This window comes from Henckelia pumila, chromosome 3 (assembly GCF_033568475.1).
Source record: "Henckelia pumila isolate YLH828 chromosome 3, ASM3356847v2, whole genome shotgun sequence".
Taxonomy (NCBI): Eukaryota; Viridiplantae; Streptophyta; class Magnoliopsida; order Lamiales; family Gesneriaceae; genus Henckelia; species Henckelia pumila.
This window is the reverse complement of record NC_133122.1, coordinates 60,784,984-60,845,931: the sequence shown is the minus strand read 5'-3', so window position 1 is coordinate 60,845,931 and position 60,948 is coordinate 60,784,984. Positions and strand designations below refer to the sequence as shown.

At 34.4% G+C, this 60,948-nt stretch overlaps 10 protein-coding genes across 16 annotated transcripts; 5 read left to right on the top strand and 5 right to left on the bottom strand.

Annotated features, from left to right (window-relative positions):
* Window positions 1–1,731: 1,731 nt before the first annotated feature.
* Window positions 1,732–5,833, top strand: LOC140891807 (uncharacterized). Of its 2 annotated transcripts, none has more exons than XM_073300458.1 (7): window positions 1,732–2,136; window positions 3,022–3,585; window positions 4,205–4,817; window positions 4,894–4,994; window positions 5,078–5,167; window positions 5,270–5,397; window positions 5,497–5,833. In XM_073300458.1, the coding sequence occupies exons 2-7, from the start codon at window positions 3,121–3,123 to the stop codon at window positions 5,612–5,614; spliced, it is 1,515 nt and encodes a 504-aa protein (XP_073156559.1). In that variant the 5' UTR covers window positions 1,732–2,136; window positions 3,022–3,120; the 3' UTR covers window positions 5,615–5,833. The 2 variants fall into 2 exon arrangements, with proteins under 2 accessions (XP_073156559.1, XP_073156557.1); XM_073300456.1 differs by having other exon boundaries at window positions 1,733–2,163.
* A 1,007-nt stretch (window positions 5,834–6,840) lies between these two features.
* On the top strand, window positions 6,841–9,996 carry LOC140890396 (ATP-dependent Clp protease proteolytic subunit 5, chloroplastic). Its single transcript, XM_073298160.1, has 9 exons — window positions 6,841–7,084; window positions 7,157–7,240; window positions 7,803–7,920; window positions 8,026–8,118; window positions 8,499–8,544; window positions 8,623–8,695; window positions 9,187–9,221; window positions 9,322–9,410; window positions 9,525–9,996. Exons 1-9 carry the CDS (start codon window positions 6,954–6,956, stop codon window positions 9,729–9,731), a joined length of 876 nt encoding a protein of 291 aa, XP_073154261.1. The 5' UTR covers window positions 6,841–6,953; the 3' UTR covers window positions 9,732–9,996.
* A 584-nt stretch (window positions 9,997–10,580) lies between these two features.
* On the top strand, window positions 10,581–13,157 carry LOC140887010 (DELLA protein RGL2-like). The gene has a single exon (XM_073293999.1). It carries the CDS (start codon window positions 11,044–11,046, stop codon window positions 12,760–12,762), a length of 1,719 nt encoding a protein of 572 aa, XP_073150100.1. The 5' UTR covers window positions 10,581–11,043; the 3' UTR covers window positions 12,763–13,157.
* A 125-nt stretch (window positions 13,158–13,282) lies between these two features.
* LOC140887011 (uncharacterized) lies at window positions 13,283–17,140 on the bottom strand. Its single transcript, XM_073294000.1, has 2 exons — window positions 16,592–17,140; window positions 13,283–13,977 (listed from the first exon to the last, which is right to left on the bottom strand). The coding sequence occupies exons 1-2, from the start codon at window positions 17,028–17,030 to the stop codon at window positions 13,436–13,438; spliced, it is 981 nt and encodes a 326-aa protein (XP_073150101.1). The 5' UTR covers window positions 17,031–17,140; the 3' UTR covers window positions 13,283–13,435.
* Window positions 17,141–19,409: 2,269 nt separating this feature from the next.
* Window positions 19,410–27,994, bottom strand: LOC140893276 (probable glutamyl endopeptidase, chloroplastic). 3 transcript variants are annotated; one of them, XR_012153084.1, is made up of 15 exons: window positions 27,340–27,994; window positions 26,335–26,551; window positions 25,958–26,068; window positions 25,052–25,097; window positions 24,807–24,916; window positions 24,228–24,731; window positions 23,836–23,964; window positions 22,967–23,266; window positions 22,429–22,887; window positions 22,233–22,298; window positions 21,618–21,678; window positions 21,379–21,528; window positions 21,150–21,287; window positions 20,596–20,913; window positions 19,410–19,549 (listed from the first exon to the last, which is right to left on the bottom strand). XR_012153084.1 is itself a non-coding variant. In XM_073302340.1 (14 exons), exons 1-14 carry the CDS (start codon window positions 27,575–27,577, stop codon window positions 20,659–20,661), a joined length of 2,784 nt encoding a protein of 927 aa, XP_073158441.1. In that variant the 5' UTR covers window positions 27,578–27,994; the 3' UTR covers window positions 19,577–20,658. The 3 variants fall into 3 exon arrangements, 2 of the variants coding, with proteins under 2 accessions (XP_073158441.1, XP_073158442.1); XM_073302340.1 differs by lacking the exon at window positions 19,410–19,549 and having other exon boundaries at window positions 19,577–20,913; XM_073302341.1 differs by lacking the exon at window positions 19,410–19,549 and having other exon boundaries at window positions 19,578–20,913; window positions 26,335–26,548.
* Window positions 27,995–28,133: 139 nt separating this feature from the next.
* On the top strand, window positions 28,134–28,793 carry LOC140893278 (calvin cycle protein CP12-2, chloroplastic-like). Its single transcript, XM_073302343.1, has one exon. The coding sequence runs from the start codon at window positions 28,259–28,261 to the stop codon at window positions 28,658–28,660; it is 402 nt and encodes a 133-aa protein (XP_073158444.1). The 5' UTR covers window positions 28,134–28,258; the 3' UTR covers window positions 28,661–28,793.
* A 351-nt stretch (window positions 28,794–29,144) lies between these two features.
* On the bottom strand, window positions 29,145–30,470 carry LOC140893277 (bZIP transcription factor 53-like). The gene is made up of 2 exons (XM_073302342.1): window positions 30,414–30,470; window positions 29,145–30,198 (listed from the first exon to the last, which is right to left on the bottom strand). The coding sequence occupies exon 2, from the start codon at window positions 29,824–29,826 to the stop codon at window positions 29,416–29,418; it is 411 nt and encodes a 136-aa protein (XP_073158443.1). The 5' UTR covers window positions 29,827–30,198; window positions 30,414–30,470; the 3' UTR covers window positions 29,145–29,415.
* Window positions 30,471–33,298: 2,828 nt separating this feature from the next.
* On the bottom strand, window positions 33,299–38,206 carry LOC140892490 (histidine kinase CKI1-like). Of its 3 annotated transcripts, none has more exons than XM_073301409.1 (9): window positions 38,093–38,206; window positions 37,269–37,378; window positions 36,940–37,179; window positions 36,144–36,824; window positions 35,674–36,061; window positions 35,002–35,579; window positions 34,405–34,906; window positions 33,722–34,341; window positions 33,299–33,546 (listed from the first exon to the last, which is right to left on the bottom strand). In XM_073301409.1, the coding sequence occupies exons 2-9, from the start codon at window positions 37,320–37,322 to the stop codon at window positions 33,334–33,336; spliced, it is 3,276 nt and encodes a 1,091-aa protein (XP_073157510.1). In that variant the 5' UTR covers window positions 37,323–37,378; window positions 38,093–38,206; the 3' UTR covers window positions 33,299–33,333. The 3 variants fall into 3 exon arrangements, with proteins under 3 accessions (XP_073157510.1, XP_073157511.1, XP_073157509.1); XM_073301410.1 differs by having other exon boundaries at window positions 33,722–34,906; window positions 36,144–36,406; window positions 36,476–36,824; XM_073301408.1 differs by having other exon boundaries at window positions 33,722–34,906.
* Window positions 38,207–40,306: 2,100 nt separating this feature from the next.
* Window positions 40,307–50,604, top strand: LOC140886939 (DNA mismatch repair protein MSH6). Of its 2 annotated transcripts, none has more exons than XM_073293881.1 (22): window positions 40,307–40,432; window positions 41,541–42,417; window positions 42,593–42,689; window positions 42,921–43,023; window positions 43,110–43,163; window positions 43,266–43,340; window positions 43,522–43,590; window positions 43,692–43,775; window positions 43,881–44,075; window positions 44,498–45,039; window positions 45,133–45,262; window positions 45,643–45,734; window positions 45,837–46,015; window positions 46,090–46,292; window positions 46,933–47,034; window positions 47,757–47,919; window positions 48,390–48,676; window positions 48,755–48,892; window positions 49,257–49,336; window positions 49,518–49,617; window positions 49,927–50,056; window positions 50,347–50,604. In XM_073293881.1, exons 2-22 carry the CDS (start codon window positions 41,556–41,558, stop codon window positions 50,589–50,591), a joined length of 3,930 nt encoding a protein of 1,309 aa, XP_073149982.1. In that variant the 5' UTR covers window positions 40,307–40,432; window positions 41,541–41,555; the 3' UTR covers window positions 50,592–50,604. The 2 variants fall into 2 exon arrangements, with proteins under 2 accessions (XP_073149982.1, XP_073149981.1); XM_073293880.1 differs by lacking the exon at window positions 40,307–40,432 and adding an exon at window positions 41,353–41,439.
* Window positions 50,605–50,744: 140 nt separating this feature from the next.
* On the bottom strand, window positions 50,745–53,964 carry LOC140886940 (uncharacterized). The gene is made up of 7 exons (XM_073293882.1): window positions 53,704–53,964; window positions 53,304–53,375; window positions 52,398–52,465; window positions 52,187–52,298; window positions 51,493–51,573; window positions 51,303–51,398; window positions 50,745–50,906 (listed from the first exon to the last, which is right to left on the bottom strand). Exons 1-7 carry the CDS (start codon window positions 53,830–53,832, stop codon window positions 50,886–50,888), a joined length of 579 nt encoding a protein of 192 aa, XP_073149983.1. The 5' UTR covers window positions 53,833–53,964; the 3' UTR covers window positions 50,745–50,885.
* Between the last annotated feature and the right edge of the window lie 6,984 nt (window positions 53,965–60,948).

The following is a 60,948-nucleotide window of genomic DNA, read 5'->3' as shown; positions in this document are numbered from 1 at the left end:
AAACCAACAGGACCACACGACCACAAGGACCCTAAGACATGCCCTCAGATGTGGATTAGCCGCCTGGACCTTTACCATGCATAAAAAATGTGATCATACTCATGAAAAATCAAGCAAAACGTGAGAAAAAGGAAAGGAAAATACCATCTGCATATACTTCTGAACAACAAACATATATACCACAAACTTTCTGCTGTAAAAACCAAAATAATAGCTTATATGGTGTTGAGAAAAGAATTAAACATGCCTTTCGTAATTATTTGACAACGAACGATGCGTTTACGGGACTCCGGGATGACGAACCTCCAAAATAACTCAAAGAACTCAAAGCTTTCGGTTATGGGGCTGTTGTTTCTGTTGAAGCCGATGAAGGATAAGGTGAGTACGTTGAGGATGACGTTGTACCCACCGGAGGCGAGGACGTATGAGCATGCATGCAGTGGCCCCGTGACCGTGAAATATTCTGAGTCGCTATGCATGATATTGTTTTTGTCAGAATGATACATTTTTATTATTTTCAGTTGCTCTAGAATATTTATTTAATATTTTCAGTGCATGCAAACTTTTATTTATTTATGCAGTATATTTTTAATTAATGTTTGACTCAGATATTTATTATATTTTTAAGAATGCATTTTTATTTAAGTATTTAATTGGTTATTCATTTTAAATACCTTTATTCGGTGCATATATGTATGGGCATATATGTACATATTATATTTAGTAAGTATAAAAAAAAAATTTTCCGCATATTTATTTATTATAGAGTTAGGGTCGTTTCAGTTGGTATCAGAGTCACCACGTTATCCGCAGGGTATCTACTCAACCATATTTATCATTATAATAGTATAATATTATTATATAATATATGTGAAAATTATATCCAAAGTCCAATATTATCTATTTTTTATTTTTTCCATCCCGGATTTTGGGTTTTAAAAATATTAAGATAGCCCCTCGACTTTTAAAATCTTGCAAAATAAGGCATCTGATGATTTATTTATTTATTTCAAATAATAATATTAATAATAAAAAGCAATAGCATATTTAAAAATTATATTAGAGATAAAACGAATATAAATATCGGATCGAGTTGTTTGAATGAATGTTCGACTTCTATAATTATAGAGATATTCAGATCAAAAAGACATCTTTAATCCAGCATTTTGAATATCAAAAGATGTTGATATACAAATATTATGTCTAATATTATTTCTCTATTTATATATTAAAAAATCACAAAAAATCAATCATAATGATCGATCAAACTCATATGATAACTGATTTTTTACAAATAAATATTTTCCTTCAAATCAATCATTAGTAATTTATTTACAAGTGAAATGTGAAACTTAGTTTTCAAAAATGAAAATGGAATGAGATAGTAATGTCCTCTTCCATTCTAAATATAAAAAAAATATTTTTAAAAAATTAAAAGCTAAAATCGTTGGAAAATTTTAATGTCAAGTTATTTTATCCCTTATTTTCATCGACTGCAAATTGAATCAACAAATCTGCTCGATAAATATATATTATTATCAGGGGCCAAAAAAGATAATAAATTTTAGTTAAATTCTGTTGTGTATCTTTGAAAAATACCAAATCTAGTACCTAAAAAGATGGATGGACCAAATTGTAAATATAAAAGTAGCACCAAGTGGAAAAGTTGCACGTGCGAGGGGAACGGAGGTTCACTAAAATAAGCCGTGGGGCAATACGCACCTTATCCTGCGCGCAGTTGCAGCATGGTAATAATACACAAGTATTGATGAAGAGAGGGGGAGAAGGGAGGTGAGTCGCCTCGTTGAGTCGGCGGGCCGAGGCGGAAAAATCCCTTTTCAAAGCAACCACGCACACACACAGCCCACGAAATTTTCACGCAAACAGGTGTGAAAAAAATGGAGAAGAAATTGGGAGTCTTCTTTACTATTGTGGCCAGACCCCTCTTTATCAACACCTCTCTCTCTATCATCCCTTCTTCTAACCCTAGCGCACACGTCCAAACAAAACTATTTTTCCCCTCTTTCTCTCTCCACTATACATATTCTTGCTTCTATTTGTCTATCTCGCGGACCCGTTATTTCTTGCCCTCGATTGCACCTGCTTCGATCTCTTTTACCTCCCTCGCACTTTTGTGTATGCTTCTGGTTCTCTTCTTGGGAGGTAATTCTGTTTGGTTTGTTTTGGTGGGTTTTGACCTTGGATTGGGTTGTTTGTTTTGGGGGATTTGTGGGTTTGAGATGTGGTGGTATTTGGGTTTGTGTCGATCGTTCAATGCTAGGCGTCTCTTGGTTTGGATTTGCTTTATTTGAGTATGTTTTGAGTTGTGTGGGAAAATTTGCGCGGCTGTGTGGGGAGGATTGTGTTTTTGTTTGTGTTTTGGTTGCTGAATTTTCATGGGCCAATTTGATTGTAAAGCTTTGGGTTTTTTTGGCTTCCTGCAAGTGCTGTATCCTCTTGCTCGGTGTTTTTGTTATTGATTGTTTAGTTTTTATCATGGAGTGAAGGCATTAATGCCGGTTTTTTGTGGGTTTATCTGGTTTTTGCTTTTTTGCCGATGGTATAATGCATGCTTAATGGCGGCCTTATGTTTGTCTTTGTTTTATTAATGTGCTTTAGTTTTTTTCTTTTGTTTCTCGCTTTTGATTTTCCAATGGGTGGATGTGGAGATATTTTCCACTTATATATACTGTTGACTATACCTTTTGATGTCTTTATTTGGTTTACTTTAATCTGCTTGGACTTTTGTCTTGATTTATTTTACCTGTTTATCCTCCCTTAATTGCAATGTCGCTGGCCATTTTTATTGCTTCATGCATTCGAGGGTCTTTCTGACAATTATATGTGCATTTGTTTTATTTATACATGTTGGCATAACTCATGCATTTGTTTCTGTCATATGTTGGCATAACTCGTGCGGATTGTTTTCTTACTTTAGGTTTCACATTAAAAGTTGTCTTAGTAATAGTTGTTATCGGGATACTTACTTTTCATGATCTTGTGTTGAATAACTTTTGGCAGAGACCGTGATGCAATACGTGGCTTGCATGCTTTCGATTAATTGGCACGTGTGCAACTAGTGGTATTAGAGTGATTTTAGAACCAGAATCTTTTGTTGCGATGGATCAATCTAGGGTTCCCCAAATGGAGGGTACCGGAGTTACTGTGAGAAAAAGGAGAACCCAAACCTCACGCCGACCTAAATCTGATGCTCCGGCATTTCATTCTGACCAATCCCCCAGATTTTCGACCCCACATTCAGATGACGCAAGTAAGGTCTCGAGTGATGAGAACGTTGCCGATTCTAACTCTGGGGGAAAAATGTTCAATTTGAATCAGTGTTTATCAAGGTCCTTGCCAGTTAGTGGATCTGATGGAGGATCGAATGTTTCTGTTAGTAGTGGTGTGATTGGGGATGGAACAGGTGGTGAGAACAGGCCAAAAAAAGTTAAATTGAAAGTTGGTGGTGTTACGAGAACAATTCAAACCAAATCCAGTTCTAATGGGGCATCCAGTAGCAGATCTTCAACAAAGATCGATCAATCATCAGACAACACTCGAACGCGACAGCATTTTATTCCACAGGTTGTGATCTTTTACATCTTATTTGATTATTTCCCCGGAAATCTTGTGTACACGTGAGTTTTTTGAAATGGTTTCTGTTCTATGGTTTTGACCCTTTAATAGAAGTACTTTATGCAATTAACATGGGAATAAATCAAATTCATTAACAAGTGCTTGCTGAATTCGTACATTTCTATACGAAAATGTGTTGAGAGAATTCCATAGGATTGTGATAAATGGAATTACTGATACATCGTAGATATAGTTTCTTTGCACAAGATATCAGCATAGAGAAAATAAAATAGTTATTGAACTCATTTAAGGCCTAAATACTCATAAAAGATCATTTTGGATTACTTATTGGACTCTTTTATTGTTTCCCTCTTATTTCCCTCTAATCAGGAATATAATGATTATTAAGATGAAAATAATTTGATTGTCTGAACGTTGGGACTAAGTCAGGGCAGGTATACATAGTGAGACATGAGTTCATATGATATGAAGGGCAACTTAGTTACTTCAGTATTTGAATGGGAAGAATCTCCTGCATTAAAATTCGGTGATTGTGCTTTTATCATACTATATATACCATCTGAAGACCTCCAACTTTTTCATTCTTGGCATATTTTTGTCGTTTCAGGAAAATTCCGATGAATATCACTCTTCACCTGTAGAAAAGAAAAGTGGCTTCCAAGGGATTCCATGGAAAGATTTCTCGAAAGGTGGATTTAGTCTGAAGAGGGAGGATATGGGGAGGATTCCGGCAAAGAATGGAGTGGACAAGCAATTTGATAAGCCAGATTTAGTTCGTAAAAGCAAAAGGATGCCTAAAAAACGAGTATTGGATGGGGAATTTGATGAGGATGATGATGATGAGATTCGATACCTTGAGAAACTCAAGACTTCGAAAATATCTGTAGTCAGGGATTTGGAGGCAGAATCAATCAGAAAAAAACGCAAGGTTGGAAAGTATGACAATATGGAAGATGTAGGAAGACCTGGTAGAGATATGAGGAAGTCGAGATCTGGGGACATGGACTATATGGATGAAGAAGAACCATTGTCTGATGGGGAGGAGCACGAAGGAAAGAAGAAAAAACAAAAGAAAGATCTGTCAGAGTTACCAGCAGAAAACAAAAGGGAATTGGCTCTTACTTCCCGTCAGCGAGCCCTTTTAAGTAAGGATGCTTCTTCTCCATCCGCAGCAGGTCAAGTTGAATTCCCAAATGGCTTACCACCAGCTCCTCCTCGAAGTCAGTGTGAAATTTATATTCTCTGTTTTTACATTTGGATTGTTTGCTAGAATTGTGCTGACTTCCCATGGTACAGAGCAAAAGGAGGTCTTGACTGAAGTCGAGCAACAAATGAAGAAGGCTGAGGCTGCTCAGAGACGTAGAATGCAAAATGAGAAAGCAGCCCGTGAATCAGAGGTCACTTATTCATCATACATCTTGTTTATCTATTTTAATTTAGAGGTGGGATGTTTGATGAACAAACTTCTTTGAATTTGTAGGCTGAGGCAATTCGAAAAATACTCGGTCAAGATTCAAGTAGGAAGAAGAGAGAAGAGAAGATGAAGAAACGCCAGGAAGAGTTGGCTCAGGTATTTTGAGCCCTGGACACTTGACACTTCAAATATTCTTTCGAGATTTATTTAAGTAACCACTGATACAAGTGCATTTGTAAATTTTAAAAATAAAAACAGGAAAAGGCGGCGAACGCTCAATTTCTTTCATCAAACACCATTAGATGGGTCATGGGTCCTGCTGGAACCACTCTCTCTTTCTCCCCCGACATGGGTTTGCCCAAAATTTTTAACTCCAATCCTTGCGGGTAAATGCCATTTTTTCACTCACACAACCCCAAAGCATTTTCTCTCCTCATATTTTAACTTTCATAGCGATTTGATTGGAAACCCATTTGATGTTGCAGCTATCCAGCTCCGCGCGAGAAGTGTGCTGGCCCTTCTTGTACCAATCCTTACAAGTACCGTGATTCTAAGTCAAAGCTCCCTCTTTGCAGTCTCCAATGCTACAAGGCGATCAACTGAAACGCGCCAACCGAGAAGGCCTGCTGAAATGGTGGTGTTCTTGGAAGTAGTCAATGCCATGTTAGGTAGGTTAGTTTTAGTACTCGAAATTATTCGGAGTTACAGCCAACTTTCTTTGTACCAGTATTAACTTCTATTTTTCCTGTGATGAACCAACTACAACCTTGAAGTCTGGTTTGTGAATGAAATAGTACCTTAGAGTCGTGAATAAAAATAGTATATTGGTTTTTTTTGCTTAGGCTTAATTCACGTTGAAAACTAATGAACTTCATCTGCTAATTATTTTGATTAACATGTTCCTTAGTTATTGCTAAAATATTGTATTTTAAACCTCAAAAAGGATCCCAAAATCCAAATTTATCTCGGTGTTTAATGGTGAAATGTATTTCAACACCCTGTTTTATGTCTATCACCTTTGGAATTGGGGTGAAGTGTATGCCGTATGCGAAATCAGTGATGCCCATGCAATGTGACTCATTCGTTCTGTTGATTAATTTCCCAGCACACGTACATAAATTTATAAATGGCTTTTGTCCACATTTTATCTAGGTTTAAATTTAATTGATCATATCTTAATCCAAAAGTTATTATTTAACACCAATTGTTTTTTTATAAAAATAATTTACACAGTTTTTAATTTTAATATATCTTCCAAATTTCTTACATAATAAAAGTTATTTTAACACAACAAAATCTTATATTAAATCGTCAAACAAGTCTTTGTGTCAAAACTCAAAAGTATTGTTTTTCATTGCACATGTTTTACAGAAAAATATTTATACTTTACTGATTAAGTTGATTTTTAAAAATCGATCCAAACTACGATCGATCAAACAGTAAACACCGATCCAAACTATGCATTTCTAATTAGATATAAAAAATAATTTATATAATTTTAAATTTTAATTTATCTTCCAAATTTCTTAGGTAAAAGTTGCTTTTAACAAGAAAAATTTGCATGTCAAGTATTGTGTCAAAAAAATTATTTTTTATTATAAGTATAAATCAAATCGAAAAAAACATACATTATTAAGATAGTGTTTGGAATAGTTTTTAGAAAGCATTTTTCAGTTTTTCATTAATAAAATTTTTAAAATTTTATGAAATTTTGTTAACGAAAACCGAGAAATAGTAATTCGGTAGGGTAGTGTTTTGAAAGAGCTTTCATGAATTAGATCAATCCAAACTATGACGAACTAAACACCGATTCCAAACCATATTTGATTTGTTTAATTATAATAAGCATTCTTATTAAGGGGTTGGGCAAATATCTGCGGAGATTTAGTGCAAATCACTCCACAGAGGCAGAGTCGCCGCCGTATATCGGATAAGCTTGAAAATGGCGCAGGCTTCCGTCTGTTCTTCTTCCTCTCTCGCCGTCAACTCATCCTCGCTCGCTCTCTCTTCCTCCTCCATTTCCGCCTCCGCCTCCAAAACCCTCTCCCTTCCGTTCCGGCCTCTCCCTTCCAGGTACGAAACTTCTGATTATCCAATTGTTTGAAAGTTGTTTTCTTTTGCGTTATCATTGTTTTCTTGTTGCAGAAAATTGAGGATCCGAAGTTCAATGTACGCTCCGCAGTATTATGCGCCGGAAAAGAGCTCACGCAGTGGTGTTTGGTCGATTAGGTATACGTTTCTCGTAGGTATTTTGGATTTTGAGGGGGGAAATATTGAAGGTCTTGCAGATATTGCGTGCTGCCCAGATGGTGTGTCGTATTGAGTCGATGTTGATGTTGTTCACTACTCAAATTCCCCAGATGGGGTGTCTTATTGAGTCGATGTTGATGTTGTTCAACACTACTCAAATTCAAATTCTGTATCTTTGGATTTGGTACTGAATTGTCTTGGTGTTTTTGGTTGAAAGCATTTGGGTAGCGGTGAACGATATCAAAATATTACAAGTTCAATGCATTAATGGTATTGTTTCATAAAACTTTATGCTATCAACTTTAAACACGACGAGTTAAAAATTTAATGGTATTGTTTCATAAAACTTATAATCCAATTGGGGGTGTATGTTTCTGATTAGCGGAAGTTTATGTTGATTTACTGATCATTTTACAACTTTCATTGTTGCCAAAGGAAATTTATTTGAGATTTCGCTTTGGTCTCCGGGGTGAATGTCACTCATACTCAAACAGAGGGGCATTCTATTAGTTTCTAATAATGGAAGTCTGATTGTATTTAGGGATGACTTGCAAGTTCCATCATCACCGTACTTTCCTGCTTATGCGCAAAGTGCACAGGGTCCACCTCCAATGGTTCAAGAACGTTTCATGAGTGTTATCAGCCAGCTTTTTCAACATGTGAGGCAAATTTTGTTTGATTTGAAATGTCATTTAGGTTTATCAGTTACTACTAACCTTTATCTTTTTTTGATGATAAAGTTGGAATCCATTGTATTTTTGTAGAGGATTATACGATGTGGAGGAGCAGTAGATGATGATATGGCTAATATAATTGTTGCTCAGTTGCTCTATCTTGATGCTGTTGATCCTACTAAGGTTAATATTTTCCTCGTTCCATGTAACTTTAAATATCCGAATCCTTTGTAGTTAAACTGCATGGTCATTGATTTGTAAAGCATGTGGAGTATCAGTGTATCACTTGCCCAAGCCATCAGCAATTTCTTTGATTGCTTCCTCTTTTGTGATTCCTTATTGTGGTACTGGTTGGTGTATGGCTGTAATTACCAAATTACTCTAATTCTTCTTTATAACAAGATCATTCTCATCTCCTTCAAGAAGTGGGGTTTTGGCCTGCCTGATTCTTTCCTCACGGGCAAACGAAAATCCACTAGAAGCCTTTGGTTTCAATTGAATTTTTTCTTAGACACCGATTGATTGGTAATATTCGAGGCTAAATATTTTCTGTAACTGGACAGGATATAGTCATGTATGTAAACTCTCCTGGTGGATCTGTTACAGCTGGTAATATATCTGATTCTTTGCTTCCTTTACGTGGGGTTTTGATTTTCATGCATCTAATTTACTTCATCTTAATTTTAGGCATGGCTATATTTGATACAATGAGGCATATTAGGCCCGACGTCTCAACAGTATGCGTTGGACTAGCAGCTAGGTAAAGATTCATTGCACTGCTTTTGGCTGTCTTACTAAAGTTTATCTGTTTATGTCATTATTTCAGTACAAATTATATATATTTATCAGTGGATAGTCCATTTCCAAATTTCCATCTCTCAATGGATGTATAAACCTTATTAAGCCGCTGCAAATTCATCTTACGCTATTCAATGAGTTAGAGTTTTGGGCTTTTGGCAGCCAAATTTTTATTAAATTACGTGTTACCCTGTTCGATTTTCAGCACTTCTTGCTATAATGCTATTTGAAACAAAAGATAAAATGGAAGACAATTTGGCCAATTTTTTTTCTTTAGTTCAATTTTCAGAGTATTGGATACTGCCTATGCTACATCTTGATGATGCATAATCCACAGCTTTCAACTCTCTGTTGGATGTTGTGGCTGGGGTCTGATCATCTGGTCCTTTTATTTTTATATCACTTTGTGACATAATATAGGGAATTAAATTGACTCTCCTTACCCTTGTGCAGTATGGGAGCTTTCCTGTTAAGTGGCGGTACTAAAGGTATACGATCGGCTCATTTTTATTCAGTTTAGAGTTTCGACCATCGTGTCTTGGTCTCTCAAATTGTATAATGGTATTTTCTTCTGGATGGTCACTGAAGGAAAAAGATACAGCCTTCCTAACTCGAGGATAATGATCCATCAGCCTCTAGGTGGCGCACAGGGTGGGCAGACTGACATAGATATTCAGGTAATTTCATGTTTATAATTTATTAGGTATTTAGGTGGTAATTTCTCTCTTCTAGTAAGAGGAAAAGAAAGCGTTTTTTCTCAATGTTTATGTGGACTGTATCCTTGTGTTCAGGCTAATGAAATGCTACATCACAAAGCGAATTTGAATGGTTACTTGGCCTACCACACCGGTCAAAGCCTTGAAAAGATCAACCAAGACACCGATCGTGACTTTTTCATGAGTGCTAAAGAGGCCAAAGATTATGGTCTTATAGATGGTGTTATCTTGAATCCTCTCAAAGCCTTCCAGCCCCTTGCAGTTGCTGCCGAAGAAAAGTAGTTCTCAAAGACCAAAGTCTTCACTGTGTAATTCAGTTATGGTTAAATCAGCGAGAAACGAGGTCATATTGATTATATCTGGAACTTAAGAATTTAGAATCCTTGCCAAAACCCGGTGACCTTTTTGTTAATCAGGAAATTCTGTATTATCTATCGTCTTATAATTTGTAGTTGATGAAATCAATGATGATATCAGGTGGACTCAATCTATCTCCTGTATCTGATATACCTATGAAATCGGAATTTCTTAGTTTCATTAGCATCCATCAAGTGTTTTTTTTAATCTACTAATAATTTTAAATTTCCATTTGATCTTTTAAAAAGTATTAGCTTATACATGTGTAGAACAGGCAACATAACTGTGTGGGTGATGAGTAAATGTCAGCCGGTTCCGACTGCGTGTGGGTTGTCCCGTTTGAAATATCATCTGCTCTTGTGTAATATTTGATGGTGAAGATTGTGGTGGTGAAATTTTATGTTTTTACGGCGATAATTTTGACATACATGCGGTGTTATCGAGTTTATGACTTCGTCTCTTCTACAATTTATGTGCTACTCTGTTTTTTTAATATGTTTTTTATCCGATACCAAAGAGACATGTGACAAACTGGTGAACGTGAAGTTGCAGCAGGCTGTAGACAGATACATCAGAGGAACCATGTTCTTGGATCCATTTGGATGGATTTATTTTTGGTAATTTACTAGTTTTGATTGATAATAAGTAAATTTTAATTGCTGAGTTTCAAATCATTTAACCAAGTACAATATCTTCACACAATTTAACCTCTGGCAAGAACAAGATATTAGTAAATGAATTTGAGAAAATTCCTATGTGCTTTCTATGCGTGATTCTTGTAGCCAGTGTTGGCATCATTTTCTCGTAACCTTCTTTTTGTCTGTTTCTTTTGTTCCCTATCACACGCAATCATTAATTAATTATTTGGTTGATTAATCAACTAATCTCCCTTTTACCTTTGGCCGACGCTGGCTGATCTTTCAAGAGCTTATACAAGTCTCTATCGGGTGACAGATTATTGCACATTTTCCTGTACGAGAGTGTCACGATTCTTACACATTTTCTTTTCATAGACTTCCCAGATGATATTTCAGCTGAAAAACGAAGCTTGAAATTCTGTGGTTCATAAACCTGTTTTTCTTTTTGTAATTATATTTTTTCACTGTTTAGCTCAGACGGTCTTGAAAACTGATTCAACGTTGTATTATTTTGAGTATAAGTAGCCTGAAATGATCTTCGACTTTATCCGAATACAGAACGATATCTATAGTGTACAGAGCTTATTCTTTGTGTGAGTATGGTGGGAGAAGCTGCTTTCTCATTTCAATGGGATGATGATATTCTTCCAGATGATTGTGATCCTCTGGTTGGATATGCAAAAGATAAAACGATTTTGGTGAGCGAAGAACATCAATGGTTCAACATGGATGACGGCGAATTCATGGATTTATTTTGTTCAGTGTTTGGCCATGAAAATTCCGTGGAGAAAAAGGCCGAGTTATTTGGACATAATGAACAGAAACTTGATTCCGATACGTGGATTCAGAACGACCATTTTATGCCTGATCTTGAGGAATTCAAAGAAAATCTGCAGCCATCAGTGTCAGAACTCAGAAAACCTGTTAAAGAAAAGCCAGATTCAATCTCTCTTGCATCATGGGACCTCTTGAATAGTTATGGTAAGGGATTCAAGATGTCGAGGGGCGAGAACTTGAAGGATCTGATCGAGGAGACACCCGTTGGTGTACAGAAATTATCGACAGAAGAAATCTTGAGAGTTGCTGGAGAGAAGTTCATCCAATTTTCCACCAATAGAATTGATGGGATTTCCATGTTTATCCACCCTTATGTTGGTTCTTCCCTCTCAGGGCTTTCCATGGATGAAGCAAGGGATGTGGAGCTCGTGCATCTTCTCCTATCGGCAGCAGAAAACGTGCACAGTGGACGCTTTGATGTTGCAAGTAAATTGATTTCGCGATGCCTGTGGGTGGCATCTGATTCAGGTTCACCGGTCCAGCGTGTGGCCTTCTACTTTGCTGAGGCTCTTCAACAGAGGATTTACAGAGAAAAAGTGTGGATCACTGGTGAGAAGATGAGAAACCAACCTGTAAAACGAGAGGCATGTCTCGCCTTGGGTACAAACAACACATTCTTGGCAGTGCACCAAGAGCTGCCCTTTGCTCAAGTTACGCAGTTGGCTGCAATACAAGCCATTATTGAGAATGTGAAGACATCTCGCAAGATCCATTTGATTGATCTCCAAGTAAGGAGTGGAATCCAATGGACGGCCTTGATGCAAGGGCTCGCAGATTGCTCAATCCAATATCTCAAAATAACCGCGGTGACAACAACTGATGTACAGGAAGCGAAGGACACAGGCAAGAGACTGCTGAGTTTTGCTCAGTCTTTCAACCTGCCTTTTATTTTCAAGGTTCTTAATCTAAAAGACATGAAAGATTTTAAGGAAGATCTGTTGGATGTAGAGGCTGATGAAACTTTGGTCATATACTCGTACATGATGTTAAGAACAATGATATCGACACCCGACCGTTTGGAGATTCTAATGAGAGCAGTAACAAGACTCAGGCCAGCTCTAATGGTGGTCACTGAAGTGGAGGCCAATCACAATTCCTCTTCATTTGTGGATCGTTTCATTGAAGCACTTTTCTTTTACAGCGTGTTTTTTGACTGTCTGGAAGATTGCATGGAGAAAAACAATAAATTCAGAACTATACTTGAAAGAACTTATTTTGGTGAAGGGATAATCAATATAGTTTCAACAGAGAGCCAAGAAAGGGTCACTAGGAATGTCAAAATAGACGTTTGGAGGGCATTTTTAGTGAGGTTTGGTATGGAGGAAATCGATCTGAGCGAGTCGTCAAGGTATCAAGCTAGTTTAGTTTTGAAGCGGTTTTCACATGGGAGCTCATGCACTCTAGAATATAATGGAAAGGGCCTTTTTGTTGGATGGAAGGGGACACCGTTGCATTCTCTTACAGCTTGGAAGTTCAAATAGGGGGAATAAGGGCAAGGATTGTCAAAAAGTTATATGTTTAGCTCATTAATTAACCTTGACTCAGGTGTATCAGATGAGAATCCTTTCTGCTCCAAATTTTCTCAAGAAAGGTGAATTCCGTGGTATAAACGCAGAAAAAAAACAAAAAGTTGGGATCTTTGATCACAATATCACCCAACAGATCTATATAATTAAGCTAAAAACCTCCGGATTGTGTCAAATGCTGGTTCAACAAGTCACCGACGATAATGGATTTGCATATGTTGCGTTGAATTTATTCATGCCGCATCCGATCAACCGCAGACCATTGATAGGGTTGATTCACTTCAAAATGAAGGAAGCCCATCAAAATGTTTTGTGGCCTGTGAGTAGTAATTAAGGCTCACCAGGAAATTTTACTTCAGATGTAGCATAATCTCACCAGCGTTGGCATGTTTTTCTCATTATACTACATGTTCGCATATTTAATCGAAGCAGTTGAAACAATTATATTATTCTACCACTGTGCTCACTTGCTATCCAAGTAGAAAGACAGCACAAAACTTGTCATAGATTATATAATGCAAGCAACACCTGTTTAGGCCCCATTATAGTACAAGATAAAAGATCTGAAGTGCTCAACTTAAAAGAAAAATGACAAAGTAGAAAAAACAACAGAAATCTATGCCTCATTTCATGAGGAAAAAACAGCTTCAACCAGCGCATGTTTCCTCTTAGGATACCCCAAACCAAACATGTGGCTTAGATATACCTTGTCATCCTTAACTGTTGCAGCTGTAACCAAACGATGAGTTGCACCGCTGAACTTGCCCACTACTCCAGCCGTCTCCCAATCATCAGAACTTTCGAGCAGTTTTGAAGGGTTTGCTGCTACCACCAGCTTCGTGGAAGATAGGAGCTCCAATCCGTCTCCAAATTTTATTGAACCTCCAATTACATTAACCAGCTTAACCTCATCTCCTTTTCCTATTTCAATCTTGAATAGATTGCCGGAGAAAGTGTGGATGACTAATAAATATCCGTTCGGATGGTAGACAATTCCGTTGAGTCCAAACAATTTCTTGTACCACTCCTTTTGATCAAAGAGGGGGCTCTTAATGGTGTATAGGAATTCTCCATCCACTCCAACCTTCCAAATTTTGCTTCCTGATGTATCGGTCACATATGCATTTCCCTCGGGATCAACAGCTACGTCGTCCGAGAAACTTTTTTCACCTTATGCATGGTTTAAGATCAAATTAGAAGAACCTACAGAATGGTACTCATGAATGTGGAAATAGTTTCAGTGAGCTTATGGGACCATCGGTCCCAATTCAAACATACAATCCCTCAATTGTAAATATAGCTCAAGCTAGAGAAATCAGAGCTTGCAGAAACTCCAAGGAACTTATGTAACAAGAAAAAGATCCAATAACCCTATGGCTATACTTTTTGTTGGTAAAATATTGGTCATTATTTTGGAGCAAAAGAAAATGGATATAGGAATTTCGGTAGAAAGACACTATAATTTATTTGATTTGAGACAATAGTTGAATTCATTTTTATTGAAAAAAGCATGTAGCACGTGCATCCGCGTGAACCCATATTTTTATGACATAAGTAAATGAATAAATTAGATATTGTAACAAAAAGTTAAAAAACCAAAATAATAACAAAATATGCTATTAAACTTTGTGAACTTAAATTCTAATTCTAATTTAATTTAATTACGCAATTTATTTCATCTATCATTACTCTCAATTTACCATCAACTATATAATAATTGATTATTCTGTTTGGTAAGTATGATGGGATAAATAATACACAAATAAGTAATATAATGTAATAAAAAATAAAAAAAATGATAGTGAATATAATATTTGATTTGATTGATGGATTAAGCTAAAAAGTGAGCAACGGTATTTGCCGAACGTCGCACATGGAAGATAGTAAAAGCTTCATCTTCTCCTTCCCCGTTTGTTCGGGAAGTTGGGTCTTTTCCTTTTTGGTTGGAGACTTTGTAATTTAACTTTACTTGTTTAATGATACTTGTGTTTCTCTTTTCAAAAAAAATAATATTATTCATAAGGGGTAATATAGTAATTTAAATTAGATAAATAATTAATGATTTGATCGATCTAAAATAAATAATTAATAAATGGATAAATAATATGACGAGAAAAACGCGACATTAGATAAGACGAGTTATACAAAGATTAATAACATAGGCTACCAAACTAAGCATAAATATAATGATTGTAGCATTTTTGCCTCTCGCCAGATAATAACTTCATCTTCCAATTTTTTATCAACTATATTCTCCCATTTTTTTCCACAAACTTTCGGTATTATTAATTAATAAATAAATAAATCATTTCATCAAATCAATCACAAGGAAAAATTAAGAGTTAATTAGGATTCATTACCCATTTCATATGTTTCATTACCATTCAGTTCCTGTAAGAAATTTTATTTTTCTGCATTCCCTAATTCAGCAAAAAGTTTGTATTAACTCCCAGGGCCCACAAAGCATTTTCGAAGTGAAACATTAGGTATAAAAATTTAAAAATCAGGTACAAATATATGAAATTTAAGTACCAACTATTTCAAATTTGATATAAAAACAAGTGTTCTTGGTATAAGTTTTTTGTGTTATGTTTCATTTCTATAAAATCGAAAATAAAAATCATGATTTGATACTCAATTTGAGGTAGTTGATGCCATAAATATATAAATCCATACTCAAATTAAATATGTTTGTACTCAAATATTTTAAATTAGTTCACATAAAATTGTTGATTTTCGTAATTCTTGAAATACTAATGTATGTATTGAATAATAATGAACAAGTGCTTTAATATAAATATTTTGTAGGGCTAATTGCATTCACACCCCTGTGAAAAGTCTAAAAAGCATAAAACACCTTGTGTAAAATTAATAGCATGTTAGACCCTATGTTTTAAAAAAATTAGCATAAAAACCCCTATGAGAGGGTATAAATGTGCTCGAGTTTGTATAACATAGGGATGAAATATGCCACATTTTAAAAAACTGAGGGATGCATTAGCCTATTAATATTTCTTAGGGGGTTTTATGCCTTTTAGACTTTTCACAGGGGGTGTGAATGCAATTAGCCCATATACATAAACATGTATGTACAATATGTTTTTGATGTTAAGAAATTTGTTCGAATATTATACTCAAAATCTTAATTTTTGTACCAGATCTAAAAGTGATAGTACTCAAACATCATATATTAGTACCATATATTTAACTTTTTATACCAATTTTTATATATGAAAAAAAGTATGGGACCAGGAAGTCAAAACAAAAATTAAACCTTTACCTAAAATAACACTAGACGGCGCCCACCTAGCCGGCGCCGCGCCCACCTAACTCTTTTTAGGAACTTGCCACCAAATTTATCAATTCAGTAGGCGATCAGGACCCCCCTACAGCCTACTGTGGGATCCCCCGCAGGGCAGTAGGGGATCCCGATCTAAAGGTCTGAATGTGACTTTTCGTGAACGGTCGTACTCGTTGACTGTATTAATTAGTTTTTACTCTATAACTTCGACCACCGACCACTCCCATAGCACCGACCTACGGCAGCTCACACCGGAGCTCCGGTGAACTTCCGGCAAGTATTCACTCCATATCAGTAATTTATGTTTATCTAATCTAAAAATACTCAAAAGTCAGACTTAGGAAACCTACGAAAATCAAAATTAAGATCCATTAATTAGGTAGCTGCAGTTTGGCGTCAGAGTCGGAAAATTCTATTCTCGTGAGAAGTTGAAACTGCTGAAAAATAGCTAATCATTTATGAGTCAAATCATAGATCCATCACCTGGTTCGCTGAGTTGGGTGAGAAAAATCCGACGCCACGTGGTCAGATCGTACGCCGCCAGCGCACTGTACCGGTTTCCCAACACATCGGCGACGGCGACCAGAACGCGATTCCTGGGCCGATCCACGACGAGACCGAGAGACGAATTCTTCCCCAAGTCGGCGTTCTCGACCACGACGACCTCCTCCAGAACAGACCCCGCCGGCGAGTGGCCTTGGTCCACGGGGAGCACCCCGAGACCGCCCTCGAAGAAGGAGACGATGAAGCGGCGGTTGGAGTGGTCCCACTTGGCGCACTCCCGGAGCCAGCCGCCGCTGTGGTAGTGGTAGACGTGGGTGGCGGGCTCCGAGGTCTCGGAACGTATGATGTAGGCTATGGGAAGCGCGGAGAGGAGGAAGATGAGGATGAAGAATCTGGTGGAACACAAGAAGGAAGCCATGTGCGTGCAAACAAACACACACCCAGCAGCGATTAGGTGATGGAGTGGGAAATGGGGAGCAGCCTCACTATAAAATATAAACAACTTGCTCAATCTCTATGTGTCATTTCATTTCTCAAGTTTTTAATAATGAGAAAATAGCACAAAATATCATTGTGAAATTATTGAAAAGGTTTTGTAATGGATTTGAGGAAATGAACTCGTGTGTTATATTTTTTTTAGTCACTCTCCCCAAAATATATTTTTTGTTTAAAATATATGTTAAAAACAAAAAATATCTGTATTTAAAAATAATACTCTATCATTTTGTCAATTGATATATTATATATTTCGATTCATCAAATTTGTTGTGCAATGATTTATTTATTTATCACTTAAAATCGTACAATCTCAATCGATTGAATTGAATTCTTATGTTATGATTATATTATATTACCTTATATTAACTACATGAAAAAAACTGTTATTATTTTTTAAAAAAATAAAATGATATATAAAAAAATTCCATCGAAAAAATAATATTTTGTCGAAACATAATTTTTAGAGAATTTAAAAATAATAATGCAAAAATATATGTTTGATAATATTTTTCACTAAAAATATATTTAATCTATTTTACCTATGAAAATGAATAAAAAAATAAAGTTTTCCATTGTGAATTTTTTATCCTGTCCTCAAATTATTTATTAAGATTAATTGTATGACATTTAAATTTGAAAAAAATTGGTGCCAAAAATTTTGAAGAAATTTTTTTATATATCATTTTAGCTTTTTTTTAAAAAAATAATCACATTTTTTTTCATGTAGCTAACATAAGATAATATAATACAATCATAACATAAGAATTCAATTCAATTGGTTGATATTAGTACAATTTTAAGTGATAAAAAAAATCTTTGCACAACAAATTTGATGGATCGAATCAATTGAAAAATGATAGAGTATTATTTTTAAATGGAGGTATTTTTTTTCTTTTAATATATATTTAAGACAAAATATATTTAAGGGAGAGTGAACTAAATAAAATATAACACGGGAGTTCATTTGCTCAAATCCATTACACAGGGAGTTATTAGCTCTTCAATAATTTCACGGGAGTATTTGGTATTATTTTCTCGTACGGATAGGGACTTTCATGCTAAAAAATTTATAACAGAGGCTTAAATGTTCAAACTCGTTACACAAGGATGTATTAGCTCATGTGTACTTTCACAAAAGAGGTTGGAGCAATTTTTTCTTTTAATAATGAAAATGTGTTGTTTCAACTTTACTGGTCCTTGGTCACAAATCCTCACATCAATGACAATATTTATAGTCAAAGTCTACTCACCAAATTTCTAGTCGATAATGTACAGCTAAAAGTAAAATTTGTGGCATTAAAATAATAATCTCTTGCCAATTTGGTTGGATCAAAATCATCTCACAAAATTTATTTATCAAACTGTGTTATAAAATTTTTTGTGATATTTGTCAAAAAAAAAAAAATTGTGATAACACATGTATATATAGACACACACAACAGACCGATGATATGACTTCAAATCAATGAATGACATTGAGAGTATAACTCAAAACAAGAGTAACACTTGCAAGGGGCCAAAAAAATCAAGGCGACTATTTTGACAATACACCGCACTATTTATTGTGTTTGATAGATCAGAATTACAGAACCATAATAATGATTTTAGGTTTTACTTATTACAGCAAAAAAGAAAAATAAAAATAAAAAGAAAATAGAATCATGTTTTAATTATTCTTCCAAGACATTTATTTGCAAATTCTATTGAGTTTTAGCTTCGCTTCTCCGAGAGTAAATCTCTCATTTCCCTCAAAATGGTTGACCATTGCAGCCTCTCACTTATTATTTATTTATTTATTTTTACACCTAAACACCTTATAATGCCAATGATAAAAGGATGATTGTTTTTATTTCTTTATTTCATAAATTTTGCATTCGTACAATAATTCAAATTATAGATCCTTCTGTAATCCATGTTTTTCAAAATGTTATTACTATAATATTAATATTTTGTTTTCTCATTCTCCAAACCAAATGATATCATAATATCTTAGAATAAAAAAGATAAGATTTCTTCGTGTCTTTTAGAGAAATATTTCAAAAGTATCATAGACAAATCATTTTGTTGATCAATTAAATTTTTATTTTACTAATAAAAAATGGAGACAGAGACTAATTGACTGATATTATTGAGATGCAAAAAACAAATAAAAACACAAATAGCGAACATATTGAAGCACAACAAATTAACCACAAACAGTGAAGTGTCACCATTGATAATTGCGTAAAATATGATGCCTAAATGACAACAAAGTCTTGTTTTAACAAAAAATATGAACTATTAAATGATAAATCAAGGCCACACGTTCAAAAGATGCCAATTGAATACATATTTTGCATCAAATAGTTTAAAACTCAATTATTTGGTACACACGGGGTCATGTAACACGACACGATTTCGGTCTTGATACACTCGTATACACTTCTAGAATGTAAAAATCTGCCACGCAAAACATAAGCAATATGAAAACCTAGAATTACGTGGGTTCACATGTCCATTTGGACCTATTTGGACGATTGTTTTTCAAATTTATATATATATATATATACTTTTGATAGGTGGGAATTCGGTTTTCGAATTCGACATATTGTCCTTTAGACGTTGGTATCATTAGTAAAAGATACTCGTAAAATCTATTTGGACAATTCCAATTTGATTTATGTCGAAATTGTCGATTTTGATTTTGATATTTTTGCAAATCAAGATACGAATCCACATCATGTTCTAACCTTAACCGAAAGTCGTCCTATTTTTTTTTTATATATATAATTTTAAACACTTCTTATTGGTTTAAAATAAAACAATCGATACTACAGGAATTTAGGGAAACTTTTTTGCTAGTATGAGATAAAAATTAATATCAATGATATTAATAATATAATGGACATCCCAAGTTCACGACTCATAAACATGCATATTTAATTTTTTTGTTTTTCCATTAATTAGGGGAGACTATCTGGTAATTGACGTGTAACACTAGTGTGACCATAAATTGTTATTTTAGATAATATATCTTGGAGTTAAATCAATAATGTATAATAAAAGCAAACTTAAATATAAATTAATAATTTATAGGAAGAATTTTTTAGTTAGAATAATTTTTTGATTATTGCTGTTTTTGGTTTCTTTATTGTGCAATAATTGTTTTGAGGACAACATTAGTTATAATTAATTAATTGTTGTAACAGAGGTATTTAAGGGTACTTAACTTTACAAATTTGATACCATAAGACCAAAATATCACTATCATCCTCTCAATCCTCAACCTTTAAAATTGTGTAGAATGTTTCATAAAACAACTAATTCTGCAAACTTCATTTTTCTTTTCCTTTCTTTTTTAATATTTATACGGTTATGGTTTCAGTTAGAGTTTAAACAGTTTGAAAGTATCGAGGGTGAAAAAAGCAATGAGGACAGACAATGAACTGAAGCAGGATGAACTATTTTCCATCATGAATTAAAAGATGTGTGAATCACGTTCTTACCATGTTAAAGATCTGGTTGCTGCGCGTGATCTTTCGATTTGAGGATCTGAGCTACTGCTCGCGCTATGGAACTCTTCCAGCTACACTGACAGCTTTTCCTCCAGCATCTGTGATGCTGCTAGCATTTTCTTCAGACCCCTTTTGATCTTCACTTGCTTCTGATGAACTAGCCACACAATATTTTTGCAGCCATCTGTCCATTTCCCAAAGGACATGCATCACACTCTCTCTTGCTGCATAATCATGGCTCTCAAAGGGAAGGATAACAAGGCGACAAAGCGCACCATGGCCTTTCAAAGCGTTAAAGAACCGTTCTGACTGCATTATTTTGAACGACAATTTAATACTTAGGACACTGTTTTTAGACTGATACAATATATGATGAGGACTGAAATAGAGGGACAGATATTAAGAACGTAATGCTAAAAAATGATGCATTAAACTTTTTTATAGGTATGTATGAGAAATGAGAGAGAACAAGACACAAACATTTTTCCGGTTGAAGATGAAGTTTTTAGATGTACGACACATGCAGCAAATACACATGATTCTACCTGCATTGTCAAGGTCCCTGGATTGTTGTCTTCCTCTCCGTGGATTAGCAGAATAGGCTTTTTAATTTTATTTGCCGACATGAATGGACTCATATTAACATAGGTAGAAATGGCATCCCACAGTGTTCTATCCTCACTCTGCAAAAGGAAAGCGAGGAGCTTAAAGCAACATAACAAATGATAATGACAATGCCGAAAGGAGCCTAGTTAACCTAATTGGAAGCACCACCTGAAAACCAAATGGCGTAAGGGTTCTGTTATATGCTCCAGAACGAGCAATTCCACAGCAGAAAAGATGGGGTGCGTGAGCGAGGAGATTTGACGTCATGAAAGCCCCATAGGAGTGACCTCCAACAGCGATTTTGTCAGGGCGAGCCACCTAGGTAAAAACCAATGGAAACATTCATTTTCCTTTCGAAATTGTTACATTAATATTAATTAATAACTGTATAAAAGTACAAAACATACGCCCCGGCGAATAACTTCCTCAACTGCAGCCTCTGCACTCGCAACAAGTTGCTCAACATAGCTGACAAAAATAAAAAAATCGGAACATGCATTACATTCCATTACCACAAACATGAAATCGAAAAAATGTCTCATCCATGAAATAAGAACTGACATAATAGAGATTAACCGGGAATAGAGTAGTGCCAAGAAAGTTGAGGGCAAATTCCCCTTAATTCATTTATATATTTATGGCTCAAAAACTTTTTGGAGAGGAAAAGCGAAAAAATATACAGCAGATGTTGAATGGATTGAGCAACTGTGATTAAAAATTATTCCAGTACCCAAGTTCACAGAGCACGGCGCTTAATTGCATGAAACCAAGTGTCAGTACTTAGTATCATAACATAGAGAGCTAATTGATCAAGCAAACATAAGATCAAATTCACCCACCATATCTCAATTCAGGTACATAAATAAGAAAACTGGACTTCATGAGAAATAATACAGAGAAAAAAAAAGGGGACACAATGAAAATGTCATTTTTCTTAAGAAGCCCGAATTGGACTTATTGATAGACTTTTGACAGATTGCTTGTTTGACTTCATGAACTCGATAACCTAAAAACACCATTACCTGTCATTTGCTTCTTCATTACCCTCACCAATGATGGGAATTGTTGGCCCTGATAAGATAGCAAACCTGAAGATTCTAAATGTATCATAAATATGCCAAAGTATAGTACTATTAGGATGATAAATGGAGCAAGAGGCAAGCAAATTGACAAGAAACAAAGATAATATTTAAAGCAAAAAAGAGGAAAGAAGTATGCCTTCTTGCTAGCCAAAGTAGGGGAGAAGTTGAACCAATGCCAGCAAACTCATTTGGGGAACCACGTACTTGTCCAGCTGCATCTTTACTTTTGAACTCTCCAGGGTAAGACCACATTAAACACGGAAGCGGCCCATCTATTGAAGGATCATAATCTGATGGTAGATAGAGAGTAGCAGTAAGTTGAACCCCATCCTTCCTCTCATACCTAATCATCTCTTTTTTTAACGAAGACAGTTGAGGGTATGGATGAGGGAAATTAGTAATCTGATATGCTTTCTTTCCTGGCCAACTCAGTATGTAATATTGGGTGTTTTCAGTCTTAGATTCTTTAGAAGTTAATACCTTTAACTGATTAACACATATTTCCCCTTCATTATGATCACACATCAGCGCAACTACACTCTCATAATACTTTTCCTTGTCGCTTTCCCATATTCTCTCTTTAGTGCCTGTATTTCTGCAAATACTTGTGTCAGATCCCAGATTGTATCAATGTGAAATATATGGGGGTCTAGCAAAAGAAACATCAAACCTACATGTCAAACAAATCCAAAAATGGAATATCCCCCTGTGGAGAAGCACCAATTCCATTCAATAAGACACAAGTGCCTTCGCCACCTTCTTTCTTAATCTTTGCAATCACATAAGTGCCGGTAGGAGTTCGCCGCAACATGGGAGAACCAGGATCTGAGTAAACATCTTCAAAAGACCGATCAAAAAGTATGCGCGGATTCACGCTCTCGGAACCAGGTGAAATAATCCATGTTCGTGTTTTCCGTGTTTTATACCAAGATTCATAAACTAATGCAACGGAATCATCACACCAAGAGATCCCTCTATGAAAACAGAAAATAAAAAAGAAATTAGAAATATCAAACAAGGGTGGGAATTAAGGGCAACGGCAATTTAAGGAAAAAAATGGCAACACAATATTTATTAACTACCACCCATATATAGGCCCCGCAAATAAAACAAACCAAATAGCATACTTGAATTTTAGATATGCAGTGAAATATTAATTCAGTGCAACATAAGAATAGACTGGAATACAGTCATTGGCTATAGTCAATTTGAATAATCCAGCACAGAAATTCTGACTTCCACAATTGATAGATATAAGTTTGATTTAATAATTATAATTAATAAGTAAATGAAAGAGTGAAAATAACAATCTAAATCAGATTATAAGCATTTCAAATAACAGGATATACCACGAAAAAATATGCAGGAAAATCATCCAGATGTAAGGTAAAAGAAATGGTTAAAAACTGACATCCGAATGCAAGCCTCATTTTACAGGGAAAATGATAGAAAAATGCAGCCTCAGAAATGGCAGGATTTAAACATTCACAGATAGCAGGGGTTATGAACCGATGAGTAAGGAAAGGGCAGTTTGCAATCGTACCCATAGCGAAAATCAAGTTTATGCAAAACCACTGGCTTCTTATTTTCAAGTGGCTCAGCAGGTTCTGTGTAAATTATATCACGAGGAGAGACTTCTATCTTCGCATCACCACCATCCTGTGTTTCAACCCTGTTCATTATCCAGTAACAAAACATCAAATCCGATTTCACACCAACTGCGTAAAATCAATGTCAATCACGGTGATCATTATAATTGATTGGACATGTTCACGATATCTATGAATTATGGATTATGTGTGCGCATGTGTGTAAAAAAACAAACAAACAACTTCTGATCATTGAAAATTTCAGGAGAGCAACCAGAAAAATTCTTGGAATGCAACCACAATCTTTCCCATCGGAGAGCAGATTAAGGAAAATTTTCATGCATACCAGACAAGAGAAGATTCCTTGTCTTCTCTCCAATTGATTGAGCGCTTTCCTCTTCGGACACTATTATGGGTTATTGGAATATCCTCAGCAAGAGGTAAATCACAGAGTTCTCTCAGAAAATTTCCATCTGCTCCCCATAGATCAACCTTTATGGGAAATCTGCCACATGGGACAAGAAAAGAGAATGGTTTGTGAATGGAACTAATTAAAATATACTTTCCATCTGGAGATGGATCCATTGACGTGTAAATAGCTGGCGCTCCAACTTCTTTCACTGTTCCATCCAGAGATACCAGAACAAGTTGTGAAGTTGCGTAATACTCAAACAAATCTTCATCATATTCATCTTTTAGAAGATCCTGATATGTTCTGGATTGAATGGTATTCTTTTGCTCATTAGACTGGATCTTAGGGCTTGAAGGAACCAAAGGCCTCTTTGGGGGTTCTCCACGAGATAAAGGGATTGTGCAAACCAATAAAGTTGAGTCATTCACCCACACAAAACTGCGAAGAACAAATAACAGATACTTAGGAAGTGGTAGATACATTTATTGATGTGTGTAGTTAACGGACGCATACTTGTCAAATACTGCATTCAGAAAGATATCTGGTGCATGGAAAAGGTGTCTAGATTTTCCAGTTACGACATCGGCCACCCATAGGCTTAGCATGCTACTGCTGCCATCTTCCTGTTTAAGGATTACTTAAAGAAGGTAACAGAAATTTGAAGAAAAGGAGAAGTCATGAAAAACTATTCGGATACGTGCATATCAACGTTGTTCGAGTGCCCTAGGCCACATTAATCCACCAGGAGGAAAAAATACCTCATCAGTTCGTACACTGAAGGCCAGACAGCTACCATCATTTGACCTTTTTCAATAAAAAAAATATATGTCAATGAAGCCAACAAAACATAAACAACAAGATGACCATTGTGAATGTCGCAAGCATTCTTCAGTGCATTACCAAATGCAAATCTATAAAAAGAACAGAGGATCAAAACAATCTCAAAAGAGAAGTAAAACAAGCGAAGCATGAGTACACCAATTATTTCAGTCGATTGCCTGGATCATAATGAAGCAATAAGCAGGTCCGTGTAAGTGAGAGCTAAATACGAAAAACAACCACCACCCATATTCTGTATTACTCAATCCAATTCAGATATCGAGTAGAATATTGAAAAAGATTGTACATACTCCTTTAAACAACCCAAATATCATCACACTTGAATTCTTATCCATTATGATGATGATACATGCATGTTCTCAATTTTTTCTTTCAACATTGGTGCATGAATAATGGATGATGGATCTGCTTTGGATAATATACCAATAACAGAATCTACATGTATATTTTAAGGTGAGACAAGAAGCTTGTGTCATCATACTCCATGTCATTCAAGAAGCTCAGAAACAGGACAACTTGTCTAATCGTTTTATTTATGAATGTCTGATCGCAATGAAATATAACCTGAGCTTGAGATTCTAGTTTTAGATGCTAAAATATCCGTCTCTTTGATGACAGAATTATAATTTGGCCTATATTTTTGGCAAAAGAAGTAGCTGATAAACGACGACATTGCGCCACAGGTGTTAGAAAAGGGATTCACCGACTAGTCAACAGAATAGAAAACTGATTTCTTTTGCAGGATAACCAAAAGAAACAGGGCAAGGATTTCAAAAGAAAATAAATATTTGAAAATATAAAAGTAAAAAAATTATTTGGCTGACCAGGTAACAAAATTGAGTTTAGCACCACTTGGAAATCCATATATCTCTTTTTCTGGGCCCAAAGTGCCATCGTCCATGATCTGGTGGATTCCAATACCAGTATAGAATGACCTGAAAACGAATGTCTTAATGATATTTGTTGGAACTGATATGAAAATGTAAAAAAGATTTAGCAATGCCTGAATGTACTCCTACAGTTATTCATGAAAGAATAAACTAATAAATATGCGGTAAGGTCAAGCAACAATTACGATTGTCAAAAATGCATATGGATAAATAAACATAGATATCTAGATTGGGAGGGTTTGACTGGTCATTATTGTGTATTAATAATAAAAGACATGGGGATTAACAGCAGGGAAAAACACATTACTCACATTCGACTCCGTGAATTAGATTTTCCATCAATCCTGACACCAGCTAGCTTCAACTCTGGTCTTGCCAATTCTGCTAAAGGAGGCAAAGATCTCCTCTTAAGGAATAGTATTTTGTCCCTGAGAGGTGAGAATGATAGCATCGGAAGGGGTGGGGAATCAACAATATCTCTAATCTCTGGTGGAGGAAGGCAATATCCATTGCCCAATGATGAATCTGCTAGAAGGGTGAATGGAGAAATTAAAGATAGTCCAACTCTCACAAACAGCAAATAGGTTACGGTGATGCATAGTAATCATAGACATCATATCCATACATAGACATGAATAATTTTGAGAAAGAGATCATAACAGAAGGTCAGGAAAAAAGTGCAATACAGAAATTGAAGTGAAGCATGCGCACCACTCCAAAAAAAAAAAACTACTAATCTTCAAGTTAACAAAAACTGTAGATTCTTTTTTGATGATTCATTCATGCAATTATATTTCCTAAAACTGCAACAAATAAATGTGGCTCACAACGACGAAGGACATATTTTCTGAAATAAAAGGGGCGATATGTTTCAAATGGACATAGTGCCAACAGTTCAAAAACAAACCAGAGATAAATCCACTGTTCCCAAAGGATGTAGAAAAGCAGAATTACGTGCTCAGCAATATAGTAAGATATTATTTGCGTAATCGTGTGGAATTACCTTTGATTGACACACATGATACAGTGACTCACTAATCCACTAACAATGCAAGTTTCCAAAACCGGAAGTGCATACTTCCAAAGAAGGATAGTCCAGAAAGACAAATTCGATTGCAGAAGAATCAAACATCAACAATCATTTGCAAATTTCCTTACTACTCATATAAATAAAATAGGAAGAAACGCCTTAGACCAAACAAACAAGATCGGCGGAAAGAGCTAATCTGAGCCAAGCAGTAAAAAACTAAAACGAGCAAATTCTCAATCACTTCAGCAGAAACAAACAACAGACAAACACAAAATGAATCCGAAACCTTCAAAATCAGTGGCTGCGGAGGAGCAAGGAGCGGCACCGTTTGAACCACGACCATTCTCTGCGGCATTGAAGGGGACGAGATTTTGAGATCTCAAAGGTCTAGCTCTGATACCAGAGGGATGAGCTTGGATCAATGAGAAAGGCGGAACAATGAAGTGCTTGGGAGAGAGAGAATGCGGAGTGGAGGAGAGAAGAAATGGTTTGGGAAAATGGTGGTAGACTCTGTAAAGGTGCATGTTGATGTTATTTCCAATGGACAAGCAGAAGCAGACTATTGCGTTGCGGAAAGAAAAAAGGCGCTGCTCTGTTATCCTTTCGGATTCTGTTTTCGGGCGGGGCAATGGCTTGCTTCTTGTTGGAAATTGGAATAGCGTGCCTGCCAGTGCCTACACACACGTGTGGGGGGTGTATAGAGAAGTAAAAAATAATATTTTTTTTTACAAGTGGAGTGAAAAATAGACATGTTAAATTTATTAGTTTCATCGATAACTTTAATGAATACATGAGAAATAGATTGGACCATTCATTTGTTAGGTTTGAAACGATATGCGAGTAATTTAGACTCGTCCTAGTCACATAGGAACTTTTCAAAATATCAATGCGATTCGAGTAAACTCGACCCAATTGGGACTCATTGTGATCCGTAAAAGTGTGGGAGACTCGTGTAACTCCCGTGAAAATATGAGGTGCTGATAGAATCCAACGGTGATAGAGACGCTAAAGAAAGTATCTGCTGATATTTCTATGCAGCATATATCTTTTGAACAGCCCATGACTGGCGGAGAGAAGGGATAAGATATTAGCGTCCGCAAATCAATACACGCCCTACTAGTATATCTTCTTGTGCTTAAGAGAAAGAAGCCATTTTCTTTTCAAGATTCCAGCCATCGTGCACTTCGAATCTTCAAAATCTTGGAATGGCAGCTGCTGTTGTTGGAGTCAGCTTCGCATCCCCAAGAGTCTTTGCCCAGTTAACAAGCTCCTCAAAAGCCGATAATTCTGCCAAGTTCTCATTCACAAACACCCCATGGAGGAGGTGCAACACCGGCTTTGGACATGGCAGGATGGTGTCAATCCTCCCCGTGGCGGTGGTGCCTGATAAGCTGTCGGATAAAGTGGAGGAGAGCATCAAGAATGCGCAGGAAACCTGCTCCGATGACCCGGTTGGTGGGGAGTGCGCGGCGGCGTGGGACGAGGTGGAGGAGCTGAGCGCGGCGGCTAGCCATGCAAGGGACAGGAGTAAGGAGAACTCCGATCCGTTGGAGAATTTCTGCAAGGACAATCCAGAGACTGAGGAGTGCCGCACTTACGACAACTGAGATAGGATTACGGATATGATTGTGTGCCTTTTCATGTATAATAATTACTTCAGATTGTTTGGGTGGAACAAGTATGTTACAGCATCTTATGGTGATTAAAGAACTGGAAAATGCAATACTTACGTTATAATTCCCTTTCATTTGCATGCTGGTAAAGTTTTTCGCAGACGGTGAAGTTCGTTACTTCCATATAACAGTGTTGATGGTAAGTTTTTTCATTTTTGGTAAAAGAACGTAGCGTAACTAATGGTGCAAATTAGGATTCGCTTTCTTGGGAAGAACCGAGCGGAAATCTTACATAACCTTTTACAACCTTCTATATTACAAGTGGAAATAACCTAAAAATGAAATATGAACTGCATATATATGACTGATCTTAAAGAAGAGATTTTACGCAGCAATTTCATCTTCTAACTTTTGGCAATGATAACAAACCTGATTCACCCGTAAAATGATCCAGATGACGAACAAATTAAGATACTAATTCACATCAATCAAGAACAATATGACATTGCCACAATAGAACCATTCAGGACAAAACATTAGAGATCATAACTAACCCGAAGGCAAACTTAACATAACTAAAAGCTTAAGACTTCATACCATTACTACGAGTCTACGACACACTTGTTACCTGATCACACACTTCCAACCCGACATAACAATAAATACATATAAAACAGTAACTACCAGAAGCGAAACACAAACACATAATCATCAGAGCTCTTGAATTCGGTGACTGCTTCCACCATCATTTAGTACTGGAACATATCAGCTGGGATGGGTTGAACCGGGCAAGGCAGCTGCCAAGGCTCTAGAAACGTGTCAGGAACATCCTGAATATCGAATGCCAGACCGCTGACCTCGGATGCGATGTGAATGACAGAATTGAGCGATCTGAGGCGGTCAGTCAGCTCTGAAACCTGAGCCCTGAGCACGTTATTACCGGAAGCAAAGTTGAGGTAGAGCTGCGAGGCATCATCGATCATCTGACTAAGTTTCTTGTTCTCCTCCTTCATCTGCCTTTCTTGAGCAAGCAGCTCATCCAAGTGCTGCTGCTTCTTCATACGAGACCTGCGGGCAGATTCACGGTTTGATAACTTACGCTTCCTTTTCCTTTCTTCAGGGTCCGAACCTGAGCTAGTAGGCTGCTGTTTTGAGGCCATTTCTCAAGAACAAATTCAGAGTCGATTGGAATTTACGGTGGATAATTTACAAAAAAGGGCGAGGGCTTATCCTAGATCGAATTGAAGGGTTGGATAGCTAAACGATTATTGGCTAAATCGATTAAATCAATTTAACGGAAGGAACAATTCATGAAATAGAATAGAACCAGTAGAGAAACACAACGGAGAACGAGTGGAGTATCCTAATTCGACGCATAAGGACGACGAGAGTCATAAAAATTCACAGAGAAAAAGGTACAGAATCATAGAATAAGAGATCCAAACTTCAGCCCCCAAAATCAACGATTACGTAAACGGTATACAAAACCTAGATCTGTATTCAACTGAATTAATTCGAACAATCCAACCAATCTGCAGATGAAAAGAAAAAAGACATCATGTTACGCGGTCCATTAACAAATCGCCACAAAATTAAGCGAATCACAAACAACAAATTCACAATCGATCATAAAATTGACGAAGAAATCAAATCAAAACAAAACAACAGAAAAAACGGCACATTGAATAAAAATAATTACAGAATAAACAAAATGAAGGAAAACGAAAGGAAAGACGGGATAGCGTACCTTACAGAGAGGTTCCAAAATTTGCCGAAAGAAGGTATAAGCATATGCGGGGGAGGTCATTTATAGAGGATATCCACTGGAAATTATGTCAATTTTTAATTTTTTTTTATAAAAAACATAAAAAAATATTATAGAATTTTGAGTTTTTTAACGCGTATTATATCTTTTCTTTCGCAAAGTCTCTTCTCGATTATAAAATAATAATTATTGAAACCTAAAAAAAAAATCGGTTTAGAGTAAACAGGTATTTTGTGTAAATATATATACAACTTTCAATGACCAATTTATATGCTTACAATTGAATTTACAACTATGATTTTTTTCCTAATAAATTACATAACACTATCGCATAAAATAAGGAAATTAAAAAATTGTCTCGTTCAATAAGAGTTTCATATTAAACCTATTTTAAATATATTGATTTTAAATAAGAGTTTTTTTATTTTTTAAAGTGATGTTACATATACATCAATATTTATATTTACATATCTATTTATATCGTAAAAATTTAACACACAAATATCATAATATATTAAATACAAAATTTCGTAATATAATAGCAAAATACCATTATTATATATAATAAATATATCACAAAATATATAACCTATATATTTGTATTATTATTTTGTATATTTTAAAAATAAAGAAATAGATCGTGAATTATACGATACCTCTTTTTTGCATTAAATTAAGATATCTTTGGGTTGGTGGAACAGGCGGTGGCGGTGTGTTATAGGGCGTGAAAATAGAGGAAAACAGCTAAGCAAATAAAGAATCTATCAAGGGGTAATAGGAGAATATTCCAAGATTAGCTGGTCTTTGTTAATTACTTGTTTATTAATTAAGTTTCTCAGAAATTACAGGAATTAATCGAAATAATAATAGTAATAACATTAGAAAATGAAAAGCATGACGCAAGGGATTGCGAGTGGAATGAAAATGATCGGTCTTTATTGACTTTTACAAAAGGTAGCTTTTTCTCTGAGTGTTTTTGTTTTTACTTTTTCAGAAAATATTTTTTTTTCATGTATTTTAATTTCATAAAAGTTAAATATTTAATAAATAGTTAAAGTTAGACATGAAAATATGGATTTATTTGAGATAAGTGTCACTTGCATGTTTAACATCGAATTTAAATATCATATAGCAATTACTTTAAAATTAATAGTATTTTTAGAATTTTTACTTGGAATGGCAGATAAAAATCCCGAAAATAAGATGCTACCCCAAAACATATATCTAATGATATATATTTATCAATATATACGTGATATTCATATTTTTTTTAATTGACTCACGTACGAAGATAAATATTTTTTTAGATGCATCTTTAAAGTATTATTCTAAAAGTATAAGTGAATTTTTTTCTATAAACCAGTGGTTTTGGTTTTTCTTAACTTATACTCTTAAATTAAAATTGAAAATTTGACGGAAAAAAATAAAAAAGCATCCCATACAAAAAAATAAAAAATAAAAAATAGGCGTGTGAAAAATATACTATCCAGTATTATCAAAAGTACCGTCGATGACCCACAACCTTGATTTTTACAAAAGTGATGCCTATGTGTATTGCCACGTTAATTATTAATTAACTACCTAGGTAGCTAGACGTGTATATGTGTGTGTGTGTGAATTGGATTAAAAATTAAAAAATTAAAATTAAAACAATGTAGTCTATACCCTATGTCCCTATGTTTAATTCGGTATCTAGATCAACAGAATAAAGGATAAAAAGAATAAAAAGTGGAGGTGCTACTTGCCAACGAAGTAACAATGATACAAGAATGAATTGTTGATGATGGTCAATGAAGATGAAGACGTTGAGATAAATATTGAAAATGTAAGAGAATTTTATGATAAATTATTTATATAAGATAACATTTTGCTATCGATCATGTTCAATAGTTGTTAGTTAATTTTTTTTTATATAAAGTTAAGATGGTCCAATAGTTAAAATTCATCATATCACATTAATGCATTATTACACACATTTCAATTCTCAATTTCTATGAAATCAATACATCATTAAAAAAAATATCGATGATATGTAACTCATCTAACATTAAAATCCCAAATATATGTAAAAATTTCGAATTCATGTCTAATTGTAATAAAACTCCCCTCCCGCCTCCCCAAACTAAAAACCCAAACTAAAAAAAATGTACAACATAGAAAAGTATAGACACAATATGGCCTGCCTACACCAAGTATATTAAAAAAACGTAGGTAAATTAGGTCGCAGCAATATAGTTCCTTTCGATAACATGTGTTAACCAATTAAGTTTGGTTTGGAATCTTCGTTGGCAATCAGTAGTATGCGTCTGCATCGACATGACAATTTGGTGGATTCGAAAATAAATTTTTTTTTCCTTAAAAAAAATTAAAAATCTACCTCTAAACAAAATAATAGATAATTTTAAAATCTAGAAGATTATTTTGATAAATTTACGCCGGGAAGAACTGAATGTAACGAAATTGATATTAGTTGAAATACATCCTTCGAAATTTTACCAAAATCAAATTATTTCATCCAAATACAATGTGTTTAATTAATGGAATTCGTCGTACAAACTCATCAGTACCTTTAGACGGAAGAAGGCAATCGAGTTACGTTCGATGCATTAGTTGAATTGAAGTTTCTTGTGCTATACATGTGCTTATATTATATACATATTTCAAAAGTTGCACACTCACTCAAAATCAAATTGCAAACTTTCTCTTTGCAATGTAGCTGTGATTATGCACATTTAAATAATCTATCATATAATTTCAACATAACATATGAGTAATATATCAATGATAGATCTAATATCCCATGATTTGACACGTCAACAATATATAATTAATTATGCCTATGTGTAAAAATACGAACCGTTAGATGCATGATTTGAATATTACACATGTGCTAGGATCTCATCTACCGTTCAAAAATGAACTTAGAAACAACTTTCATAAGATTTTGTTTGTTGAGTGGCTTGGTTAAAAGATCATCCACTCCAGCCTCAATCATCATATCTATCTCTTCTCCCCGAACGTGGGCTGTTAACGCAATAATGGGGATGCGAACTCCGTAAAATCCCTCTTCTTGTCTTATTCTCCTTGTTGCTTCAATCCCATTCATTATAGGCATCTGTTAAAAGGGAAACAAAAACAAAAACCTTCAAAACTCTACACAAAATATAAGTAATGTTTTAAACTAAAGAATGAGAAGATTGCATCTTCCGTTATCTATGTCTACCTCCGATTTTGGTCTACTATGTTGTCATAATTGAAGTGAGAATCAACAAGTTTTTAGTTATACGCACCTCGCAATCCATTAGTATACAATCAAAAGGTTTAAGATTCTTAGAAGCTCTGGTGATTGTTTCATCCTTGAGACCTTTGCAAACAAGCTCCAAAGCTTCTTCTCCATTTCTACATGAAGAAGTGACTGCACCAAGCTGTAAAGCCACAGATGTGGCTATCCTAAGTCCCACAGGGTCATCTTCTGCCACCAAGATTTTCTTCCCATTCAGAGGCTTGATTTTGTCTGTCTCTTGCACTTTGATTTCCTCGACCTGTCGAATTCCGACATCATCTTCAGAAGATTGTTCTTTCACACCCTTCTTGGTGACGTTCATAGTGCTCCCAGATGGGCCTGCCACCCCGAGAGAATCGATATCTTCGGCATTGTGAGTTGTTTCTCCTTTTCTAGGAAGTGGCATGCCGCGAAGCTCGGGTAGAAGACTAATGGTTTGATGCAAACGGGATCCATGGAAAGGCTTGGACATGACTATATCAGATTGAGGCAGAGCATGCTCTCCAAGGCCCTGGATATTCGAGCTTTCCGAGCCCGGTTTGTCGAGCCAAACGACCCTACTGCAACAACCATTGTTTAAGTCTTTTCTGAATTCGGCTATAGCTCTGCTGATCTCTCGAAAAGGTCCTGCACCAGTGTCGATCACTATAAAAACGAAACTAACCGAACTACCAGTCGAACAAGGCTTACTGTGAAAGTGTACAGCATTGTCTGTGCCATCCAAAGCACTGAGTGGCACTTCCTTTAACGATTTTGTACTGGATGCACGAGACATATGGTCGTCGCTCCTTGAATTTACGTCGGATTTAGCGGAAGAGCTGTACTGACAGAGTCTGAGCTTTCGCTTGATCTTCTTTAGAGTTGGAGAAAGTTGGTGATATTGCTTCATGTTATGCACTTTTATGCCTTGCCTCTCCATGTAATTCTGCAAAATGCCACTTCTTTTAGCACTCTGGAGCAAGAGTATGACTTGGGATACTTCGGATTTCGGGCTTTGTGTCCGGATGATGGATCCGGAACGTCGAAAAGAATCACTTGAAATGTAAACACCATGAGCCTCAACATCTACTTCTCCTGCATTGGTTGAAATATCTGTACTGCATAGGCTGAAAAATGTGTTAAATCTGAAGCAAGTTCCCTTCTCACCAACTTCTTTATCCATAATTTCTATCTCTCCGCCCATTAAACGAACCTGCATTCGAAAAATGTATAGAGCTTAAAGAATATATATGTTAAAGTAACTAGTTAAAGCCACACAGCAGCAGTAGATCACAGTAGATAGCCTACCAGGGATTGAACAATGCCGAGTCCTAAACCGGTGCCTTCTGTCCCGAATGACGTCTCTTTGAGCTGAACATAGTTTTCAAATACAGATTTTTGTTGCTCTTTTGGAATCCCTTTTCCCGTGTCGTTCACCTCGAATACAAATTCCATGCCATTGGGATCCAGCTGAATACTTTTAACGACTCCTGATTCGCTATACGCTCTATCAACCTGGAAAAACAAGCATGATAAGCATCTCACCAAGCCGTAGCTCTTGTTAGAATCAAGAATGTCCGTCTCAAGACTCGATTTTCTTGCCCAAGCGCGAACCACCACATGCCCTTCTGAAGTAAACTTTACTGCATTACTCAGTAAGTTGCATAAAATCTGCTTTAGTTTCACTCGGTCCCCTCTCACACGGGAAGATTTAATGATAGAACCATCATAAGGATCCAATATTATGTCCACCCCTTTCTTCATACCAACAGGATGAAACAAATCAACTACATCTTCTAGCAACTGGCCTATGTCAAATTCTTCCTCCTCAAGTTGCATTTTACCGGCATCTATCTTCGTCGTGTCAAGGATCGTGTTCAATATGCCTGAAAGTGACAAATAGTTTAACAAGAAGTAAAAAATGATGCTACTGATATATATAGTAACAACAACAATATGCAAAATCCAAGAAAAACGAACCTAGAAGATCTTTGCTACAACCTTCCATTTGAAGTAAATTAGTATGCAACTCTGGCCCTGAAGGATCTCGTTTAGGGACTATGTTTTGGGACATTTCAATCAATCCCGTGATGCCTGCTAAAGAAGCCCGAATATCATGGCTCGCACTAGCAAAAGCTAGACTTTTGCTCATGCTCTTTCTTTCTGCCTGTCGAGTCGCTTCCATATGTTTTATCAATGCACCACAGAGATTCATTTCTCTTCTTGCTGCTACAACGATCAAATACACAAAAGTGCATATGGTAATTATCATACAACCGATGAATATCAACAGAAGTATAAATGCCGACATGATGTTATTATGAATGAAGGCTGACAAATGACTATATGGTAGAGCCAAAACATACACCTGAAAAAGAAACAGATTTAAGAGTGGAAACTTATGAACTATAAAAAAATGAGCATATATGATCATGAGAATAAATTCATACCAGTTGGAGTCCAGCAATTTCAACCGATGAACAACTTATCGCATATTTCCTACCCCAAATCCTTAACACATAATCTGTTACTGTCCCTATATCAGAGTGGCATGTTATATTTCCTACTGTGCCTACTCGATCACCATCAGGGCCTAATAAGTCAAACGAGGCTCGATTATCAATCAAGATCATTCGAGTGTTTGGAATTCCCTCATTGAGCATAATCCCATCTTTTGTGGCTAAAATCAAGCTTCCATTGTGAAAGCAAACACCTGCGGTGAAGAAATGAATCAGTGATCTCACCGAATACCCAAATGTGATGGCTCCTGTTCGATCCATACCGGCATTAACAAGCAACATTAAATCTTGAGAATCAGCCCAGTCAGTCTCTACTGAGGCATGAACATTTGAATTGTTCAATGCACTTTGAAACCAGATTGTGTTAATTACATGAGATGGAGGAAACTTAATGGCTTCTCCATATAGTTCCCCTGTGGCATTTGCTGGCTGCGTGTACCAAGTGATGTCTTTTGAAGCGTTTCTGGTCGAAGCAAAAGTATAATTCGAGTACAACGCAAAAGGCCGACCACCTTTCACATAGTAGCCAAAGAATAAGCCATCCAATCCAATGTATGCTACTTCAGAAATGAATGGTACTGTTGATATAGCTAGAAATAATGTACGAGCCACCTACATTATCAAAATAATCACTTTTATCTTTTTGACAAAACGCGCGCGAGCACACACATACAATAACCAAAAACTTACCAACTACTGAATATATACATAGATACATGTATATTACCTTAGATTGGATATGGGAGAAAGTTCGAAGTTCATTCTCATCCAAGGATGAACTCAAGAAGTGTGCCAAACTAATGGCGGATACATTAATCGGAGAAAATAATGAACTTGCTCTCTTAGTACTAGAAAACAATTCTTGATTGATGTTGTAAACAATCGAATTCACTTCATTTTCGATCCTTCTAACGCGATTAATCCACAAGGGAATCAACAATCCCGCTAGAGATAGCACAACAAACATCTGCATTTAAGCAAATTAATTTAAACCTGTTGAATTATATAGAAGAATTTATACATGTTTATTACATAAATTAATTTTTAAAGACATACCAGGAAAACCAGACAAGAAACTGGCCTCAACACTATGCATGAGGCCGGCTTCATCTTATTAATTCTTGATTGCTCTGTCACTATAAACCAATGAACCTGAAGTTAATTTCCTGCATGTACATTCATTAAATAGAATTACTAAGCATTTGATGTGAATATAAATTTAAAGGATGAGAATATTGTATTGAGAAATCAGTATACATCTGTAAGATATATTCAATATTATTAGTCATCTGCTCATGATATCACTTATTTGTTTTCATGATAATTTTTTTTTTCTTTTTCAAAATTTATCAAGAAAGCACAAAGATTAATTGACACCCAAAAGTGGCAATGGCTGCGAGGCTATGTTCTCGTGTGCGAATTTGTGCATGTGCGCGCAAGCGTGCGCATGTATATATAATGAAAATTCAAAAATAGTAAACCTAATGACTGATAACAGGAAAATAACCCGATTGTTTTATGATTTCCTTTTGGAAAAAAAAATTCCTTCAAATAAAAAATTCTATTTTGATTGAAATTTTACATGCTTACCACCATTGAAAAACTTGTGCAAGTCTCAAAAGTCAAAAGAATCGAGCTAGAAGAACTGTTCCACCAAGAAAATTAAATCCTAAGCATCCAAACATTGAAACACATAACTAAGTTGAACTAATGAGAAACAAGATTCACCAAAAGGATATCAGACCATTTTGCAGGATTTTTCATGACATTAATGTTTTCAAGACAATGAAACAAGGATCTTGATCATCTAAATGTATATGTTCTAAACGTGAGTTTGGCTTAGAACAGAAATATATATTCAACACAGTGAACGTGTAAACCTGCGAGTATGTGCTGTTATTTTGTTGGAGAAATCCTTGTACTTCGATATTAGGTATCCCACGATGATCCTTCTGAGTATTGCATCTAATAACTACAAATAAAATAATATCATAATTATGAGCAAATTAACAAGGAAGAATTGGACGAAGAGGGAGTAAATTAATGACATAAAAATCTCTCTGATTTATAATTTGCCATAATAGTTATGTGTTCAAATAGTATTAAAGAGGGAGGAGAGAGATATTAATTGATTGGAAGTTGAGATTTAATAGGGCATTATTTATGTTGAAAATTATTTAATTTTTTTTTTTTGAGAGGCAAAATTATTGAAAGTCGATTCAAGGCTTTGAACATCATTGTACAAATATCATTGTAGCAAATCATAAAACTACTGCTTCCTTGATGAGTATGTTTTATGGAACAAAAAATAATTAAGAAAGAGGCGTTTGATGAACACGAATTTATATCAAAGTTAGGGTTTTGTGAGAAATTTGTGTAAATGCTTTGCATTATATAATTGAGAAAATCATTTATGAATTATGAGATTGAATTCCTTGATCTTTTTAATTTAGAAACATATGGTAGCTATTTTAGTAATCAATTTTATTCCTTTTAATAAGGAAAACTTGTGGTTTTCATTAGGTATGTTTTGCGATTTTGATAATATATGTATGTATCTTTCGATTTTTCACAATTTTAGTCTTTAATTTCGTCGGCGCCACATCCTTGGAAAAAGGATCGAATTGGGAGAGGGAAGAAACAAATAAGACGGACTGAAATTTGACAATATTCAATAATTATATTTTTTTCATATCTAGAAATATGTAAAAATCGTGGAAAATATTTAATTTATTAATTGTACACACAAATAAATACATGCACACACAAAGAGATTGTTTTTTCGCTCCAATTTGAGAACTAACCTTTGGTTTTTATTCTGTCACGAAATGCAGCGTGATTCTTGAATTTCTGCAGTGACCTGATTTGTACAAGTTCAATGTTCTTGCATGATTTAATAAGAGTATGAAGTTGGAAAATTAAAATCACACCTAGGGGCAAGCAATCCCATTTGGAGTTTATACATGTGTAAATAAATGTAAATATAAATTCTTAAAAATTGAGTTCAAATTTCCTCAAGTGTGGTTTTAGGCCATCTATATTGTGCTCACAATTGTAAACACATGGATATGGGCCCCAAAAAATGTATATGATAAGCATGTGGTGTAAATAAAGATGTATCCATAATCCATCAATTAGTAATAATTAACTATCTATACTATATTATTAAACTGATCCCTTTGTATTAACTAACTTCGGTATATCAAATATGACATAAAAATTTGTTTACAATTTTATCCTTCATAATATTTGTTATCCATACTACATAGATTATAACTGAATGACATTTGTTTACCATGAATTTGAAATCTAAGCTTCTAAACTTTCCTACATATTCAAAGGTTATTTTGCAAATATGTTTTTTTTAAAGAAAGGTCACATATCAAAAAAAAATGTTGTTATTATGTTCCGTTTGTACATGTACTTTAAAAATGTTTTTAGTGTAGTTTTCATATTTCTCGATATTTGTTAGATTTTATCTTCAACTTTCATCTACTGCATTTCAAAATTCAAAAAATCTCAATTAACAATCGTATCTAATCCACAAGTATAATATCCTAATAAAATAACATATATTTTTTGTACACAAAAATTATCAAACACAATCGTGTAACTAGTTTGTTATTAATTAGTTCTCTCTTTTGTTGACTATTTCAAGCGCCTAACGTTCAAATTTTAAATTCTATTTGTTTTACATTAATTAAATGTGTCAAAAATTAAGTATAAGAAAATAATTCTCGACGAGACATGATCAACGTGTTTTACTTAATAATAAATAATAATTTAATTGTTTCAAGATTTATAAACATCATTAATAATTTCTTCTATTTTGTAGACAAATGCTAATATATAATATATTATTGGATGCAAACTATATTAAAAAATAATTGTGAGTTATGGTGATCAAACATATATTAGCATGAATATATAAATTTTAGCAAGATATACAAAAAAAAATTTGGAACTGAAATGTCATTCATTAATCAATTATATATCAAACATATCATCCTGAGATAGGATATTACAAATAATATCTGAAACATGATACGTAACAAAAGGACTAACATAAGAAATGGCCGTCTATGCAAGAGTATCAATCATCATGTTCGCTTGTCTTCTAACATGTCGAATTTTAATTAAAAGCCGGATATTCAGACAAGAGTTTCCGATCGACAACCTGTGATGATAGATCCAACTCAGAGAATTGAGGTATTTGAAAGGTAATATTTCGCATTCATTTGATTGTTTGCATAAATTTATTAGTAATACATTAAATATAATGTAATTTGAAATTTATTATTGTCTCAATCCAAAGTGATATATATATTAGTTCAAGGAAGATTTTGTTATTGAAATTGGTTCTCGATCCTAAAATATTATCTCAAATTTGAACTTTAATCAACAGATAAGTTAGATAAGCTAAGTGTCATCCGCGTATATATAAATTAATTGTATTGAGATGCATTAATTATTAATTATTATTATTTCCATTATCTTACTATCTTAATTTATATTACTATATTACTATTATTACTATATTATTAAAGAAAAGAATCTTTTAATAACCGAATTTAAATTAATTTGGTGAAGCCAAAGATGAAATATCTAAAATACCCGTCAAAAAAAGAACAAAAAAAAAAATATGTCTCTATTTTAAACTCCACTTGTCTATGATAATCTCCATTTTTTTACTTCATTTTATTTTCAAATTTAAATTGATATGAAACAAAATATAATAAATGTATACAATAAATAATATTCATGTTTTAATCACACACGCAACTCATTTTGTTTTCAAATTTAAATTGATTTGAAACAAAATATAATACATGTATACAATAAATAATATTCATATTTTAATCGCACGCACTACTCATTTTATTTACAAATTTAAATTGATTTGAGACAAATATATAATATATGTATACAATAAATAATATTCATATATTTTAAAAACACACACAACGCGTGTGCAGACGCGACTAGTTATTATTATTATTAATTAAATTAAATGTGAAAGATGTTTTTGTCAGTGGGCCTGAGCTACTGTTTTACGAATCTGGACATCACTATAAGTAATTGGGCTACTCGCCCAAAGAATGGACCAGCAGGCCAAAAGGCCCAAGTGATTGATCGAGCGGCGGCAGTTTCCCGCCTTTGTTCGCCGCCATATGCGCTTCCCGGGATGCGCCATTCCGTTCCCGCTCTTTCTCCTGCGCTGTTTCGTGTGATCACTTGATACATTTTCCCTCTGGAATTCGATTCAGTTTCTATTTTTTCTTGCTCTGGATTGACACATAAGTGCACATTATATTACTGATTTTACAGAAGAGTAGCAGTCGGATGGGTTCATCGAATAAGACGAGCAATGGCCGCTCGCCTCTGGTCAATCAGCAGAGCCAAATCACCGCTTTCTTTACCAAAAGGCCGGGGACAGCGTCTTCATCTCCTTCTCCGTCGCCAAGCCCAGTTCTCCGTAAGCAAAACCCTCATTCTAGCGCAAATACAAGTTCATTTCAAAGCCCAAGACCAAGCTCGAAGCCGAGCACCTCATCGCCTCTGTCGTCGAAACGCAAGAAACCTCAACTTGTCGTTGGCACGGACTTGCCGACTTTTTCTTCTGAAAATTCCAACTCCGATAAAACAACTTATGGCCCGGAGGTTGTTGAAAGGAGGGTTAGAGTTTATTGGCCGTTAGATAAGTCTTGGTATGAAGGCTGCGTTAAATCGTTTGATAAGCTATCGGGGAAGCATTTGGTGGTGTATGATGATTCAGAGGAGGAAGTGTTACATCTTTCGGAGGAAAACATTGAGTGGGTTAATGGGGAGCCAGCTAAGAAGCTACGGAGGCTAAGAAAAATTTCAGTCGTGGAAGAAGAGGAGGATGACACCGAAAAAGTTGAAGATGATTCAGAGGATGAGGATTGGGTGGAGAATGTTGAGAAAACAGCTATGGAAGAGGAGGATCGACTGGACGACATGGATTTGGATGAAGAGGAGGAATTTGGAAAATGTGATAGAAATAAGAATTTGCATTCAAGGAAGGAAAGTGGGAGTGGAAGCGGAAGCGGAGGGAACAAACGGGGGTCAAATGCTAGTAAGAAGAGCAAGTTTTTCGTAAAACTAAAGAGTAGTAATCTGAAGGTTTCCCCCGCTGTCGATGGGGACAAGCTACCCAAGCCTATGAAAGATAGTAGCGCTGATAGTAAGTGATATATGGATTTTCTCTTCTCCTTTAATGACATGTATTTTGGTATTGCTAGACTTGATTGACACCATTGACGATTGTTCCATATTCCATTCAATCTCTTGTTGCTGGTCTATGCCGTAAACAGAAAGGTTCTGACAAGCAGATATTTTTTTCTGCCTACTTTTTTTAGATGGGATAAATGTATCTATACCAGATTGTTCCTTGGGGGGAATTTCAGCTGATAGATTTGCCGCACGCAATATGGAGAAGCTAGGCTTCCTTGACAAGTGAGTTAATATGAGCACGTTTTTCAGTTATAAATAAATTTGGAGGCAATAATCAAGTCTAGCCGAACTTTTCTTGTTTATTTACTGGGAATATCAGACCATTGTGCTGTCATTGTTCACATGTGTTTCAATAGCATCTACCTCTTACCATTCCGCATCAAATCCTATTCGGTATTGAGTTCTTTTCAAAATAAAATATAAGCCATTCAATATGCATCTTGCCTTAAACAGGGATCGGAGGGATGCCAAAAGAAGACGTCCTGGGGATGTGGACTATGACTCAAGAACCCTTTACCTGCCTCCAAACTTCTTAAAAAGTTTGACCGAAGGCCAAGTATGTTTACTTATTCACTCTATGGTTTTAACTTATTTTCATGATATTTCTGGGTGGTTTATCTAAAGCCACTTCTTTAACTTTAGAGGCAATGGTGGGAATTTAAGTCAAAGCACATGGATAAGGTTCTTTTTTTCAAGGTAATATCTAGAGGTCGCACGGCCCCAAAGTTCGTTATCAATGTCATTTACTTATTAAAAGTTCTTGTTTAGCTGTGATCATGATTTTTCCTGTTGAATCAGATGGGAAAATTTTATGAACTTTTTGAAATGGATGCACATGTTGGAGCAAAAGAACTTGGTTTACAATACATGAAGGTACTTGGGCTCGGTAATGGCTGGTAGTGTATAAATGTTTGCAATATATATGAGGCATCTTGAGAAGTTGTGCAACTTGTGGAAGAATTTAAGCCGTGTGGCTAAAAGTTAGAAAGATTGAACTTGGCCCTTTGGTTTAATATTGCTGAACTTTGAATGTGGTTGCTTTTTGTTCTGCCAGGGGGAGCAACCTCACTGTGGGTTTCCAGAAAGGAACTTCTCAATAAATGTAGAGAAGCTGGCTAGAAAGGTGGTTTTGGAAGTAGACCATTCTGGTCTAATTCTTGTGCTTGAGTTCTTCTTTTCCCTGCTTCTGAACTGTAGTTTTAAACGAATCCTTTGTCTTAGTAGGGATATCGTGTTCTTGTTGTGGAGCAAACAGAGACCCCAGAGCAGCTTGATCTTCGTCGAAAGGAGAATGGCTGCAAAGATAAGGTCATTCTAAATAAGATAAGATCATAGGATTTATTTTTATATACCATAATTTCTTATGATAATTGAGTTAGTTGTTAAGCTGATATGTTATTCCCATATTTCCAGGTTGTGAAACGGGACATTTGCGCTGTGGTCACAAAAGGAACTTTAACAGAGGGAGAAATACTTTCAACCACTCCTGAAGCTTCTTATCTTATGGCAGTGACCGAAAGTTGTCAGACTTCGACAAATCAGCGAGGTGCCCATATCTTTGGTGTTTGCGTGGTTGATGTTGCTACAAGCAATATTATTCTTGGACAGGTTGGTTTACCAATTTAAGTTGCAATAAATTTGTGCCAAATATTAATTCACAACCAGTATAAGTTTTGATTGTCAGAGTGATATGTTATATCCTCAAACTGTGCGATGAAAAATGCAACTATTTATCCATGGTCCATGGAGGAAGAACTTCATCAATTCTGGGGTGCTAAAACAACACCTTATGTCTACCATTTCTCCTGAATTGAGGCTCAAATTCCATGTTTTGAACTTCTGAGAATGCATTGTTTGACATTGATTATTTGTAACATTGCGCCTAAAAGCTGCAATTGCAAGTATCTACATTAACAAAATTTTCAGTATTATCCAAAAAATTTATGTGGATGGCAGAACGTCATTTTTTAAGAAATTTTTTGTAGTTGAGAGAAATTATCTATAACTCCAATTATGCTGCCTTTGACCAGTTCAGGGATGATTCAGATTGCAGTTCCTTGTGCTCTCTATTGTCTGAACTAAGACCTGTGGAAATTATCAAACCTGCCAAGCTGCTATGTCCTGAGACTGAAAAGGCACTGTTTAGGCATACAAGAAATCCTCTAGTTAATGAGTTGGTTCCCTTCTCTGAGTTCTGGATTGCTGAGAAAACAATTCGCGAGGTTACAAGTATCTATCAGAGAATTGTTGATCGGTCATGTATTGAAACAGTAAATAATGTTGTGGTAAACTCGTCTTTAAATTGTGGTGATTCTAAATGTCTTCCAGAGGTATTATCCGACCTTGTGAATTTGGGTGAGAATGGGAGCCAAGCTCTCTCAGCTCTTGGTGGTGCTCTTTTCTACCTCCGACAGGCATTTTTGGATGAAACCCTACTCAGATTTGCTAAATATGAGTTGCTTCCATGTTCTGGTTTTGGTGAAATGATTCAAAAACCATATACGGTTCTAGATGCTGCTGCACTAGAAAATCTTGAGATATTTGAAAACAGCAGAAATGGGGAGTCTTCTGGGTATGCACGGCTCACTCTATTCTATTACGTATTTTTTAAAAGCTCTCTTCTTCCACATTGTCGTAACTATCTGTCGGTTTCATATATGTGCAGCACATTATATGCTCAATTGAATCATTGTGCTACAGCATTTGGGAAAAGGTTACTTAGAACATGGCTCGCCAGGCCTTTGTATCATCTCGAGCCAATTAAGGAACGACAGGATGCTATAGCAGAATTGAAGGTGTGCCGACTCTGAAAGACGTTACCTTTTTTGACCATTCAGCTGCTTCAACCTTTTCATTTGTCATTTGAATGTTTATTGGTGTTTGAAATTGACTTGTACAACAACATAGGGATGGAGCGGTTGTAGGTCGGTCATTCCTCCTGGAATACTACTTTTATGAGTTTATCAGTAGAGAAGTGCTGAAATTCATGCAACTTTGATGTATCATTTTTTTCCGGAGAATACTGCATCTTTATCATAACATCTACCTATCCTACGATATTTTTATTCTACTTATAATGTCAGTCATATTGTCCGGCTGAAACATTATCCATCTACATGACTTGAGTTTTATCTACAGAACAACTAATTTGATTTTAAAGCTTTTGACTTTTTAGGGAGTTGGTCAACCATATGTGCTTGATTTTAGAAAGGAGTTGATCAAGCTCCCTGACATGGAACGGCTGCTTGCATGCATCTTTGCTAGCAGGTAATGCTGCAAAAACCATTGTATAGTCATAAATAGTCATAAGAATTCTCTCACTGGTCTCTTATAGGGAATTTATGTTTTTTGGGCTTTGGGTGAACACAGTGAAGCTAATGGCAGGAATGCAAATAAAGTTGTGTTATATGAGGATGCATCGAAGAAGCAGCTTCAAGAGTTCATTTCAGCTCTTCGCGGATGTGAACTGATGATTCAGTCAATTGCATCATTTGGTGGCAATTTGGGAAATGTTGAATCTAGGCTATTGCATCACCTTTTCGCTCCTGGTACTGACTAATGCAATAACATTTTTTTTATTTTGCATTGCAACATAAAATCTTACGAGCAGCTCATAGAGCAGGTGCCGGGATTCCTGATGTCAGTTCGATTTTGAGGCATTTCAAAGATGCCTTTGACTGGGAGGAAGCAAATAATTCAGGGCGTATAATTCCTCGAGAAGGGGCTGATGTTGAGTATGATGCTGCATTTCAAAAATTGAATTACATTGAATCCGATCTGAGAAAACATTTGAAAGAACAGCACAAATTACTTGGTGATGCATCTGTAAGAACTTTTCCACGTTACATTGCTACTCTAAGTTTTCGCTTGGTAATGTGATAGAATTTATTGATAAGTTTTGTTGGTATTACTGAAATGATTGGAAGTGGTGTGGAACAGTGACGTAAATAATAACATATTTGATTGAATTGCTCAAGCTTGTGATTAAGATCATAATAAAAAGATAATTATATTTTTATCTTTTGTCCGTTATAAATAATATTTTGTTGGGTTTGGTAGAATAAAACCGAGATTAGAATTAATACTGAAAGATGAATTATATTCTCAAATTTTGGCAATTGAAAATTTAACTATCTTTGGTTTGGCTAAAAGTATATATGAATCGTAAATATAATTTTGTTGGTGTATGACTTTTAAGCAAAACAAAATAAATTCTTGTCTTAGATTTGGAAAGCTATTTTTGGTAATTGAGATAAAAATACCTAAAAATCACTCTGACCAAAAGGGCCAAAAAGTCCCTCGGATAACGGGCCCGTAGATTTCTTATGGGTTGTAGAATTCAAGCCAAACTCTTCATACTGTCTGATTAGCAATCAAACCTAAGACTAATCCGTGAAGTAAACACAACTTAATAGCATCTTAATTCAGCATATCCTATGATTTATTAATCTTTAATGTTTTGTAGATCAGTTATGTAACGGTTGGAAAAGACGCATATCTTTTGGAAGTCCCAGAAAGTTTATCTCACAGCATTCCGAAGGAGTACGAGTTAAGATCATCCAAGAAGGTAAGACAACAAATATGGAATCTTTAGCTATATTTGGCTCTGGATATATGAGAACAGGGAATTATTTTGTAAAGAAGGATTTGGTAGAGGAATTGTACCGTGCATTTTGACAACTTTTTATCAATGATTAAGAATTCCAGGAAACCAGATTAGCGAAAAAAGAAATCTCTGCTTATTCTCAAATTGGACCTACATTCAGAAGATCTCGTAGTTTCTATCTACAATAATGTTGATCGGTTTTATCTTCTTAAAATTGCGGTGAAAACTTCCTATTTCATCATATATATACATGGGGGACAAAAAATCTGATTACATCTTTTTCCATTTCTTCATCTGATAAAAATATTTTAGTATAATCGTGGTCCTTTGATATCTTATAAAATTGAACTCTTCTAAAATAAAAAAATAAAAAAAAAAGCCTTCAAGAATTAAACATCTCATTAGTCAGTTGAGAAGCTAGCAAATGCCATTATTTTGCTTGGCACACCCTTGGCGAATACAATGATTATTATAGTGAATAGTAATTTGAACTTGCATTTACTTCTGTTGACAACAAATATATTATTAATTTTTCAGTAACTAATTATATAAGTTGATGTCAAGCATCGATTTTCATCCATTGATCTGTTGGAGATCAAATAAGTTATTTAGCTATGATTTTATGAAGATAAACTTGTCGTTGCTATATTTTATTTTTCTTGACAGCTTATTTACTTCACTAGGGTTACTTCCGGTACTGGACTCCAGTTATTAAAAAATTATTAGGAGAACTATCTCAAGCTGAATCCGAGAAGGAGTCAAAATTGAAGAGTATCCTGCGGAGGTTGGTTGAACGATTTTGTGAGAATCACTGTAAATGGAGACAGTTGGTCTCAACTATTGCAGGTATGAATGATATCATTGTGACTATATAATGAAGGATGTATTCTGTCGTTCATACTATCATGTGATCCTCACATTCCTTGTCTGAATATTACTTCCTTTGTCTGAGAAATGAGATATCTGTTCCACTCTCTTGTGCAGTATTGGTGTTATTTTAGCGTTGGTCTTCCATGCGAGATAAAACTGACTATATATTTTGTCAGATGATTTGTTTTATAACAGTCAAAGTGCATATATAGCGACATAGGTATGTTGGCGGACATCCACGTAGTCGTAGCAACTGAAATCTCCCCTCGCTGATATCATGGGTGGTTTTTCCCAGTGATAAAAGAATGATTTATAAGCTGAAAATACTTCTGTATGGCACATTATAAACCGCCGCAGTAACCTCTCTAAGTAACATAAAGTTATTCAAGAGTTGTTCAAAGGAGAGGCTGTGGAACAATAGGTCATATGACATTTACATTTTTCAGAACTGGACGTTTTGATCAGCTTATCCATTGCAAGTGAGTACTATGAAGGGAAAACATGTCGTCCGATTCTATCTGCTTCTTTTGCCAATGAAGTGCCGCGCTTGAGTGCTAAAAGTTTGGGGCATCCTGTTCTTAAGGGTGATACTTTAGGAGACGGTACCTTTGTCACCAATGATATCACACTTGGTGGTTCTGACAATGCCAGCTTTATACTTCTTACGGGTCCTAACATGGGTGGGAAGTCTACTCTCTTGCGCCAAGTTTGCTTGGCTGTGATTTTGGCCCAGGTCAGTTTTTGGAACTGTAAAGGAAGTATCTCTGAAATGTCCTATTTCTTTATTAATGTCTCCACTTGACTATCCCAGATAGGAGCTGATGTGCCAGCAGAAAGTTTTGAGCTGTCTCCTATTGATCGAATTTTTGTTCGAATGGGTGCTAAAGATCATATTATGGCTGGCCACAGTACATTCCTCACAGAGCTTTTGGAAACTGCTTCTATGCTGGTATGATCTTGAGATTCAATGTAACTATGTTAGCAGGATATAAAGAGTCTGCATGGTTTTGGTCGTTCTTCTCAATTATTCTTTGAAATCATGTGATTTGGTTACAATATTCTTTTGATATCCCAGTAGATGTACATGGGTGACTGATGGGCTTCGAGTTACCATATGTATGTAGATTCTATAGCAACATTCCGAGCGTTTCAAATTTAAGAACTTAGCTAATTGCAATTTGCATCTGAGGTTTGGTTTTGTTGCCAAATCTGTTTTTTCTTATAGTCGTTTGTAGCTCCTTAGAATTGTTTGATATTTAGCTCATTTACATTGCATCTGTCATGTTCTACACCTATTGATGTTTATAATACAGTCTTCAGCTACTCAATGTTCACTCGTGGCATTGGATGAGCTGGGACGAGGGACATCAACATCAGATGGCCAAGCGATTGCGTGCGTGCTATTTCACTATAATTTATTTCAATTTTTTCATATTTTTATTTCCATTTAGTATTTGTCAGATCACATTATTTTGCAGGCATCTTGGTTATGGTCGAATATCTAATAGCATGCACATTATTTAACTTCCTGAAAGAGACACATTCTAGTTTTCTTATTCTGATATCTTTTGCAGTGCATCAGTTCTTGAACATTTTGTCAGCACTGTACGATGCCGGGGAATGTTTTCTACTCATTATCACAAATTAGCAATTGAGTACCAGAAAAATCCCAAGGTAAGTCATCTTATGTTTTGGAAATGAAATTTTAGATTTGTTCAGCCTGGTGCGTAGAAAGACCTTTGGAGATGTTATTAAATGGCTATTTCATACAATTATATGATTCTGTTGTTGAGGCATGTTAAAAGTGTGTTTAATTTTTATGCAACGAATGCAGAAAATTTTGTATTCTAAAGTAACTTATTATTCAAGTACCCATATTATTGTGGCATATAATTTAAGAAAACTCCTTCACTTATCATTATGAAGAAGAATGATTTGTACTGTATTTTCCACTTAAAAACTGCATTTTTAACGTCTGTGCAGGTCTCCCTCTGTCATATGGCATGCCAAGTTGGGAAAGGAATCACGGGTTTAGAGGAAGTTATCTTCCTTTACAAATTGAGGAATGGCACGTGCCCAAGAAGTTACGGTGTGAATGTTGCTCGATTAGCTGGTAAGTTATCCTTAACGGCATTTGAAATACGTGAACAACTCTGTGTCCTAACAAATAAAAAACCAGAAACTTTCAAACAAGGAAAGTTCAGACTTCTTAGCAAAAAATTTCATTTTCTACCAAATATTTACCTTATGAGAATGTTCTGCTTGATCTTTCATTCTACCTTCCTATGACTGATGTACTCTTTGTTACTTTGATCTCATGGCAGTTCCTTGTTTTCTGCTGTTTTTCATTTATCCTATATTTTTCTACCTCGATATTGTTTTATTATTAGCACCATTTTCCAGGACTTCCTGATGAAGTACTACAAAGGGCCGCAAAAATGTCTATGAAGTTGGAAGAAGGAAGTCATGGCAAAAGCTCAGGAGCCAACTCACACATTCAAAGTTGGGAAGATGAAGTCTCATTGGTCATCCAAAACTTATTAAAAGTTGCAGCTAACAAAGACCGCAAGTCTTTCTCTAAGACCGTCGTTGTCGACTCTTTGATCAACCTGCAGAATCAAGCAAGGTTGCTTCTAGAACAATACTAGAAACCATGTACAGAACTGCAGAGATTAGCTCTGCTTCATGATTCCATCTTTCCTCTGCAGTGCATTCTTCTTTTTCAGTCGTCGGGTAACCAAATTTTGTGTTCAATCTGAGATTGAACTGAATTGGCATCACATATTTATGTAGCTATTGCATACAAAATCTCCCTTTCTTTCAATTGAATGTAAAAAATTTCTTGTTTGTTCTTCAACAATATCATGCGTACAAGATGTACAACCAAAGACACATAAGTTAACTAACATTTGTAGAATATTCTTACTGGTCTTCATTACCCCTCACGTGCCCATTTCCGAAATCTGTAACAACACAAGTTCAACTCTTCAATTCTATACAACGGAAGGAATTGGTGCCACTTTGTTCATTTCACAAGCAATGTTGGTTTACAACCTTAACTCGAGCCAATTGAGTGTAAAATGGATTCACTATCCATGAGAAAAGTCAAAGGAGCACGAAATCCTCTATATAAAATCAATAGCCTTTCAAAATCTTACTCATATTTTAAAATCAGACCACTAATCCTCTGAAAGTGAAACATGAATAGTGCTTAAAAGGTTTTTATTTTTCATGTAGAACTTCATGTTTTTTCACATTTCACAATGCTTGCCAATGTAATTTGTCCATTTGAACGAATGATTCGTGAAATTTTACAAGCATAATGTTAATAATTCCCACGAAATTTTCCGAGGAATTACCTGACTAGGATGCCTGACACTGTCTAGCAAAGCAGTAAAAATCCGAAGCAGAATGTACATTGGAAAAACTATGCCACTAATCTTGACCATCAGCACCTGCATTAATATTTTAGCCAAAAAAAAAGCTCAATCAGTTTGTGAACATCATGTACATTTTAATTCAAAGTATAGGAATAGGACAGGCGCTTACAGTAAGAAGCGAAAACGGGTATCCCCCGACGCCGACGGCGAGGACAACATATACATGTCTGATCAGAAGCAGGGCAGTGAACTGCATGCATATATGAAAGAGTGGTAAATAGAAGAGCAAAATAAAAAACAAAACAGTAATTAAAAAAATCTCTAGATATTCTCATTAATTCGTTTTCATCTGCATCATAATTAGAGTTCAACACCGTGGGGTCAAGTGGCTTGATTTGGACCATTTTTTCCATGTTTAATCAGATTTCTATGTGGCAGCTTGTCTTAAACAACTACAGACTGTCACAACATATACTCGCAAAAACACGAATTCGATCCAATCCTCTTCAAATCTTTCGAAATCTAGAATTTTAGGTAACATTTGCAACCTCTAAAAAAACAAGAGATTATGGAGATTCTCTTCACAAATTATAATCATTCATTTTTTTGTGAAGAGAATCTCCATAATCACTTGTTTTTAGAGGTTCCAAACACTACCTTAGTTCCACCTCCATTCAAAAATCCCGACTCGGCCAATGCCAGCTCACATCTTTCTCATGTGAAACCATAGTATATCGCCTTATATATGCATTAGTACTTTTCTTCCAAAGTTGCAATACAACTGTCATATTTCAAGAACAACATATATTTTTTTTGAAATTGGACCTCAAAAAATAGAGATAAAATGTGAAAATTAGACTAACAATCAGAGCCACTGATCTGCAGTAAGCACCACTTTGATCAGCTGCGGCACTTTCAAGAATGTCTTCTTCATTTTCTTGATCTGCCCCACTTCTCGAGTCTTCCAAACTTACTCTATATGAAGCACAATATTAAATTATAGCACGATCAATTAAAAAATAACCGAAAGTATACATTTTTAAAAGAAAACGAAAAAGAGACAAATATGAATACCTTATTGTCACTATTGTATCATTTAATTGTGTCTTCTGGGGCGGAGATGTGTACCCAGGCTCAAATTTCTGCGATAAAATATTCCAATTTTTAACACAATTAAAGTCTACTCCGACCATCCATATATTTATTTAAAATTTATGCATGATGTTGCGTATCTTAAAATTGTTCTCAATTTCACACAGATATATGCAAGTTGCGGATACAGATAAGATAGAAGAAATGTCCTATTCTTTGCTAAATATATAAAAAGAGAGCAACTTTATTATATTCCAAGAAAGCCAGTTAGCTGCGAAAGAGACATAAAACAATTCCTTTGCCTTCCATAATTGATATGCTTATCTATAACACGCTGTTATGAAATTAAAAAAAAAAAAAAAAAAAACTTACAATCATTTCTTTATAAACCAAAATAGAAAAATCCCAGTTATAAAAAAAAAATCTTGAATTGATATGATAATCGTACTATACTGTCTTGTATCGACAATGAGTTGTTATAGCAATTTGGATTAATCATTTTCAGTATATGATTTTAGAATCAAGACGGATACGGAGCAGTCGCTGCACGTACTGTTAGAATATTTTTTCAGAATATTTTCAGAAATTTTGTTGCCGATGACGAATAAAGATTTCCGCTGTTAGAATATTTTTTCAGTTGTCACATTCGTTCAGATACGTCTTTTCATTCTCTATAAATAGAGGTGCATCATCAGATTCAAATGTCTTGAATTAGATTATTATCTCCATTGTATCCTGAGAGAGATCTTAAAAACATCTCTTAAAAGATTGCGTTTAAAACGTGTCTTGAAGTTCATCATTAAATCCTTTTTAAATTTACGAAATTCTTCAACACGTACAAATACCATTGGCGTGAAAATTAAATGATAAAATAAATATCATGGGTACCTCTAAGCAAATTTCACAAGTTGTGTTTCCCTTTTCATTGCACCACCTCTGAATGCAATCCCTGTGTGCAAACTACAAACAGAGAAGAAAGGAATCAAATAATCCTTATCAGATAATCAATAAAAAATCAATGGTAACATTAAAGTTTGAAGCCACATATATGAAATAGAAACAGAGAAATTTTCTCCAAAATATACTACTGAATGAAAACTAATAACATCATTAAATTTGGAGCTTACTGTCTGACTAAAAACAGATAAATTTTCTGGGAAATATACTTAATAATAAAATTTTAAATTTGAAGCTCGAATTATGAATAAAAACAGAGAACTTTCTGGGAAATATGCCATTTGGAGCTTATTGGGTGATTAAGAACAGAGGAATTATCTGGGGAAAATACCTTTACAGTCCCAGAACAAGCACAAGGGGCCTCCAATCTTTGAAAATCTTCTTCGTGGCATATTCTGCATGCAAATATTTCTCCAGAAAATGATCTTAAATCATCTACCAAGAACACAGTATCACCCATTCTTTTCAAAATAATAACCAATAATTCAAAAAATGTATTCTTTTTTCTCTCTAGCTTTTTGCTTCTTTCCTTCTCTCATCAAATTTACGAGTTTTATAGGAATTTATACAAAATAAGCTTTGACTGTGACGTGGAGGTGAGTTTATCAAAATAAGTAACGTATGGAATATTTATATTTTCATCCCAATAGCCCAAATTATGGCAACCAATAACTAAAGTGGGGGGTGGTTTAGTTCGGTAATTGAATTTTGCAACATAAAAATGTGATGAGACGATTTTATGGATTCGGTTATTTAAAAAAAACATTACTTTTTATGTTAAATTATATTACTTTCATGACAAATATATATGTTACTTTTTATGATCGACTCGTCTAATATAAAAATAGATATGTTAAAATCCAATAAAACGATTTTTTTTCTCACCAAATGGAACCGAGCGATTTTTTTCCCAAAATCGGACAAACTGAGCCAAATTAAAAATCGATTATTTTGATCCATAATCAGATTGATCGGGAAAAAAAGTTTAAAACAAATAGAAATTCTCTAGGGCACTCAGAATTTTGGACATGAAACGAAAATGCCAATTTACGTTATTGAGTCCTTACAATGTGTTATCTGCTTTGATGGCAACTACCAAATAAAATTTTAGGGTGAAAAATTTTTGTTTTTTTTTAGTTAAAGGAGAAAATTGTTATAATTGAGCTTCAAATATGATATTTCGTCCCAAATTTAAGATCTTAGTGTCAGACGTTCTATCAACTTTGATTATAATTACGTGTAAATTTATTTATTTTTTTGACGTGGGAACCCGCAGCAGATATCTTTCGGTGTGCTCTGGGTAAACCCTGGGACTAACGCAATAGCCTGCAAACTACGCTAGTCAAGTAAACCACACTAGGCAAGCCGCAAACCCTGTGTGACAGGCTAGTCCAAGAAGGTATTGTCAGGGGAATCGAACTCCTGACATATGGTCAAGAGTTCACCTACTCCATCAACTTGGACACCCTTTATAATTTAGGGAGTTGGGGGACTGAAATTCCGAAAGAACCCTTAGCACGGGAATGAGCTGGACTGCAACATGCCGGTGAGTTGACCAAAACACGTAGCCTATATAATATTTATGTTTAGATCCTTGAAAATCAATCCTTCTTAGTTAGTCCACAAAATAAAATCTCATGTGTAATTCATGCTAATATTATTTATTCATATAACTCCCAGTTGAGCCTCATGTGCAGCTCGTGCCAATTTTACTCGATTAAATGGTCATGTGAAGGGAGATTGAGTCGATTGACCAAGTTGAATCGAGCGAAATCAGATATCTTCCTCGAATAGATCCATCATTTGCGAAGACCTCAACCGGACGAACATGTCACATATGGCCGCCATGGAATCCCATTAATAACAACTCGATGACGAAATTAGCCAAATCATTCCATGATTTATTTTTAGTCCATATACCATATTATGGTTTAAATTGTTGTGTGGTTTTTTTAGTATGTGAATTAGTGCATCGCAGCAATAAATATGAGTCAAAATGCATTAATTGTTTGTAAGCTTTCTCTCGTTGAATGGGCCAAACTTTTATGCGTGAGATGTATTGAAGATGAATCCCAACTTATTAAACCATTCACAGAAAAAGTCTCGCCAATGACGCCAACATATTTATTACATTAATTGATTATGGGAAATTTTTTTTATTCAAAAGACCATTTTGTGTTTTGAGAATTTGTCAACTTTTGGAGCTGAAAAGCCTTCGAGTTATGAACCAATGATCGGGGTTATGGGCCCCAATCATCGGTCGGAAAACGTGTTTTCGCCGCAGGCCCAAAAGGTTAGCCAAGATTCTGTAGGGCCTACTTCGGAGCCCATAACTTCGGTGCATTGTTTAATGTTACCCAATATTCCTCCCACTAATCTTGAGAGAAGGACGATCATTATTTTATTTTATGTTTTGAATTCCATGCGAAATTTAGATGCAATCATAGTTGAATAGGTTTCATGCATTTTTTTTCTATATTTACAATAAAAAATAATAATAATGTTATATTTTTTTTTATGAGTGATCCACAAAATTAACCCGCGAGTTCATAGAAGTTTTTGTAATTACGATTCATGCACATGTAAAAATTGTTCCAATTTGTTGCATTCCACAAGAATAAATCTAACTTCCAAGATACAGCAAACTATCGCCTTCGCATTAATTTCCTTATGCTTACCTGCTTTTGTTGAATTTTGTGTTCCATTATACGGGTGTTGGGTGGCAGATCATGAGATGAAGTAAATAAATAAATTTTGAATTTTTATGTATACTTTCTGGAAATAAAAAGTCATCATCCCTTAATTTTGGCAGATCAAATTGCATGAGATGATAATTTTTTTTTAAATAAAAATGATGTACAATTTCTGGAAAAAAAAATACAAGAAAAGTCATTTTCATCCCTTAATTTCAATAAATTGGTACCTTCCTCTAGTAGCATCTCTTGGTTTATGGGAGACATTCATGCTCCATATATGAGGTGGACTTGGTGGTGGACCAGCCTATACATATGTTTGGGGTGATTGGTAAATTGCGTGCGAAAATGTATAATCTATAAATTACACACAAAAATTTGTGAGATTGATTTCGGATTCGATCTAATTTATGAAAAAAAATATTATTAAATTGGATCGATTCGTCTCACGAATAAATATTTTTTAATTCATGAGACTATGACAATAGATATTAATAAATTACTCAGATTTTAAAAAACACTTTTAATAATTTGAAAGGATGATGATTGATGAGTACAGAATAAATAAATAAATGAAAAATAACTTTTTTAGGAGCCCAAAAATAACCAATATATTATATAATTTTGTAATTTGAAAAATCAGGTGCCAAAATGTAATAAATTACAAAGCAATATAGTAGTAATTATCGTTCATAAATATAATGAGGTCAAAAAAATTAAGATGGTATCAAAATCAAACAGCAGATATTGTGGTGTTGCTGACATCAATGCTTATCTCCTTTTTCGTCGTCCTTATCGCTTCTCTCAATAATAATCAATAAATTTAACTCAAAATAATAATGATCATGAATGGACTCAAATGCTGAGTGGTCACACCAGTGCCTTCAATCTAATTTTTATTTTTATTTTATTTTATTTTTCAATCATGATTTAATTTACTATAATTTCCAATATAACTATTGTAACATTAGGGAGAATAATAATTAATAACACCACCGATGGGTATCATATTTTAACTTAATTAATAAAAATAGTTAGTTTTCTTTAATTAAGGAGATCGCTCATTTGAACCTCGAAAAAATCACTTGGAGCTTCTAACGACGGTTCGTGAAGTAGGTGACGGTCCCGAAGAAATCAAATATCGGATATCAAATATGTTAGCCGATCCGAAGAAGATGATCATTCGAGTTTAAACCTCAGGAGCACCAGAGGTGATTCAGATAGCTAGTCATTTAAATGCCCACATCAAAATCTATCAATCCAAACACAATCTAAGATAATTTATAATGTTAAAACATTTTTTTCAGTACTAATTTTTATTGGTTTTGAATAAATAAAAGATTTATCTGATGTTTGAAATCTAATTTTTCAAATCAAATATATCCATCCGAAAACAATATTCCAGAATACCTATGCAATTATTAAAACTATTAGAATTTTGACTATGATGTTGAAGGAGTGTTTCTTTTTTCTTTTTTTGGAAGCAAATGTTGAAGGAGTTTTTCTTTGTTTGAACATTAAATCAAGTGCGAAATACTCAAATATAGAAATAAAGAGTTTACGAAGTTTATATGAACTATGAAGGTCTCGAAGAATATACAGAAGCAAATTCACACTGGCATCTGGGATTGGATTGGATTTGATTTATAAGATAGTAGCAAGAGACGGATCAAAAAATTGGACCATAATATCAATGGACTCGGACTCTGTAGGCCCAGTCGTAAGCATAAGTTAGGATCTGAAACACACCCGACTCAAGAGGATATTGACTTTGCCCGGCTCATGAACCAAATCCTAAAGCCCAAATTATAAAATGTAATCTGCATTATCCTCTGGCCCAACTTCAAAAAGAATTCACAATTCATTAATTCACATTCATTCCTTTCTCTCTCTCTCTCTCTCTTTTTTTTCAAAACTTCGTTTTCTTTTTAATTTATTGTCACAAAACTCTAAAATGTTAGTTCTCTGGAGTAATTTGTCTTTTGACTAGTGCCAAGATATTCATTTGCATGTTTATATATATATTGAATAGATTGGATTTTTTTTATTTTATTCGTATGTTTGTCATTCACATAATATTGTTCATGTGTATAATCTACTTAGAGGGTATTTGGCAGAGCTTAAAAGCTCTTTCAAACAACTTATAAGTTGTTTTAGAGCTTTTAGAGGGTATTTGGATAAGCTTATTAAAAAGAGCTTTTACGAGCTTATAAGCGGTTAAAACTTATTTTAAAATAAGCTGTTAAAGTGTTTGGATAAACTTATTTTAAATAACTTAAAGATGTTGATGTGTTTGGTATAATAAGATCTTTTTATTGTCGAAATTACCAAAAAAAGTATAATTATATGAAAATAATGTTTCGAGTTACACATATATGAAAATAGTTTTAGAATAAACATATATTAAAAAATAAAATAGTTATAATATTTTTATTTTAGAAAAATTTATGTGATTTGGAATTTTTTTAAAAAAATAATATTTAATATTTAATGGGTGGAGGATATGTTGAAGATTTATTAAAATATTTAAAGATATTTTAGAGAGATAGAATGTTAAAATAAGATCTTTTTGAAAAAAGTATATCCCCCTTACTTTTTTAAAAACAACTTATAAGCCGTCAAACAACTTATTTTGACAGCTTATAACCTGTTTCTAAAAAAAATTACCGAACTGATCCGGAGAGTTTTTAAGCTCTAAAACAGCTTAAAAGCTGTTTTTAAGAGCTTTTAAGCTCTCCCAAACACCCTCTTAAGCTCTGAAAATTTGTTTGGTAAAAAATATTAAAAACAGCTTATAAGCTGTCAAAATAAGCTGTTTTTAAAAAAGTAAGGAGGGAGGTACGTTTTTTAAAAAGATCTTATTTTAATATTCAATCTCTCTAAAATATCCTTGAATATTTTAATAAATCTCCATCTTATCCTCCACTCATTAAATATTAAAAAAAATTAAAAAAAATTACAAATCACATAAATTTTTTTAAAAGTAAAATATTAAAACAATTTTATTTTTTAATATAGGTTTATTCTAAAACTATTTTCGTATATGTATAACTCGAAACATTATTTTCATAGAATTATATCCTTCTTGGTAATTTTGACAATAAAAGATCTTATAATACCAAACATATCAACATCTTGAAGTTGTTTAAAATAAGTTTACCCAAACACTTTAACAACTTATTTTTAAAATAAGTTCTAATAGCTTATAAGCTCGTAAAACAGCTTTTAAGCTATAAGAGCTTATAAGCTGTTAGAACTTATTTTAAAAATAAGCTTTTAAAGTGTTTGGATAAACTTATTTTAAATAACTTAAAGATGTTGATGTATTTGGTATTATAAGATCTTTTTATCGTCGAAATTACTAAAAAGGGTATAATTATATGAAAATAATGTTTCAAATTATACATATATGAAAATAGTTTTAGAATAAACATATATTAAAAAATAAAATTATTATAATATTTTTATTTTAAAAAAAATTATGTGATTTGAAATTTTTTTTAAAAAAAATATTTAATATTTAATGGGTGGAGGATATAATGAAGATTTATTAAAATATTTAAGGATACTTTAGAGAGATGAAATGTTAAAATAAGATCTTTTTGAAAAAAGCACATCCCCCTTACTTTTTTTAAAAAACAGTTTATAAGCTGTCAAACAGCTTATTTTGACAGCTTATAAGCTGTTTTTAAAAAAATTTATCAAACAAATCCGGAGAGCTTTTAAGCTCTAAAACAGCTTAAAAGTTGTTTTTAAGAGCTTAAAAGCTCTCCCAAACACCCTCTTATTATGATTTTAATAGTATCGGTGCTTAATAGATATCTCATGGGTAGTGTGAAAGCACTTTATTGTACAAATCATGTGAGTCCCACATGATTTGGACCAATTATTGAGCTCCACGCTACCCATGAGATAGTATCCCTTGGGTAGCATCGACTTTACGCTTAATAGATAGAACTCACATAAATATATGTATGTGTCATGTGTGTGTATATCATTTATAAAAAATATATATTAATGAATCATTTACCCGATGACGTGTATCAAATCGTGAAATTCTTTTGACTTTTATGAATTTAGAAAATTATATATAATTATATAAAAGAACTTTCCAATTTAAAGTTTAGGCAAAAATAAGATGTATCTATTTAAAATGCACCAGCACATAAATAAAACCAACATTCCAATATATCAACACACAAATTTTTGGAGAGAATTAAAAATGGCAAAATTCATTATTATAATATATAAATTGGTTACTAGCCAATTAATGATATTATTAAAATCATATTTATTATTATTATTATTATTATTATTATTATTATTATTATTATTATAAATTTTATTTCAGTTAATATAAGATACGACTAATATTTATATTTTAATAACAATAATTATTAATTATCGTGAGTACATGATTATTAACATCATTATTATATTATAAATATTTTCGCTATTATAAGATTAAATTAATAAGTAATACTGTAATAGTTCTTATTTGCTTCAAAAAAAAATTAGTATTACTCATTATACTGATTATAACTATAATTATATAAATAATAAATATTATTGATATTATGTGTATCAGTATTATCAGTACTATTATTACGTTACCATTATTATAGTAATATCTAACAAATAATTATATTAATTATTATTATAATTATATTAATAGCAATTATCATTATATTAATCAAAATATAAAACTATATATTATACGTACATGTTAAAAAATAGCAATGTCTGCATTGTTTGGTTTGATGTATTATTAATCTATGTATAACTTATTTCATTCAATCTCTCATTATTCTCGTCATATTATTTATTTATTTATTAATTATTAATTTTATATCAATTAAATCAAATAAACTATAATTTATCCA

Coding starts and splice junctions, on each gene's coding strand:
- LOC140891807 (XM_073300458.1), top strand. CDS start 3,121: ATGGATCAATCTAGGGTTCCCCAAATGGAGGGTACCGGAGTTACTGTG. Junction 3,586..4,204: donor GACAGCATTTTATTCCACAG/GTTGTGATCTTT, acceptor TTGTCGTTTCAG/GAAAATTCCGATGAATATCA. Junction 4,995..5,077: donor AAGCAGCCCGTGAATCAGAG/GTCACTTATTCA, acceptor TTGAATTTGTAG/GCTGAGGCAATTCGAAAAAT.
- LOC140887011 (XM_073294000.1), bottom strand. CDS start 17,030: ATGGCTTCCTTCTTGTGTTCCACCAGATTCTTCATCCTCATCTTCCTC. Junction 13,978..16,591: donor CACCCAACTCAGCGAACCAG/GTGATGGATCTA, acceptor ACCATGCATAAG/GTGAAAAAAGTTTCTCGGAC.
- LOC140893277 (XM_073302342.1), bottom strand. CDS start 29,826: ATGGCCTCAAAACAGCAGCCTACTAGCTCAGGTTCGGACCCTGAAGAA.
- LOC140886940 (XM_073293882.1), bottom strand. CDS start 53,832: ATGGGTGATACTGTGTTCTTGGTAGATGATTTAAGATCATTTTCTGGA. Junction 53,376..53,703: donor CTTGTTCTGGGACTGTAAAG/GTATTTTCCCCA, acceptor CTCTGTTTGTAG/TTTGCACACAGGGATTGCAT. Junction 52,466..53,303: donor CTTGTGAAATTTGCTTAGAG/GTACCCATGATA, acceptor ATTTTATCGCAG/AAATTTGAGCCTGGGTACAC.
- LOC140887010 (XM_073293999.1), top strand. CDS start 11,044: ATGGTGGGAGAAGCTGCTTTCTCATTTCAATGGGATGATGATATTCTT.
- LOC140893276 (XM_073302340.1), bottom strand. CDS start 27,577: ATGCACCTTTACAGAGTCTACCACCATTTTCCCAAACCATTTCTTCTC. Junction 23,965..24,227: donor AAGGAATCTTCTCTTGTCTG/GTATGCATGAAA, acceptor GATAATGAACAG/GGTTGAAACACAGGATGGTG. Junction 22,888..22,966: donor TTTTTGGATTTGTTTGACAT/GTAGGTTTGATG, acceptor AAGTATTTGCAG/AAATACAGGCACTAAAGAGA.
- LOC140893278 (XM_073302343.1), top strand. CDS start 28,259: ATGGCAGCTGCTGTTGTTGGAGTCAGCTTCGCATCCCCAAGAGTCTTT.
- LOC140892490 (XM_073301408.1), bottom strand. CDS start 37,322: ATGAAGCCGGCCTCATGCATAGTGTTGAGGCCAGTTTCTTGTCTGGTT. Junction 36,062..36,143: donor AAATTGCTGGACTCCAACTG/GTATGAATTTAT, acceptor TTTCTTTTTCAG/GTGTATGTTTTGGCTCTACC. Junction 33,547..33,721: donor GTATACTAATGGATTGCGAG/GTGCGTATAACT, acceptor CCCTTTTAACAG/ATGCCTATAATGAATGGGAT.
- LOC140890396 (XM_073298160.1), top strand. CDS start 6,954: ATGGCGCAGGCTTCCGTCTGTTCTTCTTCCTCTCTCGCCGTCAACTCA. Junction 8,545..8,622: donor TGGTGGATCTGTTACAGCTG/GTAATATATCTG, acceptor TCTTAATTTTAG/GCATGGCTATATTTGATACA. Junction 9,222..9,321: donor GTTAAGTGGCGGTACTAAAG/GTATACGATCGG, acceptor TGGTCACTGAAG/GAAAAAGATACAGCCTTCCT.
- LOC140886939 (XM_073293880.1), top strand. CDS start 41,398: ATGCGCCATTCCGTTCCCGCTCTTTCTCCTGCGCTGTTTCGT. Junction 44,076..44,497: donor GCAATATTATTCTTGGACAG/GTTGGTTTACCA, acceptor GCCTTTGACCAG/TTCAGGGATGATTCAGATTG. Junction 48,677..48,754: donor TGGCTGTGATTTTGGCCCAG/GTCAGTTTTTGG, acceptor TGACTATCCCAG/ATAGGAGCTGATGTGCCAGC.